At 37.0% G+C, this 72,089-nt stretch overlaps 6 protein-coding genes and 3 long non-coding RNA genes across 9 annotated transcripts in view; 7 read left to right on the top strand and 2 right to left on the bottom strand.

The window, feature by feature from the left end:
• LOC114540951 (solute carrier family 43 member 3-like) overlaps positions 1 to 3,372 on the top strand; it is a 4,787-nt gene extending 1,415 nt beyond the window's left edge. The window contains exons 4-8 of the mRNA XM_028560945.1: positions 152 to 299; positions 681 to 873; positions 1,329 to 1,402; positions 2,356 to 2,479; positions 3,205 to 3,372. Of these exons, the coding sequence (XP_028416746.1) occupies positions 152 to 299; positions 681 to 873; positions 1,329 to 1,402; positions 2,356 to 2,479; positions 3,205 to 3,372 (707 nt within the window). The remainder of the gene's footprint in view (positions 1 to 151; positions 300 to 680; positions 874 to 1,328; positions 1,403 to 2,355; positions 2,480 to 3,204) is intronic.
• Positions 3,373 to 5,493: 2,121 nt separating this feature from the next.
• Positions 5,494 to 21,703, top strand: LOC114540949 (solute carrier family 43 member 3-like). The gene is made up of 8 exons (XM_028560944.1): positions 5,494 to 5,943; positions 18,034 to 18,080; positions 19,056 to 19,132; positions 19,907 to 19,999; positions 20,122 to 20,362; positions 21,035 to 21,178; positions 21,297 to 21,490; positions 21,680 to 21,703. Exons 1-8 carry the CDS (start codon positions 5,603 to 5,605, stop codon positions 21,701 to 21,703), a joined length of 1,161 nt encoding a protein of 386 aa, XP_028416745.1. The 5' UTR covers positions 5,494 to 5,602.
• Positions 10,061 to 10,612, top strand: LOC114540958. Its single transcript, XR_003689170.1, has 3 exons — positions 10,061 to 10,138; positions 10,265 to 10,357; positions 10,484 to 10,612. It is a non-coding gene; the product is annotated as an uncharacterized LOC114540958 (long non-coding RNA).
• On the top strand, positions 10,635 to 11,600 carry LOC114540957. Its single transcript, XR_003689169.1, has 3 exons — positions 10,635 to 10,723; positions 11,329 to 11,472; positions 11,586 to 11,600. It is a non-coding gene; the product is annotated as an uncharacterized LOC114540957 (long non-coding RNA).
• Positions 12,153 to 13,647, top strand: LOC114540959. Its single transcript, XR_003689171.1, has 3 exons — positions 12,153 to 12,181; positions 12,360 to 12,483; positions 13,534 to 13,647. It is a non-coding gene; the product is annotated as an uncharacterized LOC114540959 (long non-coding RNA).
• Positions 21,704 to 25,322: 3,619 nt separating the features above from the next.
• LOC114540948 (uncharacterized protein K02A2.6-like) lies at positions 25,323 to 25,892 on the bottom strand. Its single transcript, XM_028560943.1, has one exon. The coding sequence runs from the start codon at positions 25,890 to 25,892 to the stop codon at positions 25,323 to 25,325; it is 570 nt and encodes a 189-aa protein (XP_028416744.1).
• Positions 25,893 to 33,456: 7,564 nt separating this feature from the next.
• LOC114540962 lies at positions 33,457 to 35,095 on the bottom strand. The gene is made up of 2 exons (XM_028560950.1): positions 35,040 to 35,095; positions 33,457 to 34,417 (listed from the first exon to the last, which is right to left on the bottom strand). Exon 2 carries the CDS (start codon positions 34,300 to 34,302, stop codon positions 33,523 to 33,525), a length of 780 nt encoding a protein of 259 aa, XP_028416751.1. The 5' UTR covers positions 34,303 to 34,417; positions 35,040 to 35,095; the 3' UTR covers positions 33,457 to 33,522.
• Positions 35,096 to 41,997: 6,902 nt separating this feature from the next.
• On the top strand, positions 41,998 to 66,331 carry LOC114540960 (Werner syndrome ATP-dependent helicase homolog). Its single transcript, XM_028560949.1, has 32 exons — positions 41,998 to 42,360; positions 43,231 to 43,370; positions 43,861 to 43,948; positions 44,559 to 44,634; positions 44,829 to 44,896; positions 45,206 to 45,314; positions 45,964 to 46,038; positions 47,552 to 47,634; positions 47,734 to 47,840; positions 48,207 to 48,313; positions 49,106 to 49,183; positions 49,321 to 49,403; positions 49,967 to 50,058; positions 50,323 to 50,395; positions 51,047 to 51,101; positions 51,335 to 51,388; positions 51,808 to 51,909; positions 52,375 to 52,455; positions 52,935 to 53,016; positions 53,120 to 53,176; positions 53,600 to 53,655; positions 54,115 to 54,146; positions 54,426 to 54,503; positions 54,877 to 54,944; positions 55,085 to 55,264; positions 55,497 to 55,609; positions 57,150 to 57,294; positions 59,315 to 59,398; positions 59,741 to 59,837; positions 60,175 to 60,240; positions 65,319 to 65,428; positions 65,915 to 66,331. Exons 1-32 carry the CDS (start codon positions 42,141 to 42,143, stop codon positions 66,005 to 66,007), a joined length of 2,952 nt encoding a protein of 983 aa, XP_028416750.1. The 5' UTR covers positions 41,998 to 42,140; the 3' UTR covers positions 66,008 to 66,331.
• Positions 66,332 to 69,941: 3,610 nt separating this feature from the next.
• Positions 69,942 to 71,405, top strand: LOC114540955 (D(1A) dopamine receptor-like). The gene has a single exon (XM_028560948.1). The coding sequence runs from the start codon at positions 70,195 to 70,197 to the stop codon at positions 71,155 to 71,157; it is 963 nt and encodes a 320-aa protein (XP_028416749.1). The 5' UTR covers positions 69,942 to 70,194; the 3' UTR covers positions 71,158 to 71,405.
• The last annotated feature ends 684 nt before the right edge of the window (positions 71,406 to 72,089 follow it).

Genomic DNA, 72,089 nt, shown 5'->3' with positions numbered 1-72,089 from the left:
ATTTTATGTTCATATAAATTATTCGTTTTTTGTCCGAGTAATTATTATTGGGAGCGATTGTTCCTATGGTATATAAAAATGAATATACTATAAACCCCCTATTAAGTGACTGTACGCAGCTACTACTGTATATTTTTCTGTTCTTATGTAGGCACAACAAGTCTGTTTTCCATGATCAAAAGCCCAAAGTTTATAATTCACACATGTTTTGTTTCTATCTCCGTTCTACGTTCTACCTCTATTATCGGAATGATCAACCCTTTGCTCAAACGTCTGACGGATGACGAAGGAAAAGGTGAGTGCGTACAGCAACTGTTTAAAAAGCATGGGCAATGAAAATTCAGTTTGAAAGAGCTTTTCATATTGCGATTTGTTCTGAAAAATTGACTAAAAATAGCCGACTAACCACCGATATTAATGATACGTCACCAACCTCGTACCCAGGGTTTTATTACCTACGCGCGTGGGCCAAGCGCGACATGACAAATCTGAAATAGGCCTTTTATCGTAATTTTAAAAGCTCTTTCGGGTAATAAAATTACAATTTTTATGGCCCATATCTTTAACTAATTTTGTATACGATTGATTAGAGGCATTGTTATTATAGTATAACTATTAAATAGATTAGAGTACCAAAAAGTACAATTTTAGTATTTTTCTTTTTTTCTTTATTATTATAGTCGATTTATATCTCACCATATTTGGAATAATTCAATTTTGTGGATTATTTTTGTCTTTTGCTCCTGGTTTTTTCTTGATTGGGCTCCAGCTGGAAGACATCGGGACTTTTCTGTCATTTTATCTTTCATACTCACGGGAGTGCTCTCAATTCTTGTGACCGTTGGTCTACTGATACCAGTTCTTGAATTTCAGGTAAATAAATGTATTTACAATTTCAATCAATCGCTATGACTTTACTAAATGGTACTCGTTGGAACCTGGTATAGTATTTCGCCTTTTCTTTCCAATGCAAAACCCTCTCAAAGGGTTTCTCTCTTCTTCCTCAGTAGGCTCAGCTTCTGCCTCAATTCTGCTTCTTAATTGTTGCTGCCATGAATTTTCCAAGATTGTACCATTGTTTTGTCAAAAATTCATTGCTATTAGGCCTGTAAGATCTTCAGTTGTTGTAATAATTGTTCCAAATTTCAAATTTTCGCGCTACGCACAAATATTTCAGTTGTGCGTGACAGATTTCTTTTAATGCGCAGTCGACCACAAATTAAATATCGTTTAGAAATTCTTATATGACAACGTAGCTGTGTACTTCTTCCCCGTCTCTCGTAGATGGCTGTGTGCTTGCTATTACAATTACTTCTTTTTACTTTCAGATTGTTGTATTCTTACTTTATACCGTTCTGAGATCTTTCTTATATTCGACACACGGATCATTTATAATGAAAGCGTAAGCTACCTCTTTGTTGACTAATTACCGAACTATATTATATGAGTATAAATTGCCCGATTTATTGTAAAGACAGATAATCTGTCTGGCCGAATGATCCATCCGACAAATCATTCGTCTGAGTATAAACATAAGACAAACAATCTAGACAAACTATAATGTAGACGGTAGTAAAACGAGTTTATAGTAGTTTATGTAGTAAAAAGATTGCACAAAAGCCGTTTTATGATGAATTTTTCGTCGTTCGACCCAACGCCGTATTTATACTGCCAGACGGATGATGCGTCAAGACAAACTACCCATTCAAATTCGCCTAAATAGACCAAAAATGAGGAGAATTCGTGTTGACGGATGATCCGTCGGTTTGCCTGTGTTTACACACAAACCAACTATGGGCGCTTTCCTTTATACGGAAAAAACGGCCAGACCGGTCCTGTTGTATCTCGGTACAGACAGATTACTGGTATTTTAGAGTGTTTCATGAAAGAACTCTGTATTCAAGTATATCGTTATTTACATCTGCCTATTTACATCTGCTTCAGTATTCTTAACGAAATACTCTGTTTCAATTTAAAATACGACCGGTCTGACCATTTTAGCCGCCTAATGGAAAGCGCCTTGCCCAAGTTCGTCCAGACGGATGTTCTTGGAGCCGTACCAGACGTTCTTTAGAATAATTTGGGCCGATAAAACTCTCGATAATCTCCGAGACCGGGCAATGTATTGATGGTGGCTGCATGGTAACAATGAAATTTTATACAAAATAACACGGGACTTCTGCAATGAGCACTATGCAACAATTGCTGGCTACTGGTGACGCATAAATAATTATGTAATTAATTACTGGTGACGTATAATTATATATGTCAGAGAAAATAAGTCAAACGGAAGAAGTCCATACACCATTTTTCTTCTTTCTTCACAAGTATACCAGAAGAATGTTTTTCTTTCAGATTTCCTTTATATCATGCTGGTGCCTTGTTTGGTTTAAGTCTCTTAGTTTCAGCTGTAGTTTCATTGTTTCAAATACCAATGTTTGCTTTGATGGAGGGACCATATGGCGGTGATCCAACTTGGGTAAGAAACTTTCTGTTCAAATTTTAGAACACATATTATTATCTCAAGTTGATCACTAAAGCATTTCGTGCAGCAAACTTCTATCCATAAGGCATAAGCTAACTTTTTAAGGTCGACTCAGTTTTAATACATGCTCATATAATTATTTTTAATATAACATTTATAGTATACGCGCGTACTGATTGATCAAGAAGCGTGTTTCTATTTAACAATTAGACAACAAGTCCGAGTTGTCCATAAGCGAATAGTTAACGAAGGCGAAGCGTGAGTTGACTATTCGCTCATAGACAACGAGGGCGAGTTGTCTAATTGTTTTAGTATACACCCTGTACCTAGATATATTCATTGCGAGAAAATAATCGATACACTGCAATTACACCGAAAAATAATCTAATTAATTAAATTTTATACGGTCGCGCGAGCGAATTTTTCCCAAACGTTCACCATCACGAATAGACAATGGTTGAGTAACCAATCAGAATGTAGGATTTGTAATAGACAATAGTCAGGTGTATACTAAAACTGTATATAGAAACACGGAAAATGTTTTCTATTTCTTAAATGTGTAATAACATTTCAACTGGGGACAGCAACTTCAAATTCACCAGAGAATTAAAAGTATAAGCAACACTGATAACTACAATGTCAGCCAAATACAGCCTGATGCCTGCTTATGAGTAATTACTATGAGTAATACTATAATATATTTTGATAATCCTATATAGGTGAATGTTGGTTTGTTGGTTGTTCAAATGGTAGTGATGGTTCATCCAATGTATTTATGGATTTGCGCTGAAAATGAAAAGAAGGGAAACAATCATAACACTAGTTTGACAATATCAAACCCTTTTGCAGACCCTGATAACTTTAGTCAAGCTAAAACTAAACCTTGATAATTATATTTATAATACAAATATTTATATATAGATAAATATATATAATATATATATATATAATATATATAATATATATATATATATATATAAATGAACGGTAAAAAATTAACCTTAATAACATTTTAACATTTAACGATACACATTTTGGTGTCCCTATTATGATGATTGTGAGGTGATACTTACTGAATCGACCAGTTGAAATTAGCTCGATTTATACGAGAGATGGATCATTCGTCTGAGCATATAAATACGCGACAAACCATCTAGACGAACTACGAGAATATGATTTTATTTTACCCAAAGTCGAAACAGAAAGATTTAAAAGGTATTTTTTAAATAGATGTCTTTTTAACAATTTTAGCCATATTTGATAATCTTAAATAGTAACTTTCAATAACTTTAGTCAAACTAGATATTGTATGAATTTTAATTATTTTATTCCATTCTTGTATATGTTAGTTTGAATTGTAAGGTCACCCGTCTTTTGTGGCTAGATCTTAAATTTAAAGACTTAATAATAATAATAATAATATGTCAAACGAAACGGAAGTTTGAAGCCAAGATGGCGGACACTGAAGCCTTTCTTCTATAGGTATGATCCAGGCCTCCGGAATTTTCGTAGGTAAAATGACGGCAATTTTAATTTTTCCTTTAAAATTTCTGCGCCAGAGGCCTTGATCATGCAGGAATGGCTTCATGATCCGCTATCTTAATTGGCTTCACTCATTAATGAGGGAAAGTCAGAGAGTGAGCGTTCCAGTTTTATTTGAGTTCACTGGTGACACTATGCAATTTGCCCTCATGACAAAATGCATCCCAACAGGGTGCTTTGGCATTCAAACTCCAACTATTACATTGTTATAAGTGAATTCAATAGTTTTGACGTTATTTGGGACACCCTGCAGTTTCTATACGTGACCTACGGTCATGGAATTGCCATTGTGGTGATCATTGATGACTGCAGTGTTTTGTTATTATAAAAAAATTCTTCATTGCCAAATATATTCTGAATCTGGCAAACAGAAGAAATGCATGCATAAGAACATTTTTAAAAGTGATCTTAAAGTTACCAAGGTTACTGGAGGTGAACGTCAATCATTTGAATACTCGCAATGGAAAGTTATATCAGGTTCATGCGCACGGCGGATGAACTTAATATATTTATTATATATATGTATATATATTCGTTGTTATGTAGAAAATATAGTTAGTAGAGAAAATCTTATTTGTAATAGGTTGTCAATTAATATTGTCTATAGCGAATTTGTCAACTGTCCTTTGTTTTTTGTTTTTACAATTAAACCATGCCGGCTTATCGCTATAATATATTATAATAGGCCGGTTGTTTGTTTTTGTGTGCTCACCAAAAATCGACTTTTTCTCGATTGTTACTTTTTCTGTCCTTTAACTGCTTAAGCAACTTTACGCCGAACTGGGTTTGACTGTAAAATATGCCTTTAGTTAAGTTTTGAATAAAAGTTGTTTGAAAATATTCTGACTTTTTGCGAGATTCAAAATGGTGCATTTATATATAAATTTAAGGCACGGCATGAAACAATGTGGAACACGTACTGTGTTCGTGATTAGTACGCATTCTAATGATTCTATGTCTAAGTTTTTTCTATGCGTCAGGAACTAATCGTTTATTGATAGTGTGAAGGTCCGTTCACACGATCACAAATTTCGTTGGGTCCAATTCACTTCTGAAATGTAGAAGATATAGAAGATAAGTAATAGTCTGTCATTAATAAAGCGGTACTGCCTTGTACTGTATTGTCTTAATTTGCTGCCATATATACAATGCAAGCAACAGACTATACTACAGTATAACCTCATCAGAAGTGATTTGAATCGTGTAAAGAGCCCTTTAAACCGGTTTACCACTAGACGGAATTTCTCGACCGAGCAAATTTCGTCTGATATTCTTTTCAATTGCGAGAGTTCAACGCTAGTGGATTCCCAGAGAATTCGTTATTTGAATTGCAAATTTCCAAAAAATCCGACATTCGTCAATATAAGGCCACAATAATGGCACAAGCATCGAAGACAAAGAACTATATAATAATTTAATTAAGTTGAATGGAGCTTCAAAAATGCCTGTGAAGCCTGTGAAGGCTGTGATTTATAATACAAGTGAAGGAATAACGTAGCAAAAATAACGTTGACTATAAGCAGTTACAGGAAGCTATGAAATGTTATAGATTTGGTTGTATTCACATTGCAAAATATGCAGGTCTATTACATTTGTTTGGTTACATGGGCCGTATTCGAAAGCGTTATTTCAACATCGTGTTTATTTGGATGGGCTCAACTGTTGGAAATACTTCATAGCGAACATTATTTCGCGTCTTATTGTGAAACTAATGAGGCTGATTCTAACAAAACTATTTCACAATTAAAAAACAGTAATTCTTCCATCGGCGACGATGTCAGTGACACTTGTGCAAGACAAGACAGTCTTCTTATATTGGCCTATACATTATCTGCTTTCGCAGGTTCTGTCTCAATATTTTTCGGTGGAAAGTTTTTGGATGTTTTTGGCTTTACAAAGACAAGAGTATTAACATGGTAAGTGGCACGATCGTGAATAAAGAAAATAAATTATTAGAGCCGGAGGTTAAGATTTACTTCCACTACCGGTACCGATACGAAAATACATGACGTGTTACTGTTTGCCATCGCGGAAATTTTAACGCTTTAAGATTGTGACTTCCGTAAGAAATAAAATGTTTCCCTACATCAGTCCTCCGTGAGAAAAAGGTCTGGGCTTTTTAACAAAATTGACCAGGTTAACGTACTTAACTTGCGCCAAATGGAAATCCTGAAATCAAATTTGTTACTGCATGGTATAATTATGCAATTATATACCTATATTTTATTCTACAAAATGTCCTCTGAATGAATAAAAGTTTCATTTTTTAAAGTTTTGAAATAAATAGGCATGCATGCAGGAATACATGAACAAAAATAGGTGCACAAACGCATACAGTCTGTGATGCATTGGCGGCAATGAAACTAGACATTGGCAAATTTGGAAGTTGGGGCTCTGTGAAAGCACAGGCCGCTGTAGTGACTAAATATTGACTGATTTAATTACTTTCTAAAAGTTGCAAACAATGAGTTGCCTACACACCGTTTAGCAGTATTCATACGAAACACCAATTGTTCCCTTGATTAAAATCAGCATGTTCTGTATTATAGGCAGGGACAACTATATTATTTACAGTCCTAGGACCTGGATTTTCCTCCACATCATTTGAGAGGATAGATTATTTGAACATACTACACACAATTCACTATTCATTGGCTTTTATTTAATTAACTCTTCAGACATGGCAAGTAGAATACATTTAGATAAGACATTACAGGTATAATTTGATTTCAAAGTCTGTCCTCAAGATTGTACAGACTGTTGAAGTAGTACTATTATTATATCCAGTAACGCTTTATGGAGATTGTCGATGAATTGACCCCGTGACCAAATGAAAACCCAGCCAGGTTTGGGAAATCTGGTGAACCAAGCCCAGGAGTTACGGAGCAGTTTAATCATTATTTGCATGTTCGACCAGCCATAAACGAACAGGCGATTTCAACTTGCATAGTTTCGACAGCGAAACATAATATTTATTTTCGAGGTGAATTGAAAAAAAGCCATGATTTATTCATTAGGAAGGGGACTATAAACTTCCCGCATTTGCTTTGCTTCATATCCCCTTGTTCCGCCGGCAATGATGATCGACCTAGCGCGGAGACTTTAAAAAGGATTTTTTAGTAACATATTGCATAGTGCATACGAACTTTTTTAAAAATCCCGGTAATTCCCCTCATGATAAAATAAATTATAAGATCTTCACAAAATACGCGAAAAAGTTATAAACTAAATTTGAAGCAGTAGTTTAAACTACTGCTTAAAATTAATCCGGCCCAAAATATGCACGGCCCATGGTTTTACTGATCCAAATCCAATCAAATCGCTCATTTTATAACTTTATCTTTTAAGGAGTATAACTTGTTGAACTTTGAATTGCTTCGTGATAGTTTTCCAAAACATTACACGCTGATGCTTTCTGTTGTTTTTTCAATGTATATGGGGCGTGGCAAGGGCGTTAGGGGGGAGCATAGTGCTATTATGATGTCAAACGCGGAAAGTCTGATGTTACACAAAATTTGATTCGCTCCACAAAACTATCGAGCTAATTAAATTTTTTGTATGATCAGTCTTTTCCGCGTCTGACGTCATTATGAAAAGGTCATTGGTGAGCACCACTAGTCGCGTCCTTCGCAGACACAGCTCCCTTCCCAAAATTCGTTTTCAAGATTGACCAGAGCCAGAATGGGGGCGGAACTATTTAACCCACTCGGACTGTTATCATCTTGCGTCCAATCTTAATGTAGTCTTTTTATATTATGTAATCTCTATGTAACTAATATGCGTGAACCGCAGACACGGGGACTTTAGCTCCCCCACTTCCCCACTTTTTTGTCGGCAAAAAGGGTTGAAGTAAAAGTGTTATTTTCAGGAGATTAAAATTTTGCTGCGGGGTTCTATTAGGACTTATGCCCCATTCTCGCTCGCTCCGGGCCCTGATATGTACTTGTCTGCACGCCCCTAATGAAACACAACTGATACTGATTCAGGGTAACGTGTCTAAATAAAGTTTATGTATGTATATACGTATGTAAATGTGTTAATGCTTAATCTTATTCTTCTTAAATCTTTTCAGCTTCATCTATCTACTGGCTGGTGGAACGATGTTTGTCAACGTATGGTAAGCTGGTGAAATAAAGTTCCGTTTGCACTTATATACCCCTTTTCCCCGTCACGGCATTACCGTTTGACCTAAAAGAGCACACCTCGTTCCCAGCGTCTTCTTTGTTCATGAAAAGAGCAATGGTTAATTCGTAGCAAATGTGTTCAGTTGGTTGTATTTATATTTATTGTGTATTTATTTAAAATTAAATTTTTCACTGCCTTTAACGGCGCCTGAACCTTAAATTTGTGCCTGTCTCCAGGGCTGCCGAGAGGGGAGGGGCAAGTGGGGTATTTTGCCCGGCCCTGGACTTAAGAAAGAACCTAAAATTAAAGCACATTAAAAATTGTTGGGCTCAGTGTATTATTCACACACTAGTTGAAAGTACGATGACAGTCATTTTAATTAAAGATACGTTGATATTGTTTGTAAAAAGTTTGTTTGTTAACTTTTCACATAGCTTTCAAGTACTTTATGCCACGCAGATATTTAAACCATGACGTCATAGGCCCCCAAAAAATTTGCCCCGGGTCCTCTTGACGGCCCTGCTTATTAGTCTAAGAGCGGTGCCCGTTTTGTTACTTATGATTTAGAGGAGGAATTTTAATAGTAATGTCCTGACCAGCGTGCGGTCTGCCCATCCGTTCTTCTTATAAATGTTGGGCGAACCACCCAGCTCATTTCAAATTCGCATGTACCATGTTCTTCGATATTACATCTAGTTCATATACTCATTTAAATCTATAGCGAACCTATAAACGTTGTTGCATGCATTTGACACTTGCTATAGGTAGACACAGGACCTGACAATTGCTATAGGTAGGCACAGGACCTGACAATTGCTATAGGTAGACACAGGACCTGACAATTGCTATAGGTAGACACAGGACCTGACAATTGCTATAGATAGACACAGGACCTGACAATTGCTATAGATAGACACAGGACCTGCATGACAATTGCTATAGATACACACAGGACCTGACAATTGCTATAGGTAGACACAGGACCTGACAATTGCTATAGTAGACACAGGACCTGACAATTGCTATAGGTAGACACAGGATCTGACAATTGCTATAGATACACACAGGACCTGACAATTGCTATAGGTAGACACAGGACCTGACAAGTGCTATAGGTGGACACAGGACCTGACAATTGCTATAGGTACACACAGGACCTGACAATTGCTATAGCTAGACACAGGACCTGGCAATTGCTATAGATAGACACAGGACCTGACAATTGCTATAGATACACACAGGACCTGACAATTGCTATAGGTAGACACAGGACCTGACAATTGCTATAGATACACACAAGACCTGACAATTGCTATAGGTACACACAGGACCTGACAATTGCTATAGGTAGACACAGGACCTGACAATTGCTATGGATAGACACAGGACCTGACAATTGCTATTGGTAGACACAGGACCCTGTCTAGAAGCGTAATTGGGGGAAGGGGTCTATATTCATATATTGTCTTATGCAAGCCTGCATGACTTTTTTTTCGCGTGATTGTTTTTATAGGATATATAGGCATGAATATTTCAATATATACCCCACCTTCAAATTTAGCGGTCTAGATCTAGCTAACTACGTCGCTGGAACCGTAACTAGCTATTTTATCACAAAAGTGGAATAATATATTTGGTAAAAATCTGGTAAAATCTTAGGAAATTATTGTTTGAGATACGTGTGTGTGTGGAGTTGTCACGATTAATAAGTCCTTAGAAAAAGATAGTGCAGCTATGATACTATTTGTTAATTCATCCATGCTTCATCAAAATTTCGTCACTCTCGTGTGATTCGCACTCGACCAATGAAACGCTACGAACCCAAAACTTTGACAAGTGGTATATAATAATATCTGTTAATTCATCCATGTTTCATTTTAACTTTTAAGACTAAAATATATGTTTTTAGATTTACATGAATTGCTCTTTCCTGGTTTACTTCTAACTGTAATTGGTGGAGGATTTTTTACGGTAGTTTTAGTAAAGGTATAGTGCGTTTGAATTTGTTCATGTGAAGAGAAACTACTGAATAACAGCAATTTCTAAGGAAAACCGTGTTAGCATAAGGCTATGATTTCTAATCATTTTTTATGATATTTTGGTTCATTCCAGGTTTGTGGTGTTCTTCCTCAACGACGTTTTATGGCTGTCAGTATTATAAATGGAGCAATTGATTCATCAGCAGTTGTCCTTCTTGTATTCAAGGTATTTCATCATCGTAACTGGATTAAGCCTTTTTCAGAAGGACTGGAATTCATTGTAATTGGTTGATATTGTTTGTAATGGGTGATATTAATTGTTTATTATCTTATATTATTTCTTTTATTGCAGTTGTGTTTCAACGCTGGGGTTTCGTTTAAAATCATAATCATCGTTTACTATGTCTTTGTCGTTGGTCAAGGCATGTTGTTCACGTTTACGATATTTCCTAAAGATCTGCCGGATGACATTGAAGAACATGTTAGGAAATGTGAAACAACAGCTCTACAAATGAAAATTTAGAACAGTTTACAAGTGAAAATCCCTTTATATCTCGTGAAATAGAGGAGAACGAAAAAGAACAGATGCAAGGTGGGACACTTGTTCCGGGTAGTGAACTCTGTGCATCCCCACTTAACGATCTTTCGGCGCCTCCTGGTTCTGTCACACGAAACCTTTAAATGTCGGGAAAATGGAAATCGTGTAGGAAAAATTGAGAATCACGTTTCTCACCGTGTCCTTTACACTATTAAAAGTGAGAATCCATTAGTGTAAGCGAACGGTTACTGCATGCAAGTGCATAGTTGTGCATACATGTAATCTTATGATTTTTATATTACCTCCTTCCCTCGTTTATTCCACCGTTCCTCTCTACACGCATCAAATGTTCCTGAATGGAAATACAGTTCGCGTTACAGATGTTTGGACAACTCTCCCTGGGACTGTAGCTAATGGTAGAGGGGGGTGTCGCTAGGTGCATATTCATATATTTATTAATTCTATGCCTGACTTACTTCTCAGTTTTGAAAGCAATTATTTCTATAGTATATAAACATAATCATATTTATTTGATTAACACCTCTTCCCCAAATTAGGTAATGTAGCTACCCCCCAGTAAAGCCAACAGAGATTGACGAATGGAATAGGACAGAGTGCTTGTGACTTACTAACATTTTTTTTTTATCATATGCATACAGACAAAACAAGCCTCTCCTCGATAGTCAAAAGTACCAAGTTTGTAATGCACACATGTTTTGTTTCCATCGCCCATTTACGCTGCTTTTCTGTTATTGGAATGATCAACTCCTTGTTGAAACGTTTGGCCCATGATTTTTATGAAGGTTCGTTCGTAAACCTCTATTCTCTGTTTAATTAAGCTTTTAAATAGTTTGTTAAAAGATAATCTAAATAGACGATCTTAGGATCCTATTTACACGATTTTTTATTTTTTCAGTCGATTACTATCTCACAACTTCTTGGAATTATCTTTTTGCGGATTTTCTCTCTTTTGTTCCTGGATTTCTTCTTGATTGGGCTCCAGCTGGAAGACATCGAAACTTTTCAGTTATTTTGTCTTTCATACTCACGGGATTGATTTCAATTCTTTTGACTGTTGGTCTTTTGATACCAGTTCTTGAATTTCAGGTATTGTATATCAATGATAATTGCAAACTGTCATGGTTTCTTTGTGCGATAGTAGTAACGCGAGGAAATAAATGAATGCAAAAAATATAAATGTTTAAATTTGATAGTAAAGGGTTGTTGCTGACAGCTCCTAAACTAGATGTAATAATATTCCAAAGTGCATATTTCTACTTTATCTCCTTTGCCCGCCCGATTTCAGGAAATTACAAATCTGAGATCTTAGAAGGTTAAAGATCGCATGGGCTCCAAGCCTCCGGCAGCCCCGTAGATCACTTTTGCAGGCCAGGCTCAAGAGTAACTGATTGCAGTTGTAATTCACATTCTTTTTTTAGGTTTTTAATTTTTTTCTCTACGCTCTTCTGAGATGCTTTTATATTCTACACACGGGTCATTTGTAATGAAAGAGTAAGTACCATTGAAATACTTGAGTACCTGGAAAACGATGAAAATGGCTCTGAACTTTTAAAGAACACTAATTTTTAGAGCTCAGAGAATGGATTCAAATATGAGTTGTCATAATTAATTTTGAAAAATTTTATCGGACGAAACTAAGTTTACTTTTTCTTCACTGCTTTTCTTTCAGGTTTCCTTTATATCATGCTGGTGCCTTGTTTGGTCTAAGTCTCTTAGTTTCAGCTGTGGTTTCTTTGTTTCAAATACCAATGTTTGCTTTGATGGAGGGACCGTATGGCGGTGATCCAACTTGGGTAAGAAACTTCATATCATAATTTCAAGTCTGTTGATCACGTTATAGCTTTTTGAGCAACAAATTCCAATTATACAAAGACTGTAAGGCAGATGGTATAGTTGGAATTATATCAGTGAACGAAAAGAGAGATATAAGAGAATACAAGCGGTATGGCTTACCTATTTGGTCTTCGTATCAGCTTTTAACATTTTGAGGTCAGGTCCTCCAAAGTAACAAAAAAATCAATAGCATATCCCCCTGAAACCATGCGTCCCATAATCCTCCTGTGGCTTTTACACTAAGGTAGCCACCACACTTGAGGGGGACTGGATAGCATTCAATATTTTCTCCCTTCATTCACTCATATAGTCTCAATTATACCATTAGGCTTGCACCCCTTGTGTGATTGGAATTGTATTTCATGAACACAGGTCGAAATATATGAGGATACAAGCGGTAGAATGCAAGGGGTTTTAGATGACGATTATTGAGGATGCCCCTCAAAAGGTTAAGAACATAAGAGTGTTGCCCTAACGCATATCCCTCAATCTTGGGATGAGTAGAAGTTAACGAGGAGCGAATGACGTTAGTTGTTCTAAATTGAAGACCCTCGTCAAAACAATCAGCACAAAAGGAGAGTACACTGTTTAATGATATCAAAATAGGATCAAGTTGTTTTGAAACACTCCAGCTACACCTGCGTCAAATTGATTCGTATGCTTTTTGTCCGAGTTGCCAAGATCATTAACTCTCCCTGTAGAAACAATTACGTTCAAATAACAAAAAAAATAGGTTGTTTGGATGAATCTAAGAGAACCAGTTTAAAATAGGTCGTTATTCTTACGTATACGAAATAGTTAAAAATAACCTATAGTTAACTAGTAGTTTTAACCTTCAAAATTTCCAACTTCAAAATTTCCCACCGTGACTATTAAGATCAGAATTCCCTGCAGGTGCCACGACTTGGTACGTCATTATGCCTAAGGTCTATTGGCATGTTTGGAGTTTCTTTTCTCGTTATCACTAATATCTTATAATAATTATCTATTAATATTAATTTTAACCATAGGTGAATGCTGGTTTGTTAGTTGTTCAAATGGTAGTGATGGTTCATCCAATATATTTATGGAAATGCGCCGGAACAATATCAAACCATTATCCAGATCAAGTGGATCTAAAAACTGTTAATCCATAAAAATATATTTTTATGAAATAATATACTTAGGTTCTTTAAGAGGGTTGGGGGGGATTTTTAATTGGGACCAAAATGACAGGTATATTTTTACTGGGTCCATGGTACAATAATGTATTAATTTATATAAAACACCATCATTTCACATAAATTTGCACCATCATTTCACATAAAATTATACTTAATTAGACGTACGGTAACTACTACCATGTTTTTAATCACAGATACAACTTGTGTTTCCCGCTTCTTGCAACGTCCCTGTAGCGACCAAGGCATTTCATAAACAGCTTTGCGCTCGAAAGTAATTTCCTAGGTAACCAAATTCCTTTTACATCAAAGCCCAGATGGGTAATATGTTAAAATACGCAAAAATACGCAAAAATGTTATGAAAATGAAAACTGATAAATTATGAACTTTTTACAATCTCACATGTGAAAAAAATTTCAATATATGAAATTTACTTTTCACATGTGAAGGTGAAATTTCATATGTATCAGCTTTTAATTATTCATATGTGAAACAAATTTCACATGTGAAGCTGGCATTTCATATATGAAATTTATTTTTCACATGTACAGGTGAAATTTAATGACATGAATGGTTACCATTTAAATCATTTTATTACTTAGGAAGACAAGATTTCATGAATAAATCGTTTTACTTATAGGAAAACGTAATACAAAAAAAATCAAAATTCGTATGTGACAGTAGCAATTCATATTAGGAAATTTATTTTCCACATGTGAACGTAAAATTTCATATGATATTTAAATAATTTCATATGCATGTGAAACTAAAATTTCATATATGAAATTTACTTTTCACATGTGAAAATAAACGTCATGCACAATTTAAATTATTTCATCGGAGAAGCAAAAAATTTCATGTATGAATTGTTTTTTTACATAGGAAAATTAATATTAAAAAATAAAATTCATATATTAAAGTCACTTTTCTTATGTGAAAATTTCATATATGAAGTTTTTCATTTCATATGAAATGTTATGTGAAATTTTTGTAAGGGTACAGCAGGGATATTGTAAATCTGTTCCTTACACTATGTTATTTCATCCGTCCATTAAATGTTAGACTGGTCTAAAGTTCGATTCGGCAAAATTAATCACCTTGGGCTGAGTAACGCTATCCACCGATAATTAAATATTATTATTATATACCACTTGTCAAAGTTTTGTTTTCGTAGCGTTTCATTGGTCGAGAGCGAATCACGCGAGAATGACGAAATTTTCTCGGCTTCGCCTCGTGAAATATCGACAGGTCTCGGGTCCACAAAACATAATGTTTCCTTCGTTCCCAGTAAATAAGTGTTAATTTTTTCTGATATAATTGATATTTCTTAGTGTTCCTAATTCGAGGATACTCTTTAATAATTGTTGGTTGCAAAGCTGAAATTTCATCGCTTTTCGAGCATTTTTAGAACGGTTGAAAAAATCCCTATCCGGTGGATAGCGCTATCCAGCTTTTATACAACTGGCCCCTGGAGGGCACTGTTCATAAGACTTTCGAAGAAACTTTGCAGTATTGTGATGAGGCGAAAATTCAAGCGATTCAGTCTTTCCGGAGGGTGAATTTGAAATATGTTTATAGCGATTTTTGTGCATGATTAGAAGATTAAGAGTTTTTTAATCATTTTAACTTGTCTTATTTAACAATTCTTTTGCCCGTTTGCCATGTTCATATAAAATAATCGAGGAACTATGTCATTCCTCTGAATTTTACGACATTACTCCTCGGTGGTAATGGTTTTGTTTAAACGAATTACCCTCTAGAACTCCCGATAGAGACGGGTTGACAGCCGTCTGGACGAACTTGGGCAAGCGAAAGATAGTTCGTCTTCTAGTTCGTCTATGTGCAAACACACGAATTTTTCGCATAGTTCATCTATTTAGACCAATTTGAATTGTAGTTCATCTTGACGAAACATCCTTCTGTTGGTGAGGACGGACTAAGAAAAATTCACAACCAGTTGATATACATATAAGAACAAATGCTTTTACATGATGCAAACTCCATGTCTTCAGGCATTGATCGCTTATTGATAGTGTGAGGCTCCGTTCACACGATGTTGTAGGAATATGAGTACATGAAGTATGAGTGCATGTTCAGTGTTGTAGTCTGGTACTGATTAAGCAGTACTGCACTGACTTTTGTTGACTTAATTTGCTGTGCATATACAGGGTGTATAAAAAAAACGCATTAATATTCATGAATATCCTCTTTGTTCTACAACACAAAAGACGTTTGGCCCCTGGAATGCGAGAAAGCTTGTACTGATCATATTCTAGCGGCACAATCGTCGGTAAACGAAGTCGGGTGCGTAAACTAAAGAGCTGAATTGAAAGTATTTAACGAGTAAAATTCTATTTACAATTTATTTTACAAGGTCGACAGTTAGCATTCAAGTTATCATGCACGAGAATAAAAACTCGTTGTTCGGTTGTTAGCTGCACCATTATTAGTTTAGCTGATTTAGCAGTTGAACTGTACGATTAGGATTTTAAAATATCCCAGGGGGATAAAATCTATTGAGCTTATGAACAATATGAATTTTAGAATATTAAGTGGTTGCGTTTTTTTTTTAGACACCCTGTACAAGGTAACTAAACAGACTATACTGTGCAATGACGTACCCCATCAGAAGTGATTTGCATCGTGTGACGTAGCACTAATCTTTGTCTGTTGACGAGTGAATGTGTAATTTGAATTGCAAATTTACCACAGAATTTCACATTCGTCAATAAAGCCACATGCATGAAAGAATCATATAATAATAAGTTCAATCGAGCTTTGTCAAAATGCCTGTGATTTATATAATTATAACACATGAAAGAGAAGGAATATAGTGTAGAAAAAATAACTTTAACTAAGCGGTTACAGAACGTTATGAAATGTTATAGATTTTTTTTGTTGTATTCACATTGCTGAATATGCAAGTCTATTACATTTGTTTGGTTTTATGGGCCGTATTCGAAAGCGTTATTTCAACAGCGTGTATATTTGGATGGGCTCAACTGTTGGAAATACTTCATAGCGAACGTTATTTCGCGTCTTATTGTGAAACTAATGAGGCTGATTCTAACAAAACTATTTCACAATTAAAAAATAGAACTTCTTCCATCAGTGACGATGTCAGCGACACTTGTGCAAGACAAGACAGTCTTCTTATATTGGCCTATACATTATCTGCTTTCACAAGTTTTGTTTCAATATTTCTCGGTGGAAAATTTTTGGATGTTTTTGGCTTTAGAAAAGCAAGAGTATTATCATGGTAAGTGGCATGCGATTGTTTGACGATGGGCAGTATAGAATAAGCATAATGTTTAATATAACTTATAATATTATTATCTAGTATTGCTTTATGGAGATTGCCGATCAAATGACCCCGTCACCCAATAGACACCCAGGCAGGTTCGGGAAAATGCGGTGAAGAAATTAATAATTATTGGCAAGTTCGACCATGCAGCTATAAACGAACAGGCGCTTACAACTTGCATAGTTTTCGACAGCAAAATATAATATCTTATTTTGCAGGCTGAATATGTCATATGGCTGAATGGCCATAAAAATGACTGGCATGGAAACCAGAACAATTTAACTCGAAAATACTGCTTAAAATTAATCCAAAATTTTCTCGGCTCCATGCTTTTACTGATCCAAATCCAATCAAATCCTCATAATCTTATCTTCTGAGGATTATAACTTGTTGAACTTCGAATCATACCTAATTTTAGTGTGCCGTGATAAAAGTAGAATGTGCAGTGATAAAATGAGAAATGTGCAGTGATAAATAGTATTTCTGAACAGACCTCACTCTGCCGAGGTGGATTCGTCAGTAATTGTCACCCAAAATGCTGGAAATCAAATCATAGGGACTCAAAAATACAGAAAATTTCCGTAAGAGGTCCTACACACCCCCTACAATTTCCCCTTCCTTGAATTGCCAATTTCCTTTTAGGACCATTTTTATCATGTTCCCCCTCTCCACTATTCTATTGTGATGATATGTTCCGTGATAAAAATTTCTGAAAATTAGCTATGCTTCGAAATCCTTCCTGATGGTATTCGCGGCATTACACGCTGATGCTTTCTGTTGTTCTTTGAATGCATAAGGGCGTGGTAAGGGCGTTCAGGGGGGGGGGGGCATACTGCCATACCCTTCGATGAATTCTAGAATTGGTGAGCACCACTAGTTAAGTCCTTCGCAGAACCCTGATATGTACTTGCCTGCACGCCCTTCATGAAACACAACTCGATGCTGATTCAGGTTAGCGTGTCTAAATAAAGTTTATGTATGTATAAAGGAACGTACGAATGTGAATGTGTTAGTGCTTAATCGTATTATTCTTCAATCTTTTCAGCTTCATCTATTTACTTGCTGGTGGAACGATGTTTATGTCAACATATGGTAAGCTGGTTAGATAAAGTTCCGTTTACGCTACACAGGTTTCCCTCGTACGTCATTGCCGTTTGGCTTAAAAGAGCACAACCTCGTTCTCAGGCTCTACAGCATTCATGAAAAAAGCAAAGTTTAATTAGTGGAAAATGTTTATTAAATTTAGTTGTATTTATTATGTATTTATAATAGTTGTATTATATTTATTTAATTTAAAATTACAAATTTTTCACTGCCTTTGAATCGCACGGATCCGGCATATGATAAACGTGGCCTGAACCATGAATTTATACCTGTTCCTATTTACTAGCTCAAGAGTGGTGCCTGTTTTGTTACTTATGATTCATTTAGGAAGATTTTAATTGTAGCGTCCTGACGAGTCTATCCGTTCATCTTATAAATGTTGGGCCAACTACAGCCCACCTTTGAAATTCGCACCTAAATATAAGCGAACCTATAAATGTTGTTTGCATGACCGACTGGGCATCGTTCTGGTGGCGACGCCAGTTTAAATTGATGTGGGTATAAGTGAAGCAAACATCACATAAAATATAAACTATTGCGTCACATTAAATTATTTGGGAGGAAACTGGGGTGGAAGAGCATTCAAGAAAATTGGGGGAGAGCAACTTTGCCCCCACCCCTCAATCGTATATTTATATAATTATTGTCTAATGCAAGACTGATTTCTTTTGTTCTCTTGATTGTTCTTACGATATATAAGCATGAATATATCAATATACACCTCTCCCCAATTTAGAGGTCTAATTACGTCGCTGGAAATGCAACTAGCTATTTTAAATTTTAATCCCACAAAAGTGGAACAATGCATTTTTGATGCTAATAATTTGCTAAGATTTTAGAATATTATAGTTTGAGATGCGAAGGTGTCACCATTAATAAGTCCTCAGAAAAAGATATGCAGCTACGATACTGATTTGTTAATTCATCCATACTTCAGGTTTTAAGACATAAATTTGTTTTTAGATTTACATGAATTGCTCTTTCCTGGTTTACTTCTAACTGTAATTGGTGGAGGATTTTTTATGGCAGTTTTAGTCAAGGTATATAGTGCGCAGTAAAATAAACAACTTCTCATTAATCATTATTTCAGTATATATAGTCCTTATTTATACCAATTTCAGATTGAAATCTTACATGCAGTGAATCTCACTGAAATGTACTAGTTATTAGGAACATATATAGCTTTAGAATGCTCATAGCGGATAATAGTTACCGTATTATGGCATCATAATTATAGTATTTTGTCATGCTTAATGGATAAACTATAACTATCAACCTCAATCGATCAATACTTAAAAATATTCAAAATTTAAAATATTTATCACCAAAGACAAGTAAAATGTGTAAACAATACATCTGCGAACAATATCTTTCAACTTTTTCCACTCTTACTCTTTAAAACAGCAACATTTAAAACACAATTGATTGACATAAGAGCTTGCATTGCCTACAGCACGCACATTTTTTTAAAAAATGTGACAATAATGATAATTAAGTGACGACTTAAGACCTGTTTATCCAGGTATCAGTTCTGAGAGGGTGATAATTATTTTCACCTAATATAATTACTTATTTAACCCCACGATATATCATACATGAAAGGAAAAAGCGATTAATGATTGCGAATGGCCGAAAATTGTATTTTCTTAGGCGTCTTGTGGCAAAACTCAGTCAGTAATCCCTGTCATGCAATTGATATTCCTATTTTTACAGTTTTTTTATATGCATATTTCTAAATAAGATAAAGCCTTGCGTAACATTAGCATAAGGCTATGATTTGTAATCATTTTTAATGACATCTTGGTTCATTCCAGGTTTGTGGTGTTCTTCCTCAACGACGTTATATGGCCGTCAGTATTATAAATGGAGCAATTGATTCATCAGCAGTTGTCCTCCTTGTATTCAAGGTATTTCATCATCGTAACTGGATTAAGCCTTTTTCAGAAGGACTGGAAATCATTGTAATTCTTTGATTTTGTTTGTAATGGGTGATATTAATTGTTTATCTTGTATTATGGCTTTCTTGCAGTTGTGTTTCAATGCTGGGGTTTCGTTCAGAAGCATAATCATCGTTTACTATGTCTTTGTCTTTGGTCAAGGCATTTTGTTCACGTTTACGATATTTCCTAAAGATCTGCCAGTGCCGGAAGACACTGAAGAAGATGTTAGGGAAAGCAACAGCTCTAAAAATGAAAATCCAGAACAGTTTACATGTGAAAATGCCTTTATATCTCGTGAAGTACAGGAAAACGACAAAGAACAGATTCAAGGTAGGACACTTGTTCAAGGTAGTAGTGCAACCCTGTGCACCCCCTACTTAACAATATCCGCTCCCCCTTGGTTCCGTCACACGAAGCCTTTAAATGTCGGGAAATTGAAATCGTGTCGGGGACATCGAGAATCCTGTTTCTCATCGTGTCCTTTAAACTCTTAAAAATGAGAATCAATATTCGATTCGCGAACGGTTACTGCATGCAAGTACATAGTGCATTTTATCTTATGATTTTGATATTACCTCCTTCCCTCATTTATTCCACCGTTTCTCTCCACATGAATTAAATGTTCCCGAAAGGAAATACAGCTCACGTAACTGGTGGTTGGGCAAATTGCCCCCGAATTTCCTGGGGCACTCCCTGGGACTGTAGCTACAAGCTAATGGGGGAGCGGGGTGTTGCTAGGTGCATATTTATAATTATTTATTCTATGCCTGACTTACTTCTCAGCCGGTTTTGAAAGCAATTATTTCTATAGTAAACTTAATTATATTTATTTGATTAGCATCTCTCCCCCAATTTAAGTATTGTAGCTAATCCTAGTAAACCCCAATTTAAGTATTGTAGCTAATCCTAGTAAAGCCAACAGAGATTGACGAATAGAATAAGGCAACTGCGAGTGCTTGTGACTTACTAACATTTTCTTATCTTTTTATCATATGCAAACAGACAAAACAAGCCTCTACTCGATAATCAAAAGTACCAAGTTTGTGATGCACACATCTTTTGTTTCCATCGCCAGTTTACGCTCCTTTTCTGTTATTGGAATGATCAACTCCTTGTTAAGACGTCTGGCGGATGATTTTGAGGAAGGTTCGTTCGTAAACTTCTATTGTCTGTTGAATAAAGCATTTAAATAGATTGTCAAAATATCGATAATCTAAATAAACCATCTTAGTGTTGTATTTACAAGATTTTTTTATTATTTCAGTTGATTACTATCTCACAATTCTTGGAATTATTCAATTTTGTGGAATTATTCTCTCTTTTGTTCCTGGATTTCTTCTTGATTGGGCTCCAGCTGGAAGACATCGAAACTTTTCAATTATTTTGTCTTTCATACTCACGGGATTGATTTCAATTCTTTTGACTGTTGGTCTTTTGATACCAGTTCTTGAATTTCAGGTATTGTATATCACTAATAATTGCAAACCGTCACTGTTTCTTTGTGCGACAGTAGTAACGCGAGGAAATAAATGAATGTAAAAGATATTAAATTTGATAGTAAAGGGTTGTTGCTAACAACTCCTAGACTCGATGCAATATTAGAAAGTGCATATTTCTACTTGATCTGTTTTGTGCGACCAATTTCAGGAAATTGCAAACCAGAAAGCTTAGGAGGTTAAAGATCGCATGGGCTCCGAGCCTCCGGCAGCCCCGTAGGTCACTTTTGTGCTTTTTGTTTATACGCTGCAGGCCACGTTCAAGAGTACGTAACTGATTACAATTGTAATTCTTATTCTTTTTTCTAGGTTTTCAATTTTTTTCTTTACACTCTTCTAAGATGTTTTTTATATTCTACCCACGGGTCATTTATAATGAAAGAGTAAGTACCATTGAGATTCAAGGTACCTGCAAAACAGGGAAATTCGTTCCGAGCATTAATTTTGAGAGCTCAGATCTGCCAATGAGTGGTTTTAATTTGAACTGAGGGTTTTTAAAACGCCATCTTAATTATTTTTCACTGCTTCTCTTCCAGGTTTCCTTTATATCATGCTGGTGCCTTGTTTGGTTTAAGTCTCTTAGTTTCAGCTGTGGTTTCTTTGTCTCAAATACCAATGTTTGCTTTGATGGAGGGACCGTATGGCGGTGATCCAACTTGGGTAAGAAACTTCCTGTTCAAATTTTAGTACACGTAAATAACAATAAGTCAATAATCTCGTGCTAATAGATCTTTTTGAATAGATTGGCGTTAAACGTGTTTTCCAGTAGGCGGAATTTTGCTCACCAAGTGAAAATTTTCTCCGTTTTTCTCAGATTAATTAGCATAAAAGCGCGCAGACAATGAAGAATTAGGCCTGACAATTTGACGTGGACTCGATTTAATAATATTTTATTTCTAAGGAATGCGTACCCATTTAAGGCCATTTTGCTACAAAAAAGTCGGATTTTGCACGTGCAATATTGCTCTACTCTAATAAATTCTCAGACCAGAAAAACTTGAATGCAATATTGAAAGTCCGAATGTTTCTACACATGAATACAAGAAAACGAAACTTTATATTTGAAGTATCAGTTGTTCTGCGTGACTAATTCATTTTCAGATCAATCGTTTTTATACAGTCTTTTATAATATGAATAATAATAATGAATATGCCTCCTACCTCCCCCAAATATCGATTTAGGCTACTCCACTGCCAGGGCAAAAGACGTATGCAAAAAAATACTGGCCATGGGTGAATTTTTAAAATTAATTCTGTTATCACAAAATTCTGTTACTCAATTTTTTGTAAGTTCTCGATTGAAACTTGGTTATAGTTATGAGCTCTGTTTTTCTCCCTACCATTAGGTAAATGTGGTCTGTTGGTCTTTCAAATCTTGGTGATGATTCACCCACACTGTATTTATGAGAGCACACACTGGAGATGAGGAAAATAAATACAATTATTGCACTAATTTGTCACAAACAAACAAAGAAAATGTGCGTTTGAATTCTGATAATCATTGTGATTCCGAAAATAAACTTTGACACCTTAACAGAATCTAGGTGAAGCAGGAAATATTTTTTTATTTTACGCGTATTTTACGTGTATTAAGCGCAGCGTTTCGAGCAGTGCTCTCAGAATTTAAATATCAGTTACTATGCGTGGGTGCTTGAACAAAGAATATTTGAGAAGAATCTATTAAATAATCCTCCCTCCTTTCGATAGAGTCAAGCTTTTCTAAAGCCGGTTTTGTCACCATTTTACTTTTGTTTCAGAGCTCTCAACTGCAACCATCTGGAACAAATTGCCCAAATACAAAAGAATAAAGGCGCTTCGCGCGAAAAATATCGCTAGTGGAAAACCGGCTTAAGGCCTAGGTTAAACGTCGCATTTTGTGGCGTTGAATGCAATTCAAACAATAGATAATGAGATGGATGAGATCCGTTGTTTGAATTCCATTCGATGCGACCAAAATGAGACGTTTAACCTAGGCCTAAATAAACTCCCTTATAAGTGTTCAGCAAAACAACAATCGCATTTTGATGAAACACATGCTTTGGCGAATGTGTTACAGACGGTTAAACTATATTATCATAACATTACACTCTCTAACTAGGTGAACATCTTTGATGGAAAAAAAACGAAGCATCAATAAATGAGTGCTAGTTTATTTCCTACATATGAGCATCTCTAGGAGGGAGAATCGCTAAAGTTGCCACATTTGGTCCCCTCGAAAATATATTTTTCTGACTCTGTAAGTTCGGAGTTTGTGGAGTGCTGAAGATAGAAGGATTCACAGATAGCTAATTATAATTAATTATTTATGGAGAATTTCGACACAGTGAATGCAATAAATGTGAAGAAATAACTCTTCTTATAATTGTCAGGGAAATTTTCTTATTTTTGGAGGGACAACGAAATATGAACTGGGGGGGGGGGGATTCCTGTGATAACGGAAACAAACTTTTTTCAACTTTGCGCATATGAACATATCTTGCAAGGTGAGCGAAGTTGTAACATAGTATATAATAGATCACGTGAAATGCCGATTCATCTGGGGGACTGTAGCCCCCAGTTCCTCCCCGGGCTGGCGCATCCCAAAGGTTACATCAGCGGATAATGCTGACCAAGGTCTGGATAATTCTGGGAAAAGATGGATATTTAGATCATAAATATATATTTATTAAATGATACTTATAACTAATTCATGAATGCATTATTTTTCTATCGTTTTTTTAGTTCACCAAGTTTCATAATAACTGTATATCAATAAAACTACAATTAACTAATTATATAGAGTCAAAACTACAATTAATCAACAACAATTGACCTAGAGTCACTAACTATATATATAACTATATGGAGTCAAAACTACAATTAATCAAAAGTACAATTGACATAGAGTCACTAACTGTTGTGATATTGCTATACTTTATTGAATGATATAAATGATCTCCATCTAAGTTTCTAATGCAGAATACCAAAAATATACAAGACGCCATCTTTTATACTCTTTACCCTCGGCCCAGGCCCCCACCGCATGACACGGCACATTGTCCTATGACATCCCCCTTATTACAAAACAAAATTAAAAAAAAAAAAAAAAAATTTTGTAACATAATTTAAACCTATATAAAATAACCTTTTATCCTATCATGCAAACAGTTAACTCCGACTATTATACTATACAGAACATGCATCATTGTCCAGCTTGCAATTAAAATGTTCAGTTCTTCAGACGTGCAGGTACACGTGTCATTCTTCCAGATCTAGTTGTCTGACTTCTCAGTTGAAATGAATGTCCCCTTTTGGCAACACCAACTGCTCTCTCGTTTGTTTTTTCTTCACCTACATACTTAACAGGAGTCGGCGCTGTCTCAGTAACACTAGGTGTCACAGTTTTGGTTGGCACAGGTGTTGGAATAACCATTGCAGATGCCACGGAATGGTTTGTCTTCTTTGGTGTTGTAGGTGGAGGTGGATTTGATTCTTTCTGATCATTGGTGCTGATTTCAAGGGGAATTGTCGGCAACAGACCCTGGGTCTCCTCTGCGGTGCTAATTTGCCGGGGTCGAATATGCTCCCTCGTCCTTTGGTACAGCTTGTGATTCTTCTCAACAATGTATGTTCTCGGTTCTCTTTTGGGATTAGGTCGGCCGAAAATCACTCCTGGTTCCCAGATACGCTTAAGGGTGTTCCAAACATACACGGGTTCAGCTTTTTCTAGGATTTGCTTATCATGACTGGCCCTCTTGTTATAGGACTCTGCCTGCTTCGTCTGGCGCTGTGTGTTGAACTCTTGATGGACATCGTTACTGGAATGCCTTGATTGTAAGGCAGACCTCCCACGGTAACAGCGATCTAGGTTTACGGCCGAAAAGGAGCTCGTAAGGCGATGGCAACTGACTATCGAGAGGGGTAATTCGGTACATCCACACAGCTGCATAAGGACACTGTTTAGTCTCCAACGCCTTCTTCCAGAGTGATTTACAAATGCCAACACTTTTTTCGGCCAAGCTATTGGTTTGATGGTGATATGGCGAACTAAAGGTCAAGGTTATATTGCTTCGTTTACATTTTTCCCTGAACTTCTTGCTGACAAACTGACTTCCAAAATCAACCATTATCATCGATGGTAGGCCATACTCTGCAAGAATGCTGGTGAAATGACTGGAAATCGTAGATGCGGACATGTCACTCAAAAGACGTATGACCATGAATCTTGAATAATAATCAACAACCATTAAATACTTTGCTTTGTTGAATTCAAAGATGTCTGCGCCCAACTTTTCCCAAGGTGATGCCGGCAAATCTGGTTGCATCAGTGGTAATTTCATTGGCGCTGATTGGTGTTTATTGCAGGACTCGCATCTTTTAACCATTTGGCGGATGTCGCTTGATATGCCTGGCCAAAAGACTGCTTGCCTAGCAAGAAGGAGACATTTGGTTTCACCTTGATGACCACCATGGATTGTCTTCAACACCTGGACTCGAAGTGATTCAGGGATTACTACTTTATCTCCTTTCAGGATTATACCGTCCTCCAAAACTAGATCACATCTAAAATTCCAAAAATCCCATAGCTCTTGTGGACATTGCTTTCTGTAATTGGGCCACCATTGTAAATAGTATCCTTCAAAAGAAGCATTGTTGGATCTGCCTCGATTGCTGACTTAACTTGACTTACATCAACAGGATGGAAATCATCCATCATAAAGTGAATAACATGTACTTCATTCTCGCTATCTTGGGTTGCATTCTGTTTGGGTGATGCTACTTTCTTTATACATACTCGCGACAAGGCATCAGCAACTGGAATGTCTTCTCCACGTCTATACTGGACTTTGATGTCATACTTTAAACATCTTAGCAGCATTCTCTGCAACCGAGCTGGAGCCTCCGCAATGTTCTTTTTGAAGATCTGCTCGAGTGGGGAATGGTCAGTTTCGACCAGAGTGTGTCTTCCGAGTAGATAATAGTTGAACTTCTCTAGCCCAAACATCACAGCTAGACATTCTCTTTCAATATTAGAATATTTTGCTTCAGCATCATTAAGAGACCTTGAAGCCATGGCCACTATCCTCTCATTACCACCAGAATCGACCTGTCTCAACCAAGCGCCCAAGCCTTGCTGGCTGGCGTCACACTGCAGGATTGTTCTAATGGCTGGATCAGGATCATAATACGAGACAACTTGTGCTGACTGAAGCTCTACTTTTACCGCATCAAGTGCGAGCTGATGGTGATGCTCCCAATTGAAATGTACATCTTTCTTCACCAATTCTCGAAGGGGGGCCGTTAACTTGGCAAGCTTTGTAGAGAAACGATTAAGATAAGTGATTAACCCAAGGATGGACAACAATTCTTTGGTAGAGGTTGGAGCGGTAATGTTCCTAATTGCTTCCAACTTATTTTCCGCTGGAAGAATGCCTTCCTGAGACAGTACATAACCATAGAAGTTAACGCTTGCTTGTTTAAACTGTAATTTCTCAGAGTTTAGGCTCACATTGTTCACTCGACTGGCTTCAAGCATTTTAACGAATGCCTGATCGTGCTCTTCTTGGGTACTACCAGAAATGATAATATCATCTGCTATCCCTGTGATATTGGGAATATCCCGATAAATGCCATCTAGCCTTTGTTGGAATATGTCCTGGGACACAGCTACACCAAAGGGCAGACGCTTGAACCGATATCGACCGAAGGGTGTATTGAAGGTACACAGCATGCTTGACTCGTGGTCCAGCTCAATGTGCCAATACCCTTTCTTGGTATCGATCACTGAAAAGTACTTCTTGCCATGAAATAATGGTAGAAGTTCATCGATGGTTCTACTGTAGTAGTGTTGGCGACGAATGTTCTTATTCAAGTCTTTTGGATCTAAGCAAAGCCTTACTTTCTTCCTTCCATCCGATTCTCTGATATTACAGACAATAGAATTCACCCAATCAGTAGGTTCGGTTACCTCAACGATGATATCATCTTCGATCATCTTCTCCAACTCTTGCTTATACAATGGTAGAATATGGACAGGAACAGTGCGTGGCGGATGGATTACAGGCAAGGGGTTATCAATTAACTGGATATGGTATTTCTCCCCTGGAAAGCGCCCAACTTTATCAAAACAATCTTGATAATGACTCAACACCAATGGTTTTGTCAAATTACCCTTCCGAGCTACATCTTGTACCTGGTCACTCGTGAATTCGTCAATGTTATTGACTGTAATAATGCCCAACTCTTGAGCTTGTTGACATCCTATCATGGAAGGATGGCCAGGGGCATGAACAATATTAAATTTGGCATAAGTAGATTTTTCATTGTATGCCAAATGAAGAGGTGTGGACCCATAGTTCTCAATGGTATTACCTCCATATGCTTTGAGGGTATTACCACAAGGCTGAATATCAATAGGAGACTTTAAGTTTTGTAAATCTTCAGTAGTTAATACACAGGTATCTGCACCAGTGTCTACCTTCATTTCAAGATGGGACTCACTGTTAACGACAACTTTGGAATAAATCTTATTGGGATAATTGCTTATACTGTCAATGGAATTTTCAGATGATATACAACCCAAGACCACTGTAATGGTCTCAGATTCACCGTTTGAGTCTTCGCTTTCGCTAGCACTACTTGACGATTCACCGGTTAGACTATCTTCCTCACTGTCAGCAAGGTGAATGTCCTGACCTTGATAATCTGAATTATGTATGATTTCGTTAACTTGTTTGAGTCGTTTCTTCATGCACACTCTCTGGAAATGCCCAATTTTACGACAGTAGTTACATTTTGCCTGTGCAGCAGGACAAGAAGCATTTCTACCATGGCTATTCCCACATTTAAAGCATCCCTTACGTTTAAACTTTATTTTCGGTTTGGTTATACCTGTTGCTTGAGAAAAATTGCTTCTATCTGCTTGTGTACTTGAAGGGCTTCTTTGTTGATATTTATCCTGGCCTTTTGATCTTGTTTTACTTCGAACAGAATACAATGCAGTACCAAGCTCTCCTTGACCTTGAGTAATAACTTGCATCTGAGCTCTAGTACTTTCCTCAGTTTTAGCTAGTTCATAAACTTGTTGGAAAGTAAGTGAATTCCCTTTGGCTATAGCTTCCTTTCTCACTCTGTCTGATTTTAGACCAAAAACCATAGTATCTCGAAGGGTTTCTTCCTTGAATGAGGGATGATATCCACTATCATCGACAAGTACACGGGCTTTTGTCAAAAATTCTTCCAGACACATATCACCCTGTTTAAGGCATCTCAACTGGTATCTAGACAATATATGATTACTTTGTGGTTTTGTATAAGCTTCAAACTTTTCAAATATTGGCACAAGCTTAAGATGATCGTTCTCCTCCGACCATGTCGCAGTATTATAAATTTCTAACCCTTTATCACCGACCCATAACAGAAGTAATCTTGCTTTTTTACTTTCTGACTCATCTGCTAAAGGTCCTTCAAATATAAGGTTACATTTTTGTTTGAATACCTTGAATCTTTTATGAAGGTCCCCAGGACTAACCCAGTCCATCGCAGGAGGTTTAAATCTATCCATGGCGTTATTAACGTTCAATGTGTCAATGTTTCAAGTTGATGCCAGTTGAACTTTATAATATTTATTTCATCATTTCTTCAGACAGCGTAGTCGATGTATAAACTATATTCGGAGATCATTGACAGTACATCACGTCGCCAATCGAAATCCCACACCTGACACCATGTTGTGATATTGCTATACTTTATTGAATGATATAAATGATCTCCATCTAAGTTTCTAATGCAGAATACCAAAAATATACAAGACGCCATCTTTTATACTCTTTACCCTCGGCCCAGGCCCCCACCGCATGACACGGCACATTGTCCTATGACACTAACTATATAACAATATAGAGTCAAAACAACAATTCAGTATTAACGTGCTGGTTGAAACAATAACAAGGCTTATTCTACAAAGTACATAATTATTTCAATCTATAAAGACCCTCATGAATATATTAGATAAACATACTTTTGAAAACGTTTAAAACTCGGTTTTCAAATGTGAATACAAAACTGTTGGAACCAAACAATTGTAATATTGAAGCCACGTAAGTTGTGATTCAATCAATAATAATAATAATAATTTAATTCTTCAGTGCGCATCTACAACAATTTCTCAATGCTCATTAGAGTGGTGTTACTTGATATACAATATACAATAGATAAACTAGTTGAGAATTAGCGACAGAATACGCTCAAGAAGATTGTAAAATGCTTTGCGATACATTCTCAAACGCCAGGCATAAATTATTGGGTTTGAGAAGAAGTACACGTAATTGAATGCAAATAAATACGGACTGAATTTCGAGTAAAGTTCCACGTTAATTTTACTTGCAAGCGTATTGGCATACGTGTTGTTGAATATAAATAATTGTATAGAAATAAAGTAGGGCAAACACGAGAAGATCAACACGACTAGAAGAGTGGTAACGACCATCGTTGCTTTTCTTTGCGCGATCCTTTTACTGCATGGTACTTGGGGAGGAGGAGAGACCTGTGACGAATATTCATCAACGCAACGTTTCTCCCTTTTGTGCAATGCCCATAAAATAAACAAGTGGCTAGCGATGAAGCCGATTGTGCATATTTCAATGAAAAGAAGAATATAGAACCTCGCGTAGATATGATCGTAGTGAACTGCGACACCACCGCCGATCGAGATCAACCAGGCCAAAAAAATTCCTAAAACTGTTCGACGAATGGTCAGCAACTTAGAACTGACGAGTGGAAGAAAGAGAATGACAATTCTTTCCGCCGCCATGAGAAACAATATTGCATACGAGGCACAATAAACAGTCCAAACCATAGGAAGTGCTATAGCGATCAACGTTTCGGTTACATAGCGAATATCTGAAATAGGCTGCCGCAGAACTATGAGAAAAACACCATTGAGACAATCAACGAAAGCCAGATTTGCAATGAGATAGGAAGCCCTGGAGACAAACATCTTCTTTCTGTCGCATACCATGGCAACTAGGAGAACTCCGTTGAGAAGAATAGCGAGGATGCCAAATGTGTAAGCAAGGAATTGGACAGGAATTGGATCAGACATGTTGGATTTCTAAAAATATATCATGTGATATCACGGGGTTATACGTGATATGAAGAAATTTTAGCAACTGAATCTCTATAATTATAGACCTAATTTTGTGCGTTGGCCGTTTTCACACTAGAGGCGCATAATGCGTCTTCAATATTTTTTTCTAGTATAAAAGCGGAACAAATTATCAGACGAGTAAGTCAATGAAAACACGCGCGAATAGATTAAATTAGAATTTCTGGTTTATTTTATCACTCTCTCATTTTCCAGAATTATCCGTCTATGTGCCGTCTTCACACGGACAGACGCATTATCCGTCTATACGAACTATCGTTGGTTATGCGTCTCTGACGAAAAACTGAACGTTAATCCTGTAGACGTATTATGCGTCTGAAGACGAATAACCAGAGAATTATACTGAAGACGAATAACCAGAGAATTATACTGAAGACGAATAACCAGAGAAGACGCACGCATTGTGCGTCTCTAGTGTGAAAACGGCCACTTCACGAAATGTGCATGCGCACTGTTATAACCTAAATCCTTATTCTACACGCTACTTTGAAAGAAACTTGACTTTACAACGAGTAAAATTTATACGTCGTTTAACCATCAATTGTAATTTTTTCAATTCATGCATTGAATTTTGAAACAAGAAAGTAAAATAAATATATTCCAGTTAGGCAGGGAACAATGTGGCGGCGTAGATTCTCAAACAATGTTGCTTCAAATGTGCATAAGGCTGTCTAAATTAGACAAAAACACTTCTCAAAGTTTAAACCTAGGTGCCTTCGTTAGAGCAGTTCTTAGGAGAGTTCATACTAAATCTCCTAAACGAAGTCCCGTGGACGAAACGTCGAGAAGTATGTCTATATATATTTTACGCTGTGTTATACCACATTTTAAGAATAGTTAAATATATTAATTCGCATTAAAGTAATTTGCAAAAACATTAGGTTTTCACTAAGAGAACGTTTTTCTTACTATACTCCTTGTAACTCAAAATGTACGTTAAATGAATGTCTACCTTTTAAAAGTTATCCATTCATTCTGTCTGACTCGTCCGGTTTTCATCTGGATGAGGTTGCTTCTGAGCTTTCAATTATATAGCCGCGGCTGTGAGAATGACAGTCTCGGGTCAATATACACACAGTGCAAACATGAAATGAACTTGCTATAAGTGAGAAATATTAAAACCCATCTTATTGGGCTTAATTATTCCTCAATTTTCATTGGCCAGGCATGCATTTGGGGAGAACAAAAAAAATATTGAATTATTTACTCTATACCTAAACTGTAAACGGAGACGTTTTATTAATTTCAAAAGCAATTAAGTTTTCTCTTGAACATTTATTTGTGCCTTTTTCATTCAGAATTTCTCTGTCTTTCATCTCGTAATGGATCACCGGTAACGTCGGTCCATTACTGGAAAGTGCCGTCCATTACGGGACCGCTCAAAATTCTTCTCAGCCAATCATTGAGCTCCATTTCACCGGAAGTGATGCTTGCCATATAATTAAGAATTCTCAAATGTTTGATTAAATTTGATAAACAAGGCATGCACAATGGTCAATAGTCTTACATAAGATTGTCATAGCAATAGTCAAATTTATATCATACAAGAAGAAAAAGAATAACAGTATAGAATTAATCGTTTATAATGGTTTTAAAAAACTCCAGCCTTGTGAAAGCACGTAAAATATTATGATTTTATATTTTTACTAAGCTACCGATGTGCTTCTAAACAAGCTTCACGCTTTTTGAAGAACGCTTGAAATGAAACTGAATAATTTATATATAATATATCTTGAAATGTTAAGGCCCAAGTTGATGGAAACATGCAGGTGTACCTCGCAATTTTCAAGCTCTTATTTAGTGAATTTCTTTCACTTTTTCTCGAGACACCTCTATGCATCGTATATAGCTACATATATAAGCTTCTGTAGGGGGCTTAATCGCTAAAGTCGCCAAATTTGGTGCCCTCGAAAATATATTTTTCTGACTCGGATCAGATCGTGGAGTGCAAGAAGGATTCACAGATAGGAAATTACAATTTATTTTTATGGAGAATTTCGACACAGTAAATGCAATAAATGTGGAGAAATAAGTATTCTTATAAGTGTCAGGGAAATATTCTAGCTATATTTTTGGAGGGACAAGGAAATATTAACGGGGAGGGGAGAGAATTTCCTGTTACACCGGAAACACTTTTCTCAACTTGGCGCATATATTTCGAACATATTTCGCAAGGTGAACGAAGTTGTAACCTGGTACATAATAAATCAGGTGAAATGCGATTCATCCGGGGGACTGTAGCCCCCAGTTCCTCCCCGGGCTGGCGCATCCCAAAGGTTACATCAGCGGATAATGCTGACCAAGGTCTGGATACCTCAGGGAAAAGATGGATATTTAGATGATAGATATTTATTAAATGATACTTATAACTAATTCATGAATGCATTATTTTTCTATCGTTTTTTGAGTTCACCAAGTTTCATAATAACTGTATAGCAATAAAACTACAATAAACTAATTATATAGAGTCAAAACTACAATTAATCAAAACTATAATTGACATAGAGTCACTAACTATATAACTATATAGCGTCAAAACTACAATTCAGTATTAACGTGCTGGTTGAAACAATAACAAGGCTTATTCTACAAAGTACATAAATATTTCAATCTATAAAGTCCCTCATGAGTATATTAGATAAACATACTTTTGAAAACGTTTAAAACTCGGTTTTGAAATGTGAATACAAAACTGTTGGAACCAAACAATTGTAATATTGAAGCCACGTAAGTTGTGATTCAATCAATAATAATAATAATAATAATTTAATTCTTCAGTGCGCATTTACAAAAATTTCTCAATGCTCATTAGAGTGGTGTTACTTGATATACAATATATAATAGATAAACTAGTTAAGAATTAGCGACAGAATACGCTCAAGAAGAATGTAGAATGCTTTGCGATACATTCTCAAACGCCAGGCATAAATTATTGGGTTTGAGAAGAAGTACACGTAATTGAATGCAGATGAGTAGGCACGGAATTTCGAGTAAAGTTCCACGTTAATTTTGCTTGCAAGCGTGTTGTCATACGAGTTGTTGATTACAAATAACTGTATACAGATAAAGCTGGGCAAACACGAGAGAATCAACACCACCAGAAGACTGGTAACGACCATGGTTGCTTTCCTCTGCGCGAGGCTTTCACTGCATGGTACTTGGGGAGGAGGAGTGACCTGGGACGAGTATTCATTCACGCGACGTTTCTCCCTTTTGTGCAATGCCCATAAAATAAACACGTGGCTGACAACGAAGCCGAGTGTGCATATTTCAATGAACAGACAGATATAGAACTTCGCGTAATATTGCTTGTAGTAAACTGCGACACCACCGCCGATCGAGATCAACCAGGCCACAAAAATTCCAAAAACTGTCCGATGAATGGTCAGCAACATGGAACTGACAAGTGGAAGAAGGAGAATGACAATTCTTTCCGCCGCCATGAGAAACAATATTGCATACGAGGCACAATAAGCAGTCCAGACCATAGGAAGTGTTATAGCTTTCAACGTTTTGGTTACATAACGAATATCTAAGATAGGCTGCTGCAGAACTATGAGAAAAACACCATTGAGACAATCAGCGAAAGCCAGATTTCCAATCAGATAGGAAAGTCTGGAGACAAACATCTTCTTTCTGTCGCATACCAATCGCAACTAGGAGAACTCCGTTGAGAAGAATAGCGAGGATGCCAAATATGTAAGCAAGGAATTGGGAAGGAATTGGGACAGACATGTTGGATTTCTAAAAGGATTTCATGTTATATCACGGAGTTAATCATGATATGAAGAATTATTAGCAACTGAATCTCTACAGACTTAATTTTAATCATTCACCGCGAAATGCGCATGCGAGCTGTTGTTACAATACCAAAATCCTTATTCTATTATATGCTACTTTGGCGGAAACCTGACTTAGTAACTGCATTTGAATAAATTGTAAATTTTCGATTCATGCATAGCAAACGGAATTATGAAATAAGAAAGTAAAATAAATATAAATCCACTGTATAACCAGGGAGCAGCGTGGCAGCCTCTTCAAACAACTTCGCTTCAAATGTGGTAACAACTGCCTAAAATAAACAAACTGAATATCAGTTCCACGTTTCGACCTAAGGGCCTTCGTCAGGAGTTGGTTTGCAGGAGTGTTCATACCAATTCTCCTGACGAAGCCCTTGGATTGGAAGGCGAAACGTCGAGAAGTGTGTCGCTATCTGTTTTGTTATACCACATTTGAAGCAAAGTTAAAATAAATATATTAATTCGTATTAAAGTAATTTACAAAAACATTGGGTTTTCACTAAAAAACATTTTTCCTACTTTTAGTTTACTACTAAACCTTGCAACTCAAAATGTTAAATTTCTACCTTTTAAAAGTTATTATCCATTCGTTTTCTTTGACGCGTTCGGTGTTCATCTGGATGAGGTTGCTTCTGAACTATTCAATTATATAGCTGCATGCGGCTGAAGTATGCATGACAGGCAGGTGTCTTTGGTGAGCTATAGTCTCGGGTCAATATACACACAGTGCAAACATGAAATGAACTTGCTAAGTGAGAAATATTAAAACCCACCTTATTCTTAATTATTCCTCAATTTTCACGACACAAAAGTTCACTAAATTAATGATGATAATAAATTAAGATATAAAAACTTTTACTGGTTTCACATTGATAACATTGTCTGTTTGAGTAAAATTTGCCGCGAATCTCCCAGGAAGGATAAAATTTACTAAAGTTAGGGCATAAAAGGAATATTTATGAATAACTATAGAAATTTCAAATGTTTGATTATATTTCGTAAACACTGAAGACTTGCACAAAGGTCAATAGTTTTAATTAAGATTGTCACGGGCAATAGTCAAATTTATATTATACAGGGTGTCCCAAAAAGGTTGTCTCCGTTGAAATTAGAATCTGACTGCCGTTATATTATGATATACCCATGCAATAGACCACTTGCCTTTTAGCGCAGCCCGCTTTGCATGACGGTAGGAGTCGTCACTTTGAACGAACGACATGGCGACTGTAATGAGCGAACGATTATTATTTGATGAGATATTTACCAATATTTAGTGCTTCTTGTTTACAATCGATGAGTTATTTAATCCTAAAATAAACATAGAGGTCTCAAACGAAGCGGAGGTAAATTTTTGAGCGAAATCGGTCCATTCTAAACGAGGAAAAAGGAATTCGAGTGAGGCATCAACAAGACGTTCTTCGCATATTTATGCCTTGAAATATCTCATTCTCCAAAGAAAAACAGGTGAGTTCACCAAATAACCGGCGATCACCCAAGAATTTTTACTTACGAATAAGCTTTGACATTTTCCCTTTCCCGATTTTGTATTTTGGGCCCTGCTTTCTAATTCGTATTGCTTTTTAAACTCCGTGAAAATGACCATGCTTGGCAAAATATTTGACCGATTTCGCCTTTATATTGTTCAAACACAGACTAAATGTTTTGGTGGGAAATTTGCAATGTTTGAATACTTAATTACTTTTTTGCCGATGTTGAAAACTACGAACAAAAACTACAAATAAGTGCTGTTTGACCTAGGCAAACTTTTCGAAAATTATATAAATAAAAAGAATATAGTATTTTGAAACAATAATGGAGGATGAACCAACCACTTCAGAAGGGAACAATGAAAGCAAAGTACGCCAATGGAAAACATACTGTTGTGTGCCAGGATGCAGTAATAATAGTTATAAAAATCCTGAGCTCTCTTTTCACAAAATTCCAAAAGATAAAGATGTTAACAAAAAATGGAACAATTACTCAAGGATTACTCAACCCTCTTCCTAGTCAAAAGGTGTATTCAGCTCATTTCCCAGGTGGCAAAAAAAAAAATATAGTGACAACATCCCCACCATTTTCATGCCACAAACTGCTACAAAGTCAAGGAAGATTCCTGCTGTCAGAGTGTTTGAAACAGCACAAGACAAGGAGCATGTATCTCCTAGTAAAACCTCAGTTCAGGAGCAAATGTTACCTGAAGAAAGATGCATGGATATAGAAGCTCAAAACAAAATGAAACACTTACAGGAAAATGTCAAAGCCCTACAAGCGCATAGTGTAACCTTGCAAAAGAAATATGACGAGGATGTAAAAAAAATGGGACAGTGTTTATTTCGCATTGAAAGGTTTATTGGTAGTGACATTGATTTTCGATTTTATACTGGGTTTCCTAACTACACAATTTTTAAAGCATTTTTTGATTACCTGTCTCCCGCATACAACCACCTTATTTATCATGGGTCAAACACTGCACCTATATTATCAGAAGGTCAAGCCAAGTGTGGTTTCAATTTCCTGTTCCTGTATTCTTGTTTAAACCCTGTCATTCCTACAACAGCGCCTTCGGGCTCTACCTATTTGGCCAAGTCGCCAGTTTGTTGATGACAACATGCTATTTGTGTCTTTCTCGTATGATGTCTTAACAAATTTTATATCCTCATAGAGGACTGCTTCATCACACTCATCCTTGCGAGGAACATGCCATTGTTGCAGCATTTGTGTGCATGTAAGATCATTTGGAATTTCAGACAAGTCTAATTGCTTGTATTCAATTACTTGAAACATTAGGGCTACAATATGTTTACATTGCCCCCCTTTGCCAGCCTTGCATATGCAGTTACCGTATAAAATTTCCCCAGTGTCCTGATTCAGATGAACATACACAGTGTAGACATTTTTTTTCATAGCAGCATTCACACTTGCTTTGATTAGAAAACAGCATAACTGGTCTTTAAATACATTTGCTTTTACTTCTACATTTTTGACATATTTTTCCTTGAACAATCCATATCCCAATTTCTTGTGTTTGTAAGCTCTACCTGGGTTATTTTCCACACTTAACTCAGTTCCTAAGTGCTTTTTTAAAAGTTCAAATGTAAATTCAGGAAGGAACTCTAAGTTCTTTGTCCACCTTTTCAGTGGTTTTTCTGTTGTTCCCTTCTGAAGTGGTTGGTTCATCCTCCATTATTGTTTCAAAATACTATATTCTTTTTATTTATATAATTTTCGAAAAGTTTGCCTAGGTCAAACAGCACTTATTTGTAGTTTTTGTTCGTAGTTTTCAACATCGGCAAAAAAGTAATTAAGTATTCAAACATTGCAAATTTTCCGCCAAAACATTTAGTCTGTGTTTGAACAATATAAAGGCGAAATCGGTCAAATGTTTTGCCAAGCATGGTCATTTTCACGGAGTTTAAAAAGCAATACGAATTAGAAAGCAGGGCGCAAAATACAAAATCGGGAAAGGGAAAATGTCAAAGCTTATTCGTAAGTAAAAATTCTTGGGTGATCGCCGGTTATTTGGTGAACTCACCTGTTTTTCTTTGGAGAATGAGATATTTCAAGGCATAAATATGCGAAGAACGTCTTGTTGATGCCTCACTCGAACTCCTTTTTCCTCGTTTAGAATGGACCGATTTCGCTCAAAAATTTACCTCCGCTTCGTTTGAGACCTCTATGTTTATTTTAGGATTAAATAACTCATCGATTGTAAACAAGAAGCACTAAATATTGGTAAATATCTCATCAAATAATAATCGTTCGCTCATTATAGTCGCCATGTCGTTCGATTGCAAAGTGACGACTCCTACCGTCATGCAAAGCGGGCTGCGCTAAAAGGCAAGTGGTCTATTGAAGGCGGCAAGACGCTTTATTTGAATGCCTATGCAATTTACACACAATGCGTTGATCATGCATTCAAATTCCAACAAAAGCCTAATTTCAATATGGGGGACTATTATTGGGGGACTCCTTGTACATAAAGAAAAAGAATAACACTAGAAATAAACGATTAAATGATTTTAAAAACACCAGCCTTATGAAAGCATGTAAAATGTCTTGATTTTATATTTTAGCAAGCTACCGATGTGCTTTAAACAAGCTTCACGCTTTTTAAAGAACGCTTGATATGAAACTGAATATATGTAATTACTTGAAATATTAGGGCGCAAGTTGATAGAAACAGGTGCATTTCGCACTTTTCAAGCTCGCATTTAGTGAATTTCTTTCACTTTTTCTCGAGACACCTCTATCAGAGTAGTCACACGACTTACTTCATTACGCTATACTGTTTTATGGGACGCGTGGCACGCGAGCCTCACCCCTTTCCTCGGAAAAAAAAACATTATCCCGTAAATTTTTGTTTTGGGAGTGAAATCGCCTTTAAGTTTTGGCTCTGCATGAATTCCCCTCTCCCTTCTCTCTATACTTTTATATGCGCTTCGCGGTACCTTTTTAATTCATCGGCACAAACATTTATCACAAATGAGCCGCCAGAACAATGAATCTTGGTGCTTTTAGAGACCCGTCGAGTTTCGTTCAAGAGGCACTGTCAATTAAACGCAAACGTTTTCGAAAGGCGAATTTTAGCAATATAGCCGCGCATATCAACGTTTTGTAGTTTTCCGCCAGATAACAATGATGTGACTTGCGGTAATGAACTGCGCACACTTTTGTCGGCCAACACGCACTTGACATGCACATTTGTTATCAACGCCATTAAATCAGACATCACAGAATTGGGTCTTCATATAAACTCTCCGTCTAAAGTCTTATCACCGGTTTTTGTGATGTTACCGCAAAAAATTACATTGAGTAGCCGGTCAACGTAGAACGTAAGTTCAAATTCTCTTATGAAAACGCCGTATTTACAGTCTTTTTAAAAGTATTATTTTTATCATTCACAGCTGGCGGCTGTAAAATTTTGAAGCCTCAGTATACACAAGGTTATTAATTTTTGCCGCATGAAAGCCTCGAATCAGTTTTAGTGCAAAATATTTTTTTTTGAGATTTTACAATTCTTTTTACGCAAATTTGCAGGCTAATCATTAAAAATTGCCCTAAAAGTCTGTATAAATCCAAACCATGTAATTCAAGCAATGCCTAAGACGCATATGTCCAATACTCAGAATTTTTTACAGCTGTTGTAAGGTACATAAACTGATAAATTACAAGACCTCTACTGATCATTAGTCTCCTCTAACACCACCAATTTTCTTCTAACACCCCAAAAAAGCTCCATTTCAACCGAATTTTTGACAATCATCTTTTGAAATTCTAGGCACGTTTGCATGTTAGAGGTTGAGAAAATTTCCCACAATTTGGCGATTTACTATAACAATATGATTATAGCTTTTTTGTCTGATTTAAACTCGATCGAAGGATTCTGTTCTTTTTAGATTATGAGATATCTCTTGTATGTTTTGTCAGTTTTGCGATTTATATTCGTGCAAGATACCCGTCGCATTTCTTAATAACGTTCATTTCTTTTGTCAATTTCTTTTGTGCTATTGATATTAATTACCCCTGCACGGGTTCATATAATTGATTTTTATTACCTATTTTTAAAGTGTTGTTTGTTTCCTGTCACTACGCAGTTAGCGTTGTCAAATATACAGGAAAATTAGTAAGTTTTCTAATATATAACTATAAAGCCCAGGGACCGGTTGTATAAAAACGTAGTTGACTTTTAAACTATAGTTAGTGACAGAATTGACCAATCAGAGTCATGTATTTCCGAATTAACTACGAATTAACTACGTCAAACGTCACTCTTTAGACGCGCCGAACCTACTGTAAACGAGTTGAAGCAAAATATAATTCATTTCCATAAGTTTCGGTCTGTTTCAGCACATGGAAAAAGCGACGTCCCATGAACTAGGCCTAAGATCTCAATCATCATAATTAATTTTGATATATTCTTGCCTTACTGCGTCTTTCCGTGGGACATGTCGCAGCTCTCGGAAGCTTTCGTCCAATTGGATAATGCTTTTCTATGCTTTCTGAAGAACGAAGCTATGCTATTGGTTGAAACAGAAATGTATTGTAAAGTTCAGCCAATGAAAAAGCATTCTTGCGAGGAGCTGCGACACTTGTCGGACACGGTTCTCAGGCCAAGAGGGAAACCCTGGTAACGAGATTGTTCCTTGGCCGTTCTCTATTTAAAAGTTATCCAGTATTCTGTATATATAGCTATACATGCTCTGGGATGGGGTATCAGAAGTTTTGTTTGCCAACTGAAAAACGATTTGCAATATAATTGCATCTTCACAATGATCTTCACCTAAAAAGCTCTTGGGAATTGTAAAATATTTACAGTGATAAATTAACAGAAAATAGGTATAATTCCGTGCAGAAAAATCGAAAGATAACCACTAAATGCTTTATAAGTGGTCCGGTACACTATGGTGGTTGCACCCGGAAAAAGATAAATGGTAGGGGGTGGGGGTGATTCAAAAAAATGTTTGGGGGGGGGGCAAGTTCTTCAGTCAGAAAAGTGAAGCGAACATTTCGTAAAACTGACTAAAAACTACCTACATAAGTTGACATGGCGAGAAAATGTGGACATAAGTGGGAGGAGTTAAGTGTCTGCCTTTCAAGGGTCATACACAAAGTATTCAGAAGATTAGCAAAAAAATTCCAAGATGGAAGCTAAACGATGCGCGCATAGTCCGGACGGATTTATCGGGAATTATCTCGTTGAGAAAGTCTATGTAATTTTCCTGCTTGGATTATGTGTTATGCCATTGTAGCAAAACGCTATTGCGAATAGCCATACAGTATATAACATGATCACCTGATATGGCTTGTTTGGCGACGTAGAACAATATATTTGACGGCACATTTCCATTTATGAGCAGTTTAACATTCGCCAAAGAAATATTTGCGTCAGACATTTAAGAGCTTGTTTCTATATGATCAGCGGCCCGTTTGAAAAAAGTGGAAAAGTTCAAAATTGAAAGCCAGTCTATCGTTTTATTCAACAAACAAACTAAATGTTTTATCACCTTAATACGAAATACTACATATTCAGCACATAATATTCAGGTTGACTCATTCCAGAGAGATGTGAGAGTGTTATTTAATATTGATACAATGGACCCCAGTTGTATTAAACGCTAGTTACTGTAACTTTTAACTGCAAGTTAACTTTTAACTGTAGTTAAGGACAGAATTAGCCAACCAGGGTCATGTAATTCACATTTCTGAGTTAACTGTCTTTTATACAACTGGGGCAGGTTGTTCGAAAGGCGTTTAGCTTAAACGGCGGATAAGTTCAAAATGGAAAACAAATTATCTCTTTACTTTAGTCAACAAATGAACTGAACGATGTAAATAGCTTAATTTTCAATGGAAGTACATATTCAATGCATAAGATAAATGCATTTAATCTACATGCGTTTAAGCTAAACGCCTTTCAAACAACTGGCCCCTGGCCTGTGACGAAGGCGACATTTTGCTACTCAATTCAAATCAATTGGCGGGAAAATTCCCCGCGGTAATTTATGCACAAAACATGGCGGCCGATTTTATTGTGAATACCAGTGTTCATTGATCAATCATCAATATTTAGTTATATTCTCATATTCATTGGACACATTTGAACGACAGACATGTATTGATTGAACACCCCTTTATTTAACATGTTACACTAGTTAGTATGGGATAGAATGGCGAAAAACAAGAATGTATCGATAGTCGGTGAAATAGATGGGCTTATTCGAAGATTGACTGATTTAAAAGAGAGGGCAAAGAATTGTCCAGTGAGTATAGAAAATGAAGGATTTGCCGGGTGTTTAGAAAGTATACACAGCCTTGTCGGTGATATAGAGACATGTTTGAATAAGGAAACTCATTTGGACATTCAGGATCTAGAATTAGATATTGGTGGTAAGTTACTTTCATTTTTTTTAGATTTAATTGTACTAATAATACTAGGGAGATTGTTTATTGTCAGAGGTGGATTTACTTTTCCATGGAGGTTTATCCACTGTACGATGAATGAACACAATGCAACACAAGTATTGTAAAAGTTTTGAACTCAATATATTGATGTTGTTAATCAATGTTCAAACTTCAAATATCAGTTCTGCTGCAAATATCAGAAACTAAAATTCTCAAAATATGAATAAATGTGAACAACTTACACCATACATACAATTATATCCATTTGATTTGTAACAACGTATCCAAATCGTAACAAATCACTTGTATTTTTGCTTCGGCATACAGCAAACAGTACTCATGCATGCAGTACGTCATAGTGACATAATTATGGATTGTATTTAAGATCAAGAGTTCCTAATGCTATGTCTATGCAATATATATATATATATATACTAGGTTTGAGCTATTCACAACCTTATCAAGAGCGGTATACTGCAAAATGCCAACATGCAACACAGCAATGCATCATTACCTTTTCAAAATCAATCGAATTAATTGATGGAGTGATGTTTTACAAATATTCCATGCGTTTAATTATTATAAATGTATTATTAGTAACCATTTTTCATCAGTTATCATTCTAGTTACACCCTTGAGTAGCTGTATTGTAATATACCTGTTAAACCGCTGCTAAAATGTCATGAAATTTCATTAGATTTTTACAGGAATTTTTACACATGATATTATTGCAATCTCACAGGAAATATTTGTCAATTCAATTTTGCACTAATTATCTCGTTTGCAATATAATTGTTGATACAAAATAGATTTCTATACATTGTGTCACACTTGTTTTCTTATGAATTTTTTTAGATAGAGAAACTAGAGCACTGTTGGAGCCAGTGCCCATTAATTTATGCAGTGATGTGGATGAAGAGGATGGAGAATCATTATCTCTTCATGAAGAAGATGATTGGGGGGACAGTGATGGCATTGATGCTGTATTATCTCAAGTACGTAAAATTAAATTTGTTAACGGCAATTATAAATTTGGTATTAATCGCACTTGTTTTTTTCTATTATATGTAGTATAACTTTTGCCATGCATTTTTGTTTCCGTAATGGTGATTGGCTTGTTATATATACTAGGGTGATATCTATTGGCTATGAGCAAAACTGCAGTTGCAATTCCGAAAGAGTACATGCAACTAATGCTCACTCTTGGCCTCTTACTCTTCTCTTGGCCAATGAAATTGCAGTGTTTACCATTGATTACCGAGGATATATAATTAATAAAAGAACTGTTCTCCCCATGGCCAATTAGTATAATCAGTAATATTGCCATGTTAATAACAAACATTGTTACTGTAGTATGGTGATAAATTCCTATAGAATTTAGTATATTCCCTGATCAATGTCACTCTTCATATTCGATCACAAATGGTAATAACTAATAAGAATGCCAAATGAATGACAATTTTTTTGGATGATAAAATTTTTTAGGTTGACGTAGACGCTTTAGTATTTAATGAAAGTTTTCAAGACAGGGATGACAATTCTTTTCGAGAAGGAGATGATACGACCTTATCTTGTAAGTTGCATATTGAGGCATAACAAATACACCTTAATTTATCTTTTTTCAAAACCTGGTTCCATTTTGTCATTCTTGTCTTGAACAAGTCATTTTTACTGACGAGAAAAGTAATAGTGCATATGTAGATTTATTTCCTGTTTTCAAATCAGTTATATTTAACTACACACAGGAGATGACATTAGCAGGCACCGGAACCATGGGACCAGGGGTGGGGGCAGGGGGGTATGGATGGGGTCAGGTAGGGGGGGGGCTTTCCCTTTAGACTCTCCTAGACATTGAATGCCCTAGTTTATAATTTTCGTTCTTCAATATGTCGAAAGCAGAAGTACACAACGTTGTGAATTCCGAGCAAAATTAGCATCTCTGAGTGATCCTTCTACTTTCATTATTGTATGATATGGGTCTGCAGATCTATTAAAAGAGCAGGCTCGCTAGTGCGAACAAAATAGGTACTTACTAAGATCTATTTCGTTGAACACTGCACATAAATATTAAACTACACATTAAACTACACATGAATTATATTGTATATGAAAACTGCACATAAAGCTATTCCGCCTTTCAAATTTCCGTGAGAGAGCAGTGTGTTTATAATAATCTTTTTCAGGTTCTGAGGACGTAGAACCTGATTCAAAGTACACAGATTTTTTAAAGGCGCATTTTGGTTATTCTAACTTCAGGCCGTGAGTAACGTCTTTATCCTATATCACATCCTTACTCAGGTTTTCCGCGTACTGCTGTTGACCCAAAGTTTACTGTACTCGTCCCTAGGTTCCGTATACTAGACTCTGCGGAAAACCTGGGTTCAAGGATGTTGACCATCCAGAATGGTTTAATTCAAATTATAGTCAATGAGAACATTTTATTGAAATTTTAGGTTGCAGTGGGCAATAATTAGCTCAATTATTGATATGAAGAGAGATGTCTGTGTTGTCATGTCTACAGGTTTGTTTTCTACCTGTCCTCTGATTCTTTTGTATTGACATTTTTTCTGTCGATTTTTCCACCCCATCCTCCATTATCGTTCCCAGGTATCTCGCTGTACGCGAAAAAACTGGGAACGAGGATGTCTCTTCCTCATCGGTCCTTTGTATTAATAAGGCGTTAATTGAGTATTAGCACTGTAATAGACCTTTCTCATGATGGCGTCAAACGCAGAAAACGTGATGTTACAAGACGTTTGATTGGCTTGTTAGTTTTGTGGAGCCATGGAAACGTTTTTATTTCTTTACTGTGTGTGAATATCTTCGCTAGGTTACGGCAAGAGTTTATGTTATCAATACCCTGCTATTTATACTGGTAAAACTACCATCGTTGTCTCACCGTTGATCTCGTTAATGCAAGATCAAGTACAGAAACTGGGGTAATCATATATCATTGTCACAGGATATCATAAAGAAAGTCATCCTCCCCCCCAGACTAGAGCCATTTTATATAATTGAGCACCAGTGAACTCAAATAAAACTGGAACGCTCACTCTCTGACTTTCCCACATTAATGAGTGAAGCCAAGATGGCGGATCATGAAGCCTTTCATGTAGGTATGATCCAGGCCTCCGGCGCGGAAATATCAAAGGAAAATAAAAATTGCCGCCATTTTACCTACGAAATTTCCGCGTGGAGGCCTGGATCATACCTACAAGAAAGCCTTCAGTGTCTGCCATATTGGCTTCTAATTTTTCGCAGATCTAGCGTTCCAGTCTTTTTTGAGTTCACTGTTGGGTACTAATTTCCTTCCCAAACTCCCCAAATTTGAACTGATACTCAGATTAGCGCCCTACCTGCACCTGTTTGTTCTAAGCTAGGGCCCACTCCTGGGGAGTGTGCATCGACCGCACCCCACTTCATCCCTGTAGCGACTTAACAAGAGAGCGCCAGCTGATGTTCACCGTACTTGCTAAGTGACAAATCATGACATGCAAAAGCGCGAAATATAATGGTCGAAATATTTTATAATTATATAGAATCTTTAAAAACACTAAAGCAATACCTGTAATTTATTTTTTTTAACAGAGTATTCAATATTTCGGCATGTTATCTTGGCTCAGCACAGACTAATCATGCAGAAGTGAAGAACGGTGTCATGAGGTATTATTCCTCATCTTTGTTTTTGTGATTTTGAAATTGGATATTTCGGACATTTTAAATCAGGGATTTACACAGTAGCTCAACAGAGTGGGTCGTAACTAAAATGTATTTGCACATGTGATATGCACTTTCTGTCCCCACGAGTTAAGTCCCTGTGCGAGGTTGACTGTCCATATGCCTTAATCTGTGTTCGTGGTTTTATTCTTGATGTGTGCATAACTCAGGTGAATGGTTATTGTGATGGCGCTACTCAGAATTCCCAATAGTTAGTTTAAGATCTAAGACGTGGTTAGCTCGACGTCGCTAGTCTATTATTTTGCTTGAACTAAGGTGCGAGAAATTAATTATGCTGCCAGGACTATGAAATAATCAAACAAACCCGTTTGAATTGTGCTAAGAGCCTCCGATGTCTAGTTGATATTGCAGTTAATTCATACAAGCTATCAAACAGCTATCATGTTTTCGTTGCTTTCATGACAAAATGCCTTGAAAATGCCTCATTTGAAGGCGTCGTAAGAATGACAACGCTGTCATCAGACCACAAATTATGCATACCTATTGTCTCGCGTGTAAAGTTTCTTCCTTTTGCAAGCGCGTCGTCGAGCTGGTCGCGTCGTGAATCTTAAACTCCCCATTACTACTACTGGGGCAAGACGGTTCGAATATCACCTAATAGCTTATCAGGCGGAGCATACGATTATCAAACCAAAGGTTATGGGTTCGATTACCCCCGTGGTCAATCTAATCTCTGGTTCATTGTATGGTCAGCGCGTGCGTTTATTTGTAAACAAAACAGTAACATAAAGTGTCTAACACTTTTAATATTATTCAATCTAAGTTTATTGATTGCTGCATTGGAGAACTAAGCTTCGCTGCAGGCTGTCATTAGCCATTTCAGCTTACTCGGTTGGTAACTCTGAGTAGCACCAACGTAATAATCCTTATTTGGTTTCATTCCTGTCAGTTTTAACATTTAAACTCAAGAGTTGGCAATTTCACGATAGAAAAAATACCAGCCTAAAATGGAGAGCAAATTGTGATTCGCCAGAGAGTTTCTTATCTGCCTTTTCCTTTAATTTCCAGGCCCGTACGCCTATGACACAGAAATGATATTTATTATTTGACAAATGACTATAAGAAATGTCTAATTTTTGGCCTATGACCATAGCGAAAAAATCTACCATCAACTATATAATTATCACACAGATCAATCGGACCATATGTATTTTACGAAATATATATTTCTCGTGATGTCTGCTGTTTATTGTTGTGTTTTCAAGCCCTGTAAAGGTCTGTTCACACGATCCAATTTTGTTGGATCCAATTCACTTCTAATGGATGTTTTACAGTCTGTTGAATTGCCATGTATACGAGCAGCAATCCACCGAAGCAAATGCACTACTGCTTTATCAATGACCGACTATATTTCATACGTCAGAAGTGAATTAGATCCAACAAAATTGGATCGTGTGAAAAGACCTTAATACTCACACTGCTGTACATAAATTTCTAGAGGTAACTATCGCATCGTGTACGTGACGCCAGAATACATTTCAACAGATGCAGATTTTCTAAAAAATGTGCATAAAAATATTGGTAAGTACACCGACATGTTAACACAAGTACACTTACATCAACCATGCAGGCATTGAGATGTACATGCATGGAAATGCAGCCCTTGCTTTTCTTTTTTAGGTATTGCATGTGTTGCTATTGACGAAGCTCATTGTGTCTCTCAGTGGGGTCATGACTTCAGAGTATCTTACAGGAATCTGGGAGATATCAAAACTAGCTTTCCAGATGTATGTGCATGGGCTTGTCGATAAAGTCATTTACCAAATTTGTCAATATCAACCAATTTCTCGTTTGCATATTAAATCCTTGCGACTGACGCAATTAACCTTGATTTAATTGAAGCCTTCCACCAAATACAGTTTTGAAGCTTCGCAAAAATATCGATATAGAATTATCTAAACGCCGTTTTCAGACTTTAAGATTTTAATGCGATTTTCTTCTTTCAAAAAATGTGCACGAGTAAATAGTTTGGAAGGCTCTGATGTATAAGTTCTTTTATTTCAAGAAGTCATATTCAACCAATTGCAAGTTTGCAACAGACCAACAACATTTCCACTCGTTGTCGGAATGTCACTACGACTGCTTTTTTATAGATTGTTGTCGTAGCTTTAACTGCAACAGCAACTGCTATGGTACAGAAGGATATCTGCACTTCTTTAAAACTGAAAAATCCTCTGCAAGTACAGACAAGTTTTGACAGGTGAGATTTATTTCTGTCATGCCTGGTTTCCATTAAGTTGTAAGTGTCATGGTAAACATGTCAAAGTTGCTGATGTGATCGAATATTTCTATGTGTGTGCTGTCAACAATGACCGATTTGAATTTTGCTGCAAACCTAAATTAACTTTCCTAATAGACGTATACGAAAAAGAGCAGGAGGCCTGTGGCGAGGTACACGAAAGCGAGGCTAGTCAGATTTTCATTTTCGGAATTTCAAAGTCATGTTTACTTTTACTTTTCCCCTGGACCTGTCTGAAGCTACAAAAATGATGTTACTTCCAATCATTTTGGACACATTTTTGCAGAAAAAAACCTGACTAGCCTCGTTTTTGTGTAACTCGCTACAGGTCTCTTGCTCTTTTTCGAATACTAGACAATGTAGGTCTATTGGGATGAGGTTTTTAAAGATTTTAGGGGTTTTGCCAGCTAGAATTGTCGCAGGCTCGCTAACTGAAGGATAAGGTTATTGAAGCGTGGGATATAGTAGGATAAAGTTATTAGAGCATGGGTATGGTAGTATAAGGTTATTGAAGCATGGGTATTGTAGGATAAGGTTATTAAAGCGTGGGATATTTTAGGATAAGCTTTTTAGAGCGTGGGATATTGTAGGATAAGGTTATTGGAGCGTGGGATACTGTAGGATAAGATAGTTACAGGTATTTGCAGCTGTTTTCTGAGAGGGTTGGTTACACGAAAGATTTTTATCATATCGACGTGTGCTTATGAACTTAATATTAGAAAGTCAAACTTTTTTTCCATATTCTTCTCCCAGACCAAACCTGTATCTTGAGGTAAACAAGAAATCTAATGTTGAACAAGACTTGAGCCCTTTTCTCACGGAACTGTCCAGGTTTGTAATTTCTGACACCACGGATTTGGTTATGTTGCGTTGTTTGAAATTGCCGTTGGTTTCTAATTAATTACGTCCAAAACGTCAGCTTTGTGGTATAGTTTGTACAGTTCATTGTAAATACATTTTTTTTCTAGAGGTACAAAATCGTTCGACGGTTCCACCATCATTTACTGTCCTACAAAAAAAGAAACCGAAAATGTTGCTCGTGTTTTGAGAGGCAAGTGGAGCTGATTTAAGTGTGATGGTTGAGAAAAGATGCAAAAATCCAAATCAAAATCCATATTATTGAAATAGTATGGAATTTATAATATCCATACTAATTGCCATTTTCATACTATGGATATAGTATGGAAACAGTGTGGGTATAGCAAATATGGTGGGATTTTGAAATAAATTTCCAGTGATATACTTCCTAAGGCAGTAAATAGAAGAACCTCCATGGAACCATGGACACACATTTTTTATCGAAGCTAAAATATGCCATTGATAACTAAGATCTAGGGTATAATTTCAAGCTACAGTAGTTTCAAATTCTTTATGAGTTTGATGGAGATATTTCGTGTTTTGTGCAATGCGGATGATTTGCGTGGTATTCAGTAATAATCACGGAGAATGATCCAGTATAGGGTGTGTTGGGGGGGGGAGGGGGGTGCAAGCACAGTAGGTAACGGCCTGATATTCAAATGTATATAAATTCCCCAAAATTCGAAACTCCCTCCTCCGTAACATCCTCTTATGCTCATTCTATAAACAATTTTATAAAACCTATTTTCCCTCAAGGTATTGGAGTGAAGTGCGAGGTTTACCACGCTGGCTTGGCCAACAACAAACGAACAACTGCTCATCACAAATTCATACGAGATGAAGTGCAGGTGATGAGTTTGACATATTTCATGAGTTTGCTGATGTTCTGAGGCTTGTGGGTAATAATGATACCATTGAAGTTTTAGGTTATTAATTAACGCTGTTCCCATACCCTTGTTTAAAAATACGAAGAATGCAATTCATAGTCCATAGAGAAATGGATTGCTGATTAGTTCCAAATGAAATTCCTCCTGGTCACAGCTCCCATTGGCACATTTGGGAAGCTTTAAACCACTGACCTGTATAGCTATATATATTTAACAATTCTTTAGTGTATCGTAGCAACCGTTGCGTTCGGCATGGGGATAGATAAGCCTGATGTGCGAAATGTCGTGCATTATGGAGGTAGGTTGAATGTCACTTTTCTAATTTACCAACGTTTTTAGGTGCTAAAGGATGTTTTCCACTTACGCGTTTTTCATACGCACGTACACGCACGTGAAAGTCTAAATCCTTATACATGTTACCCTAAAAGTGAATAAATCGAAAGAGCTTAGTTTTCTGCATATCTTAGTATGCATTAGTTGACCTAGATGTTAAATAATAAAAATTTAAAAGGATTTATAATTTTCCGTACGTGTACGTGCGTATAAAAAACGCGTAAGTGGAGAGCAGCCTTAACTAATGATCGATGTTAAGCGTGGTTGTTATTGAACTCACAGTTAATAGAATATACTTAAATCACAGTTAATAGAATATACATGGTTTGGAAACTAAATAAAAGTGCAATACAACTCATGAATATATAATGTTCACATGTTAAACTTGAATATTGTTTTTCTACAGTGTGTATAGAAAAAAGCAACAACTCGAATATTCCAACTTTGGTGATCGAATTGCTCATGAATATTTCTTTGTTGCGTCTTTTTTTACACCCTGTAGTGTCGAAGTTTGTTTTTATTTTGTTCCTAAAAGTTTACGAGTGTACCACGACATGAAAACTGGGGTATTAAGCTAATAATAAATACACAATATGACCTGTTTTATATTTTTCAGCGCCGAAGGATATCGAATCTTACTATCAAGAAATAGGACGAGCAGGGAGGGATGGGTAAGTAGAAAAATGTGGTACGCAGGGAGGGATGGGTAAGTAGAAAAATGTGGTACGCAGGGATGGATGGGTAAGAATGTGGTTCGCTTATAGATTGAATGAATCGCGTGGTTATTGGAATAAGGCTTTATGTGGTTTTCTAGGGATAAGGATAAGAAATAAGGGATAAATATAGTTATAATAATGAATGTTTATGAGCCAATATTCAGCATGGTTATAATTACATTTACCAGCCTGCCAAGTACGTGTTATGTGTTTTACAACAACGGTGATTTTGTCCTTAACAAGTGAGTTGTTAGAGATTTTTATTGTACTGATTGTTTAAAATAAGATTAAGTCTTGAATCCTATCCAGTTAAGCATTCAACCTATCACCATATTTTAGAGATACTATAGAAATATTCGTCGTGTGCAATCCCGTTAAAATTTGTCATGAGACGCCATCTTGGTTAATCCTACATAGTTTTCTTCTGCTTTTTAAAACAAAAAACGTTGCTTTACTTTTTCCTTGTTTATTCTGTGGCTGGTTAACATTTTCCCTCGTACTATCTAGAACATGGCTACTAAAATGCTTCGACAACAAGAAACATTTTAATTGTGCATAGCTAAGTTTTTAAACATAAACCAAGATGGCGGCAATTGCAAACCACTGGTATAACATACTGTTGTTTCAATGGCATGATAATAGTATTTCTAAACGTTTACAGGCACTTTGCAAATACAATCACAAATGATAAGTTCAGAGATCACAAAATCATGATGATACACAAGCTTGAGCAGTATATTGGCACAGTTTTTTGTCGAAGAAGGTATCGCATTAATCAGCCTTTTACCAAAAGATATCTCAATACATTCTGAGATTGTTAGAGATGGGAAAATATTTCAATACTTAGAAAGACATCTTTGTGTTGAGATAATAGTGCAAAAGACCTTTCTTATAATGACGTCAAACGCGGATAGTCTGTTGTTACACGTAGTTTGATAGGCTCGATAGTTTGGTGGAGCCAATCAAATTTCATGTAGCATCATACTTTCCGCGTTTGACGTCATTGTAAGAAAGGTCTACTATGTTTGCACTTCTATACGTTACATCAACACTGCAGTGCATTTTCAAATGCAATTGCACTCTTCTAAGCGAATCCGTTTCCAAAATCTTTATTCTTATTATTATTATTTAGAAATTTTTGTAGAAACAATATATACCTATATAGTTACCATTTTATTAAAATTCGTATCGTTTGTTAATCAAAATGAACCAAGTTGATGTATTTCAGGATTATATTATCTTACTTTGGGGAAACATTGCCGCAAGAAGAAAAATTTGTGGAAGAATGTTGTGATAACTGTCTGAAAAGGTACAGATTTTTTACTATTTAACGTGAAAGTGACTCCTGCTGACCGTCAATGGTAATTTAAAGTACCCTATAGGCTTCTTCTCTCCCCCAAAAACAAATTAAGTCGTTTCATATACATAGCTATAAAGCTCTTTAACCACACTCTGCATAATTAAAACCTAGTTAACTGAGAAATACACAACTCTCATTGGCCACTTCTGTCCTCAACTACAGTTAAAAGTTAACTATAGTCTTTTATGCGACTGGACCCTGGCCGTTAAGGCTGGTTTCCTATGAAAGTTATATTACGGATTGCACTGGAACGTTTCTTTTTTATTTAAACCAATTTTTGTTAAAAACAAATAGGCAACGAAATAGCATGGACAATGCATGGTGAATATGTATGTTAAACTAATAGAGAAATGATGTTTACGTTCTGCAACCTATCCTGGTTGTAGAAGGGTCATCTTTCATTAAACTACACGCAATGATTATTCCAGATCCCTTGGCTTGATCGCGAGTGAAGACGAAAGCACAGTTGATTGCGGCAAAGAAGCGAAGCTATTATTTAGCGCAATTAAGGTAGATTGATACTCCATCATTAAGTTTGACAGGATTTGTCTGAAACGAATCGTATCTGCTGTTTCCGCTAAAAGTTCAGCGAATTATTTTGCTTTCATCTTAGGAAAGTGGAGATGGCAGTTACGGAGTTGGTATACCAATCATGATACTTCGAGGCTCAGTAAGTCGGGGATTTGGGTAATTTAGGAAGCTATTTGCGCTTAAAAACGCACGTTTAAAGTTGCATTGAAGGATACAGCGATCAAAGTGGGCAAAAACGTAATCCAAACGCTGACGTTTGGTCTCATGTCGGGACAAGGACAAATTTCTTAAATTAAGTGGAAGCGAAGTCCGTTTGTTTACATTCTGAACTTTTATACTTCTTGAAGTACGTTGTTAAAAGTTTGAAATACGCCTTTAAAGTAAAGCCTTTAAATTGTTGAAATAAGCTTTTAATGATTATGAACTAGTGTTTTTGATGAGAACAATTTGAGACATGCAAAATTTAGGCAAAATTTTTATCAGAGGATCTCACATTGTTATGAACAGAACCGAAGCTGAACCAAGCTTGACTTCCACTAGTTTTATTTTATTCGTTTTTTAGACAAACCGGCGTCTACCTCAGCGCCTAATGCGAGGTGAAAAATATGGCAGTGGCAAGTAAGATTTTGATTTAAAACTTCACATTTCCTATCAATATGTGCATTTTGACTGGTCAAATTTCCACCGTATATCAGCTGATTTACTTCGGACGCTATAGGTATAAAAGGAGTAAAATTCTGCACGGTTTCTGCTGTTTTACGGACTTAAGCCATAATGAATTTTTTTTCAATTTCAAAATTTAGGTTTGTTGGTAACAACTTTGCGACGAGTTAGCAAAAATAAAATTCTAAGTACAGTATAGCTTTTAATTTACGCATTTTCACATGTACGCGCGTTTCTGATTTGTTATTCGCGGAGGTAAAATATTCACGTTTGATAAGAAACACCCAATAGTTAGCCTTTACCTAGGATCAACCCGTAAATGTATGAGACAGCTGTAACGGAAAATTGTGTAATTGGTGTAAAAATGGTGTAATTTTTTGCTTTGAATGAAGAAGATTCGCCTTTGTTTTTTAGGCATCGCTCAGAAAAGTGGTGGAAAGCTTTTGGTAAGTGATTTGCCGATTACTAAGTGCATGAATCTATTTCATTTCGTGTACAATCAGTCATGTACACAAATAGTTTGTTTTCATTTTGAACTTCTGCGTGTACTTTTTAAAATAAGATGTTCTATATGAAGACTCTCACATGATTATGGGCAGAACCAATGCTCAGAACGAACTTGATTTTCTCTTTAATTTTTTCAGATTACATTATTATACATTGAATTTGAAAATTTAATATTCGTAGTAGACTATGTCTAGTTTTACCTTTACGTTTTTGCATAGCACGCCAGTTACTTTGTGAGAACTATTTGACAGAGAAAGCTGTCGCTAATGGATGGGGCGCAACAACAGCTATGACAGGTAATGAAATTCACGGTAATATACATCAGGGTAAAATATTGCTGGAGTTTTTTTTAAGGAAAGTCCATTCTGACCTATGAGAAGCGACTTAGTAAGCTCTAAACGCTCTAAAAAGCGATTACTTGAATGGGTCCAGCTTGATTTGTTTTGGGTGGCGAGTATTCGGAAAGGCCCAGGGAGGAAGGAGTGGTCTAGGGGAGGGCGGGGGGCGGGTCAGAGAAAGGAGAGATGTGAGGAGATGTGGGTCCCGGGGTTAGAGGAGTGTGACCGTCATGTAGGCAGAAGCGAACTACTTTTTTATCAAATGCGTTGCAGTGTTTGTACCTAACGACGTATTTTGAAAGTAGTTTTGAGCAATCTATTGTATTATTAGACAAAGCACGCAGATGGCTGGAGTCATCACGCAACGGTGATGTTTGTATGAAGTTGGAACCAAGCCAGGTTAGACTAAATCAGATATCCAGTAATATAATGATGATTATCTGTCATAATTATCTCGTGATATATAAGATAAGTGTTCCGAATGATAGAGCTCATAATGCCGCTATTAACTTTCACCCATGAAAATGTCTTTGTAATAGGACATGTTGGCTGAAGAGAGGAGTAATTCACTAAACGTTACTTCGGTTGTGTCCTCCTCGCCTGACGTAGTGAGAAATACTGCCAACCCAGACTTCCAAACCAAACGACGTCCTCTGCTCCAGACTCCCTTGGTCTGTAAGACCGAAGATCCCATCTCGTCAAGAGAAGCATGTCTGGAGGTAAGTCATCATCGCTCGGTAATTATTAGTATACACCTACTACACGTCGTTGACCCCGGTTTTAACATGGCTGTAACTTGAGTCCGTTTTATAGTGATTTCTAACGCAAAATGGGATCCAATCTTTGTCGGCCTCTCCATCCATACTTAGATTTCTCAAGGAAGTTAGTTATTTAGGACATCTTAATATAATCGATCGACATACAATTTTGTCATTATATTATCTTTTCCAGGGCACTCTATATAGAGATTTGCTGAAATTTCGTGGTGAAATTGCTAGTCGTGAAAGTTGTGCGCCCTACATGATAGCCAATAACAAACAGTTGATTGATATCGCTAAATGCAGGTAATTAAACCAGGGGTCGGTAGCACGAAAGCTGGATATACCGCTATGCACCTGATAGTGATTTTCGATCAACCCTTTGTAAAACATACCTTAAAAGCAATGAAGTTTAGATTTGGAGATAACAGTTATGAAAGAGGATCATCAATATAGGAATACTAAAGTGTAATCAAAGCTATAACGAAGAACGAAAAATTACAGGGCGATTTGAAAAAACTACTATCCAGTGGATAGCGCTATCCAGTTTTCGTACAACAGGCCCCAGATTTTTGTTAAAAATTTAGCCAGATGTTTATGAGCCTGTCAAGCAAAACAATGCCCTGACGTCATTCTTCCTGAGTTTCTAAGCCCCACAGAACGCTTTCTTTTCTTGCTAAAATGTATTTTTATATTAGCGATAAATATGGCTCGTATGGCTGACAAATGCAATTCACGTGTCAGTGGGTTAACAAAACATTATGTTATTCGCACATTGCCTGCAGCATGTGATGCCAAAGGCATGTGTGGATCTAAATATCGATGTAGTTTTTTTTTTGTTATTGTACCTGGCAAATAATGACCACTCTCGTGAACCACAAATCTAGTTGCTTTATAGGATAATAGTATAATTGGATAATAGTAAGAAATTAAGTTTATCTCTTCAATTTCAAACTCGCTTGAATGCTTCGCAATTATCGCTATTCTGGTTTTGAATAATGAAAATATTGAACATTGAACCTTAGCTTTAAAGTAAATATTTTACACTTAATGTAACTAGTGAGTGAGGGAATTGTGAATTTTGTTTTTCCAAGAGTCTGAATGTTCGTCTCGGGAAACATTGAGACGCGACAAAACTCACTATTTTCGGAGGGACTATACATTAAGTGCTTTGTTTTAGCTATAGGAACAAAAACATACACGTTAAGCAACAATTTCACTTTACTTTGTTATGACATTATGCGTACAACAATTTTTCACTTGTTTCCTTGAGGGGGAAACATTACATTTATTGAAAGTTATGTGACCAGGGGCGTAACTAGAACGATAATTGGGGGGGTGAATATTCATATATTCAGTTCTGCCCGACGGATTTCTTTTGTAAGCTATTGCAATTACAAAAGAAATCCGTAGGGCAGAACTGGATATATGAATATTCACCCCCCCAATTATCGTTCTAGTTACGCCACTGTATGTGACCACGAATGAACCAATCACATTTAAAATACACAGCACCTATATAACAATGCAAGTTATATAACAATCAATTTGACTTGTCAAATGATATATAAGCTTATAATAAGGACTTTAAGGCCTGTTTCAGACGTCGAACTTTTCATGCGCTGAACCTAATGCAAATGAACTAAAGTTTGTTTTTGTTCATTTGCATTCGACTCAGCACATGAAAAGTTCGACGTCTGAAACGGGCCTGAAACATTCAACAGTACCCATTTTCGAACACCTTCATTTGCTGTGACTACCAAGTCATTACGCATAAGGTCTATTATTGCTTATATTTTTTGCTATTGACATTCTAATTTTTTTCTCTTTGTCTGATGCCGCGCAGACCGTCTTCAACCACGTCATTGATTCAAATCGAAGGATTTTCTAAGAAAATGTGTGAAAAATTTGGTCAAGAGATAATCGATTTCGTGTTAAAATTTTGCAAGGATAATGATTTGTCTACGAATAAAAAGGTTTCCTCAGTTAAGGTACTGTTTCGATCATCTTATTCTGTCCGAAGCAGGTTCGTTTCTAAATGCCTCGAACTCTTTATAACTAATTAAACTCATTAGGTGTACGATTTTACTCATTTTATTTGATCGCCATGAAATGTATGGCGTAGTTCAAACGTCGCATTTGGTCGCGTCGAATGCAATTCAAACAATAGATAATGAGATGATAGTGAAGCTTCATAAGGTTTATCATCTCATTATCTATTATTTGAATTGCATAATTGACCAAAATGCGACGTTCAACCTACGGAGTGTACAGGGTGTCCCAAAAAAACGCAACCACTTAAATATGCAAGAATATTAATATTGTTCGGGTTTGCACCATACAGGGTGAGTCAAAAAAAAGTCCCCCCTATTGAAATGAAGCCTTTGTTGATTTGAATGCATGATCAACGCAGTAGTGTGTAAATAGCATAGTTATTAGGTTGAGGCATTCAAATAAAGCGTCTTGCTTTCAATTGGGTTTATCATAATATTAAGGCAATCAGATTCTAACAAAGGCTTTATTTCAATAGAGGGGACTTTTTCTGACTCACCCTGTAGTTCAGCTAAAATGACTTTTAGCATTGTAAATGAAGGATTAAGAGCCATTTTCAATTCCCAGAGGTGCTTATCTACAGGGTGTATAAAAAAAAAGGAGACCTTTAGAAATCAAGCTATTGTTAAAATTTGAATGCCTTTTCAATTGCATTTGCACATGTGCTGAACTGTAGTGCGTGAAATATTGATGGCATGCATGCATACATTAGTAAATGAGTTGACGTTTGTACACAAGATTGTCTGCTCCTGGGAATTTGAAAATAACTTTAATAGCATAAGGAAAAATAACGACCCAAAAATATTCAAATGACTAAGCACAAACGACTAAGCACAAAAGCAATCACAGCATGCGTGGTAGATTGTCTTAGCTGTTCCTTTAAAACATGAACAAATATTTGTTCATTAATTTTTAACACTGCGTGCGAGTATTAGGGCTGTTCACATGAGTTAGATTGACTTTGAATCCGGAATGGCTCAGCATCCCATTTTAAAAACCCTGGCTATTATTAAAATGTTTACATGAGTCAGGAATGAATTACAACTTGATCTGACACAGATTCACTTAACATTTCGATCCGAATTGAAAATTACTGATAAATTGAACATCAAAAGAACTGAATGTCATGGACCATGACCTCAAACGTGGCCTCCATTTCTCTCAACACAAACTTCCGTACGCTTGTGCATATCGCGAACTGCTTTTCTGATGACGGCAGGCTGGGTATAAGTTAAGACTACAAAAACTCTTTGCTCCGAAGTCAGTTGAACCATTTTTGTACTGGTAGTGTGCTTAGTCATTTGAATATTTTTGGGTCGTTATTTTTCCTTATGCTATTAAAGTTATTTTCAAATTCCCAGGAGCAGACAATCTTGTGTACAAACGTCAATTCATTTTCTAAAGGTCTCCTTTTTCTAATATGTATGCATGCATGCCATCAATATTTCACGCACTACTAATTGAAAAGGCATTCAAATTTTAACAATAGCTTGATTTCTAAAGGTCTTCTTTTTTTTGATACACCCTGTATTGCGCTTTAGAGCTGTATTAATGTTCTGCATATTTAAGTGGTTGCTTTTTTTTTGGGACACCCTGAATAAAAAAAACTGCAAATACCATAATTTGTATGCACGAGATTATACATTAGAATTTCAATGATTGTGCAATTTATTACGCTTCTGGGGTTTGAAAATACGTTTTCCAGGGTTTTCAAAACCAGCACACAAAGTGAATTAAACTTATGAGTTCGATTACGAATGGATCAGTTAAGAACAGAACTAAGATTCCAGAAGCGCAATTAGTTGCACAGTCATTGAAACTCTAAAGTGCATACAAACTATGGTATTTGCAGTTTTTTTTTATACACCCTGTATAGGCCTTACTTTATTATTGCTGCCGCGTGATTGTGCTCGATTGTGTCTTTAAATGAATAATGTTATATTATGGTGTTTTTTTTAGAAACCAGTTATTTCTTCTGAATTTTCACTGCCTGGGACAGTGTTCACCACATACAAAGCATTTAATGAAGGAACTCTTTCGATAGTAGGTTTTATTGGATCTGTATATTTTCCACGCACTATAAAAACCATGATTTTAGTGAGAGGCACAATCATGTATTGCAGTGTATTTATGAATAATGATAAGTTTGTAATTATTTGTTTATGAATCATGATTTGCTAGTAAAGTCCCCACCGTCGTCCAGCTAATTTTTCAGCTTAGTGTTTAGTGGCTCAGAGTAGCATCTTCACAATTTTCATTTTAGATAAATATTAAGATTTATTTTTGTACATGACTTGTAGTTCGGCCATTGCATGTTTCCTGTATAGGGTGTATAAATTATGCAAAATTTTCACTGATGAAAGTTTTTTGTAAAAAACGCTACAGGAAGAAATTGCTAAATCTCGCAACATGGTCGCCAGCACTATTGAAGGCCATCTTTCTATTGCTATTAAATCTGGCTATCCGGTTGATCTTAAACGAGGTACAATGATATTTGATATTTATGATAGTTCATACTCACCAGGGGTGGATCCAGCACTATGACACAAGAAAACTGCTAAAAATAACCACTTTTGTGATGCAAATTAGTGCACTAGTGCTGGATCCACCCGTAATACTCACTAATTTGTTCCACGAGCCCTACGCCGTGGCATTACGAGGAATGTTTCATTCGGATCCATCTTATTATCCAAAATTACATTATATTGTGTTTTAATCATGGGTTAGTTTTGTTTTGAGACATCCGTTATAAACAGTACTTTTTATCTAGCTAATGAGGCTTGTTATCCATTGCTTTTTACATAATTCGATGTTTTTAGCTGGTATAACAGATAAAATGTATGAGCAAGTCGTGATGGCTTACAAGTCAGTCAAGTTTGGTCCAGGTATGATAAATTATGATGCATTCATGATGCATGATGCATTACGGTGCATTCTTGCGCGCAAATTAAAACCGTGTATAGGAAATAAACAGAGTGGAACATTTGCAATTCATGTTAAACAAAATGCTACTCATTTACTATAGCTACGCTCATTTGTGAACAATATTTGCTTGTAATACGTCAACTGACCATGCAAGCATGTAATTTCTTTCAACTTGGCTACATTCATATATACCCAACATCCGGGCAGTACATTCCTACCCAACATCCAGCCAGTTCATTCCTACCCAACATCCAGCCAGTTCATTCCTACCCAACATCCAGCCAGTTCATTCCTACCCAACATCCAGCGAGTTCATTCCTACCCAACATCCAGCGAGTTCATTTCTACCCAACATCCAGGCAGTACATTCCTACCCAACATCCAGGCAGTACATTCCTACCCAACATCCAGCCAGTTCATTCTTACCCAACATCCAAGCAGTTCATTCCTACCCAACATCGAGGCATTACATTCCTACCCAACATCCAGGCAGTACATTCCTACCCAACATCCAGCCTGTTCATTCCTACCCAACATCCAAGCAGTTCATTCCTACCCAACATCGAGGCATTACATTCCTACCCAACATCCAGGCAGTACATTCCTACCCAACATCCAGGCAGTTCATTCCTACCCAACATCCAAACAGTTCATTCCTACCCAACATCCAGCCAGTTCATTCTTACCCAACATCCAAGCAGTTCATTCCTACCCAACATCCAGGCAGTACATTCCTACCCAACATCCAGGCATTACATTCCTACCCAAGATCAAGGCATTACATTCCTACCCAACATCAAGGCAGTACATTCCTACCCAACATCCAGCCGGTTCATTCTTACCCAACATCCAGGCAGTTCATTCCTACCCAACATCCAGGAAGTTCATTCCTACTCAACATCCAGCCAGTTCATTCCTACCCAACGTCCAGGCAGTACATTCCTACCCAACATCCAGGCAGTACATTCCTACCCAACATCCAGGCAGTTCATTCCTACCCAACATCCAGGCAGTTCATTCCTACCCAACATCCAGCCAGTTCATTCTTACCCAACATCCAAGCAGTTCATTCCTACCCAACATCCAGGCAGTTCATTCCTACCCAACATCCAGGCATTACATTCCTACCCAACATCAAGGCATTACATTCCTACCCAACATCCAGGCATTACATTCCTACCCAACATCAAGGCATTACATTCCTACCCAACATCCAGGCATTACATTCCTACCCAACATCCAGACATTACATTCCTACCCAACATCCAGGCAGTACATTCCTACCCAACATCCAGCCAGTTCATTCCTACCCAACATCCAGGCAGTACATTCCTACCCAACATCCAGCCAGTTCATTCCTACCCAACATCCAGGCAGTACATTCCTACCCAACATCCAGTTTGTTCATTCCTCCCCAACATCCAGGCAGTTCATTCCTACCTAACATCCAGGCAGTTCATTCCTACCCAACATCCAGGCAGTTCATTCCTACCCAACATCCAGCCAGTTCATTCTTACCCAACATCCAAGCAGTTCATTCCTACCCAACATCCAGGCAGTTCATTCCTACCCAACATCCAGGCATTACATTCCTACCCAACATCAAGGCATTACATTCCTACCCAACATCCAGGCATTACATTCCTACCCAACATCAAGGCATTACATTCCTACCCAACATCCAGGCATTACATTCCTACCCAACATCCAGACATTACATTCCTACCCAACATCCAGGCAGTACATTCCTACCCAACATCCAGCCTGTTCATTCCTACCCAACATCCAAGCAGTTCATTCCTACCCAACATCGAGGCATTACATTCCTACCCAACATCCAGGCAGTACATTCCTACCCAACATCCAGGCAGTTCATTCCTACCCAACATCCAGGCATTACATTCCTACCCAACATCAAGGCATTACATTCCTACCCAACATCCAGGCATTACATTCCTACCCAACATCAAGGCATTACATTCCTACCCAACATCCAGGCATTACATTCCTACCCAACATCCAGACATTACATTCCTACCCAACATCCAGGCAGTACATTCCTACCCAACATCCAGCCAGTTCATTCCTACCCAACATCCAGGCAGTACATTCCTACCCAACATCCAGCCAGTTCATTCCTACCCAACATCCAGGCAGTACATTCCTACCCAACATCCAGTCTGTTCATTCCTCCCCAACATCCAGGCAGTTCATTCCTACCTAACATCCAGGCAGTTCATTCCTACCCAACATCCAGGCAGTTCATTCCTACCCAACATCCAGCCAGTTCATTCTTACCCAACATCCAAGCAGTTCATTCCTACCCAACATCCAGGCAGTACATTCCTACCCAACATCCAGCCAGTTCATTCCTACCCAACATCCAGGCAGTACATTCCTACCCAACATCCAGCCAGTTCATTCCTACCCAACATCCAGGCAGTTCATTCCTACCCAACATCCAGGCAGTTCATTCCTACCCAACATCCAGACATTACATTCCTACCCAACATCCAGGCAGTACATTCCTACCCAACATCCAGCCTGTTCATTCCTACCCAACATCCAAGCAGTTCATTCCTACCCAACATCGAGGCATTACATTCCTACCCAACATCCAGGCAGTACATTCCTACCCAACATCCAGGCACTTCATTCCTACCCAACATCCAGGCAGTTCATTCCTACCCAACATCCAGCCAGTTCATTCTTACCCAACATCCAAGCAGTTCATTCCTACCCAACATCCAGGCAGTACATTCCTACCCAACATCCAGGCATTACATTCCTACCCAAGATCAAGGCATTACATTCCTACCCAACATCCAGGCATTACATTCCTACCCAACATCAAGGCAGTACATTCCTACCCAACATCCAGCCGGTTCATTCTTACCCAACATCCAGGCAGTTCATTCCTACCCAACATCCAGGAAGTTCATTCCTACTCAACATCCAGCCAGTTCATTCCTACCCAACGTCCAGGCAGTACATTCCTACCCAACATCCAGGCAGTTCATTCCTACCTAACATCTAGGCAGTTCATTCCTACCCAACATCCAGGCAGTTCATTCCTACCCAACATCCAGCCAGTTCATTCTTACCCAACATCCAAGCAGTTCATTCCTACCCAACATCCAGGCAGTTCATTCCTACCCAACATCCAGGCATTACATTCCTACCCAACATCAAGGCATTACATTCCTACCCAACATCCAGGCATTACATTCCTACCCAACATCAAGGCATTACATTCCTACCCAACATCCAGGCATTACATTCCTACCCAACATCCAGACATTACATTCCTACCCAACATCCAGGCAGTTCATTCCTACCCAACATCCAGGCATTACATTCCTACCCAACATCAAGGCATTACATTCCTACCCAACATCCAGGCATTACATTTCTACCCAACATCAAGGCATTACATTCCTACCCAACATCCAGGCATTACATTCCTACCCAACATCCAGACATTACATTCCTACCCAACATCCAGGCAGTACATTCCTACCCAACATCCAGCCTGTTCATTCCTACCCAACATCCAAGCAGTTCATTCCTACCCAACATCGAGGCATTACATTCCTACCCAACATCCAGGCAGTACATTCCTACCCAACATCCAGGCACTTCATTCCTACCCAACATCCAGGCAGTTCATTCCTACCCAACATCCAGCCAGTTCATTCTTACCCAACATCCAAGCAGTTCATTCCTACCCAACATCCAGGCAGTACATTCCTACCCAACATCCAGGCATTACATTCCTACCCAAGATCAAGGCATTACATTCCTACCCAACATCCAGGCATTACATTCCTACCCAACATCAAGGCAGTACATTCCTACCCAACATCCAGCCGGTTCATTCTTACCCAACATCCAGGCAGTTCATTCCTACCCAACATCCAGGAAGTTCATTCCTACTCAACATCCAGCCAGTTCATTCCTACCCAACGTCCAGGCAGTACATTCCTACCCAACATCCAGGCAGTTCATTCCTACCTAACATCTAGGCAGTTCATTCCTACCCAACATCCAGGCAGTTCATTCCTACCCAACATCCAGCCAGTTCATTTACCCAACATCCAAGCAGTTCATTCCTACCCAACATCCAGCAGTTCATTCCTACCCAACATCCAGGCATTACATTCCTACCCAACATCAAGGCATTACATTCCTACCCAACATCCAGGCATTACATTCCTACCCAACATCAAGGCATTACATTCCTACCCAACATCCAGGCATTACATTCCTACCCAACATCCAGACATTACATTCCTACCCAACATCCAGGCAGTACATTCCTACCCAACATCCAGCCAGTTCATTCCTACCCAACATCCAGGCAGTACATTCCTACCCAACATCCAGCCAGTTCATTCCTACCCAACATCCAGGCAGTTCATTCCTACCCAACATCCAGGCAGTTCATTCCTACCCAACATCCAGCCAGTTCATTCCTACCCAACATCCAGGCAGTTCATTCCTACCCAACATCCAGCCAGTTCATTCCTACCCAACATCGAGCCAGTTCATTCCTACCCAACATCCAGGCAGTTCATTCCTACCCAACATCCAGGCAGTGCATTCCTACCCAACATCAAGGCATTACATTCCTACCCAACATCCAGGCATTACATTCCTACCCAACATCCAGCATACATTCCTACCCAACATCCGGCCTGTTCATTCCTACCCAACATCCAGGCAGTCATTCCTACCCAACATCCAGCAGTTCATTCCTACCCAAATCCAGGCACATTCCTACCCAACATCCGGCAGTTCATTCCTACCCAACATCCAGGCAGTTCATTCCTACCCAACATCTAGGCAGTTCATTCCTACCCAACATCCAGGCAGTTTATTCCTACCCAACATCCAGGAAGTTCATTCCTACCCAATTTATATTACGATTACGATTCCCGCCTGGTTCATCAATTGCAACAATCAAATAAATGATTACAATGCCATAATTTTTAGAAAAAATATGGCTACTTTTTCTGACATCGATTTTTCATTCCAGACGGTTTCAAACTTGGTCCAATCAAAGCGCAACTTCCAGACGTGAGTTATGGCCAAATTAAACTTGCTTTGGCTCAAATGGGGAAATCAACTGGCCAAGCAATTCATCAGGTAAAGGCCGGCACTTACCCTTGTCATACCGTATAATTATAATTACTGTGGGTTGTTTATCGCAAAGGTGCAAAGAAGCAAGTTTAGTCCCCAAATAAGGAAAATATGTTTTGTTTTCCCGCAAAATCTCAATGCTAATTTTCTATGATGAACAAAATGTCTCTATTTCCTTAAAGAAACTACATAAAATGTTTCGTTGTATAGCAACGAGAGATAAAACAAAATGTAGATAACGTTCACGCGGTAATCCAACTTTACGAACAAATTTTTAGTTAGTGATAAATTTGAAGTGCGATTCAGGTCAGAAATTGCGCATCGCTCCTGCTAAGTTTCGCCTGTTTATATAGATTTAAATACCTCATAATGACGTCAAGCGGGATGAACCTGATGTTACACGAAGTTTTATTGGCCGGTTAGGAATGCAGAGCCAATGCAGAGCGTTTGACGTCATTATGAGAATGCGATATATGTTTTGCCTTTCTCTAGACGAGTGTCAGTTCATCACAGGGAACAAAGCGTAAACTACCAGAAATTATGAAACATAAAAGCGACCCTTCAAGACGGCGTCTTAAAATTTAGATTTATCTCAAACAGATTAAATCTAAATAGTGTGTTCACATTTTGTTGTTAAATTGAGAGCTAAATTTTAGCCTTATTTATTGTTGGTTCATCACAAGCAACAAAGCATAAACTATTGGAAATGATGAAAAATAGGAGTTATCCTTTGAAACAGCGTCTATATAAATTCAGATTCATTACAAGCAATTGAAATCTATAAATGTATTAATGTGTTGATATTTGGTACATGGAACAAAGCATATATAAACTACCAGAAATTATGAAAAAAAGTAGTTATCAATTAAGACTACGTCTTTTAATTCAGACTCATTTCAAGCAGTCCAAATCTATATATATATATTAGAGTGTAGATATTTGGTGTTACACGGAACAAGGCATAAACTACCAGATATCATGAAAAAAAGGAGTTATCGCGTCTTTCATGCATGAGTTCACGCACGTATGACGTATGCGAAAAGCGAATTTTGGTGCAAATTGAATGCATAAATGCAGTAGAATGTGTTATTAAGAAAAGAGGTCTCAACGCTGGCTCGAACCTCATAGCCCAACGCAATTAAGAAGAACACGTCATTCAGGAGGTTGGTGTCGAAATGATATACTTGTTATAGTTTGTTTAATATATATGTAGCAAATGTATGAAGATATCAGTTTAGTTATTAAGTGATTAAGTTTTTTCAGAATTGAAACTGTTAATCATGCAGTCTGAGACTCCGGGTGATTGTCCCGTCCTTAAGCCGGGGCATCGAGAAGTTTATTTATATTTTTACGGAATTGATTTACCGACTTTCGTTATAAGAACAAATCAATGGAATATTACAAATAAACATTCGTAAACCTTAGGAGGGAAGATAGGAACTCGTTTTGAGACAGATTAAGGGATCTGCCCACAAGAGTTAAAGGCGGGCTGTGCTAATGTGCTTGTTAAAAAATACCAAAAATATTGACTGACTAAACTAAGTTAGGAACGTTTTTGCTAGAGACTGACATGAGGGTCAACTTCTCGGTTCTAAGGTTTGGTTGGTTCTTAACAGTTTTACATTTTACACTTTAAATGTTTGGACACTAACAGCAAGGATGTGTATGCGTTTGTTTATGAAACTCTTATAGATAACTTTGCGATTAAATTTCTTAAAAATCAGAAAGAAAAATCAGGTGAATTCTGACAGAATTGAGAACTTTATGCTAATTATAAAGACTAGTTCCCCCTCCTTATAGCATAATCATGAAATTACGTTGTATCTGATAATTATGTTGTACAAACTTTTTATTACACCAGTTTTTGTGTTCAATGAAACCATGGGTTAATTTTCCATGGGTTAAAAATGGGCCATGTATAGGTTAATTCATGTTTTTTCAGATGTTCTGCATGAAATCCAAAGGCGATATAACAAGCCGCAGGGAGCGAAATTTTATACTTGGTGCGCAGTTTAAAAATACTATAAGTGCGCAGTCCACAGTTATCAGTAAAATGAAAATTCAAACATCATCATGTTGCAGGAAATTTCAAAAACTAGAACAAGCAGAAATTTACAGCTTAATATAAAACTAACATTATAATACGACTTTTTGTTTTTTTTTAGAACGACCGTGTGACCAACGTCCCTGTAGAAATCTTCGCAAATGTATGAACCAAGGAAATTCGTACAAGTGTGTGTGTTTGAAAGGCTGAAGGTGCATTATATATAGGCAGGGGCGTAACTAGAACGATAATTGGGGGGGATTCATATATCCACTTCTGCCGGAAAGATTTCTTTTGTAAGTGCAATAGCTTACAATAGGAATCCGTCGGGCATAATTATATGAATATTGACCCCCCGCCCAATTATCCCTCTAGCTACGCCCCTGTATATTGGTGTATAAAAAATGCGGAGTTCTCGTCTTAATACAGATTGTTTAGTGCATGCTTATAATGTGAAAAATTAAAAGGCGGTATTTCGTTTCTAATAGATATAAAATAGTCGGGATGTATATGGGGGACGAGGTTTAAATGGCAGACACCGAAATCCGCGGTTTACACTATATACTTGCAAGTTTTGAAAACGATACGAGATTCTTACATTATGGGATGCCAAGGGATGGCGTTGACACCGCGGTATATGAGAAAACGCGAATAGTAAAAGTTAAAAACGGAATACTGACTGTAAGGGTATGCGGTTACATTTAGGGTTCACGTAAGAAACGTAAGGTTTCATCACAGGTGATGAAAAAAAATTTGGCGCAAAGTGTAGATTTTGATTGAAAGTTTGGCCGCAAAGTTATTCGTGTGTAGCTACTGCTGTATCATATTCCATCTTTTTTAAAGGGTTTATTCAGCACGTCGTCTGTAATGTCGTATGAATGCGGGCAAATAATCATAGATAAGGTTAAGCAATAGAATGAAATTGAGCCATGTTCTTGCATGTGAACGCCAAAACGTAATAACACTAATCTGGTAATTATCCGGCAGCACTTATCCGGTACCTAACACTTATCCCGTACCTAACACTTATCCCATAACAATAAACCTATCGTCCAAAAAGAGTTAAAACCGGTAACTTTTCTACCGACAGAGTGAGTTCCATTCCGGCGTCGTATGAACGAGGTTTCACTCTTATGAATTATTTCGATCGCGAATAAAGTTGTATCTAAATTTATATACATGGAGACAGTTTGCAGCTGTATACGTTTAACAAATCACGAGAGGCGCAACATCTTATGAAATATGCAACAATCGCATTTAATGACTTTTTAATATTAAGATTTCAAGACTAATATTAAGATTTCAAGTGCATAATATAGACACAAACACTTAACGAGTGTTACTCTCCTTACGAAGGCCCTCAAGTCGAAACGTCGAGAAGTGTTTTGTCTATTTTAGACAGTCGTTAAATACATTTGATGTTAAGTGATTTGAAAACGCTGCCACGTTGCTCTCTGGTAATATTAATTAAGATTGCACTTGGAAATGCACTAATTGCGTCGTTTTGTGACGCTAAAAGGTTTTTGCCGGTTGTAAAATAATTATTCATCAGCAGATATACACATTTTCGGTTAATCAGTCTTAGAGAATAGTTTATATATTTTGACAGCCTTTTTCTTATAGAAATTAAAGTAAGAAATTTGATATGAAAACTGACGATATCTTTGCTTCCCAATATTGGTAAATTTTCAGGTAATTAAACCGATTGAAAATTAGCCGACTCACTAGACATTCTGCCCTAATTCTGCACATTTTTCAATGCTCATTGGACATTCTCCCCCAATTTTTCAAGGGACGAAAAGCGCCTTTTTGGGATTAAAAATGTCTTTATGGAGAACCTAATGTAGCTAGCTATAAATACTATTTTATAATCGAAGGTGCTCTTTTTGTTTCCTTACCATGCCCATGCACTTACAGCCAAGTGCCCAAATCGTTTTGAGAGCATAAATACAAACTATACTAGTGGTGTCTCTATTAATATTTTTAGTTGCCTTAACTAAGCGTGAAGCAAGAATCAAACCGTAATGCTTTTGGTATCAACTAAAGGTCTTCTCTTTATATCTGCAAGATGCTATATTCGTATAGTTTTTTCCGATTTACATAGTTTCAGAATTGTTGAGTATAGCTATTAGATTTGAGGGCTACTAGGGCCTATACTATAATTGCGTCAAAATTCGGGTAGCAGCTGCTCCTACGAAAGTAACACAATATACAAAATATCTGAAAGTTATCACCTACATAGTAATTCATTCAAGAAGTACATATTTTAATGTCTTTTGTTACTAAACATTAGATTAATATATCAATTTCTTTTTAAAACATTAGATTAATATATCAATTTCTTTTTTAAACATTAGATTAATATATCAATTTCTTTTTTAAACATTAGATTAATATATCAATTTCTTTTTTAAACATTAGATTAATATATCAATTTCTTTTTTAAACATTAGATTAATATATCAATTTCTTTTTGAATATAAAAATAACTTAATTATTTGCAATAAATGAATTGTTTTCTTTTTTCAAGCTAAAAGGGTTTTGACGTTCATAAATGTAGCTAATTTCCAATGGAATAGCGGTGTAAACACCTGCGTGCATAAAAGCTTTTATATATATTCTAAAGCGAGCACGTTCAACAGAACAGTGTACTTTAGCTCTGCTTCATATTATTATATGTCGATGTCTTTATGAAAGATAAAAGAGAAGAAAGTTGGGATATATAGAAATGGCGAACATTACGGATGGGGAGAGAAAAATATCCATTTGCTTATTTTATGCTTCGCATTTGGAAATTTCCAACCATAATCTTTTGAACATTTTCATGACGAACAGAATTGTTCAGCTCGTATTTTTGTCTCTGCTTCTTATTGCCACTGTTTTATTAAATGGTATATCCGTTGTGACCATTTTGAACTGTCCTCAACTCAAGTCAAAAATTTCTTATTTTCTCATTCTCGTTCAGTCAGGGGCTGACTTAGTCGTGGCAATGACTGCGATGCCCATTCATATTTGGCTGAGTGCGAGGCACATTGCTGGAATTACAAAATGTATGAAGTATCAACGTCTTTTTTCGAGTCTATTCGACGCGACAGTTGGAATTTCTTTTTTTTCACTATGTGCAATGACATATGACAGATATATGGGGGTGTTATTCCCTTTTAGGCATCGAACAACGGTGACAAAGAAAAAATTAGTGAAGTTTCAATTTTGCTCTGTGATGATGACGAGCGTAATGATCGCAATAAACTCTATAAACTCATTCACAATGAAATTATATCATATTTTCTCTACCGCTTTAGTATTGATATGTTTCTCATTCATTGCTTTTGCCTATATCAAAATATTTTTCACTGCAAGAAGAGAAACACTCTCGTTGCAGCAACCAGTTGATATCGTTAACCAAGAAAGTGGGCCTGTTTCCAAAAGAAAACGGCGTTTCTTACGGGAATTGAAGTTAGCGAAGTCTTGTTTTCTGGTTGTGCTTGCCTTTTTGCTTTCTTTCGCTCCTCCAATTATTTGGGTGATAACTCGATCAAAAGTAAAGAATGAGACTGTGTACGTGATCTTAGAGCTTTGGCACACTAAGTCAACATTGATTAATACCAGCGTTAACAGTTTACTTTTCTTTTGGGCGAAACCGAAATTGAGAATCGAGGCAGCAAACCTTTTTAGGAAGCTCCGTGGCTAGGACGTCTAAATCTGTTTTAAAAAAATTCTACTCTTACAATCTCTAGTGGGCTTTAGAGGACGTGCCTCTTAATTATGTCTTCGCATTGGAAAATAACGATCGAAGTGTAGATGTCATTAACAAGAACTCTCATATTCTAATGCTAAGAATTTATTTTTGACCGTCTAGTCGACCAGTGTTGCAAAGCTCGGGGCGTGTCCAAACACCAGCAGATGGTAACGGAAGGAAAGTGTGAAAGTGGATGTACTTGAGGTGAACTTCAGAGTACTTGGAATACAAACATTCGCTAACGCTAACAGTAACAATAAATAAGTAACCATATGAATATTCAATATTAACAAGTGAATAAAATGTTCAATAAAGGAGAGTCTCCACTTGAAACATGTGTGACAGAAAGAAGGGGGGGGGGGGTATTGTGAAATTCTGATGGATAATCCGTTAGGGCTGCAATACGTCATACTATATCTTATGTATATCTTATGTATATATAATATTCTAAAGCTGGCAACTCTTTGACAAAAAATATAATGCATACATTAATAGACCTTACGCTAATTACGTCACAACATTTTAACATCACAACGTTTTAAATTTAGAATCACCTTAAATGAAATGGATTTCAAGTTTTGCTTTTGCGAGCCACGTACAAAGATGCGAAACATCCTTCTTCAACAAATGAATGAAAAGTTATATTTCATGCACGGGTTATAGAAGGATGTTTTGCATCTTTGCAAATATATAGGTAGCTTGTGTGACAGCAAAACTTGAAATTCATCTCATTTAGGGTGGTTCTAAATTTAAAACGATACATCATGTGTGACGTAATTACCGAAACGCGAAACGGTCTATTGCATACAAATGCATACAAAATTTCTGATTGGCTGTTGGAAGTTCGGAAAATTACGAAGGCCGACTCAGTGAAAAAAAAACGC

This window comes from Dendronephthya gigantea, unplaced genomic scaffold (genome assembly GCF_004324835.1).
Source record: "Dendronephthya gigantea isolate DGI-Jeju-01 unplaced genomic scaffold, DenGig_1.0 000257F, whole genome shotgun sequence".
Taxonomy (NCBI): Eukaryota; Metazoa; Cnidaria; class Anthozoa; order Malacalcyonacea; family Nephtheidae; genus Dendronephthya; species Dendronephthya gigantea.
Note: the sequence above shows the minus strand (reverse complement) of the source record. Positions and strands in the feature narration are given on the sequence as shown.

Excerpts from the sequence above, each read along its gene's own strand:
- LOC114540948 (XM_028560943.1), bottom strand. The coding sequence starts at position 25,892 with ATGGTTAAAAGATGCGAGTCCTGCAATAAACACCAATCAGCGCCAATG.
- LOC114540955 (XM_028560948.1), top strand. The coding sequence starts at position 70,195 with ATGGCGAACATTACGGATGGGGAGAGAAAAATATCCATTTGCTTATTT.
- LOC114540949 (XM_028560944.1), top strand. The coding sequence starts at position 5,603 with ATGCAGGTCTATTACATTTGTTTGGTTACATGGGCCGTATTCGAAAGC. Across the intron at positions 5,944-18,033 it reads AAGACAAGAGTATTAACATG|CTTCATCTATTTACTTGCTG; the intron begins GTAAGTGGCACG and ends CAATCTTTTCAG. Across the intron at positions 21,491-21,679 it reads TACCAGTTCTTGAATTTCAG|GAAATTGCAAACCAGAAAGC; the intron begins GTATTGTATATC and ends GACCAATTTCAG.
- LOC114540960 (XM_028560949.1), top strand. The coding sequence starts at position 42,141 with ATGGCGAAAAACAAGAATGTATCGATAGTCGGTGAAATAGATGGGCTT. Across the intron at positions 52,456-52,934 it reads TGTGATAACTGTCTGAAAAG|ATCCCTTGGCTTGATCGCGA; the intron begins GTACAGATTTTT and ends TGATTATTCCAG. Across the intron at positions 57,295-59,314 it reads AAAAGGTTTCCTCAGTTAAG|AAACCAGTTATTTCTTCTGA; the intron begins GTACTGTTTCGA and ends TGTTTTTTTTAG.
- LOC114540962 (XM_028560950.1), bottom strand. The coding sequence starts at position 34,302 with ATGTTTGTCTCCAGACTTTCCTATCTGATTGGAAATCTGGCTTTCGCT.